Here is a 63,095-nt window from a genome sequence, read left to right on the forward strand (position 1 = left end):
TTCCTCATGAGCACAATTAAGTGTTCTGGAATCCCCATTCTTTGCAACGTTATCCAAAACTTGTTATGATCCACACAGTCGAATGCCTTTAAGTCTGGTCTTTTTATGAGAATTTGAGGTCTGCATCCCACTGCTCTCTAGCACCCTTAGGGGTTCTCTGCTGTGTTCCCTGCCAGGACAGTCATCAGTTGTTGCCAGGCACCATCTAGTTCTTCTGGTCTCAGGCTGATGTAGTCTCTGGTTTATGTGGCCCTTTCTGTCTCTTGGGCTCATAATTACCTTGTGTCTTTGGTGTTCTTCATTATTCTTTGCTCCAGGTGGGTTAAGACCAATTGATGCATCTTAGATGACTGTTTGCTAGTATTTTAGGCCCCAAACTCCTCTCGCCAAATTGGGATGTGGAACGTTTTCTTAATAGACTTTATTGCCGGGGGCCAGCCTCAGCAATGAACAGGGTTACCAGAGGAGGGGTAGAGTTCGGCGAAAAAAGAATGAGCGGTAGAGTGTCTTATATTTTCATTCTGCAGAAAAAGAAGGCTCTGCTCTTTATTTTTTACATGGTCTTTTATATCATAAGCTTACAAAAGCATAACATCGCATGATCAATAAAGGGGCAGTACAAGATATAATCATAAACATCATTTCCCAGAGACATAATTTTCCAAGTGACACATAGTACAGTTCCGCATACATACACAAGTACAATGAGTTTTTTGTTTAATTGAAGAGAATATTTTGTTGATATATTTTTACACAAAATAATAATTGACTTCATATTGCTTTACACTTATGCTTAATCTTGCAATACCTTCCACAGTTTTTATAACAATTAATCTTTTTGCAAAATCATTGTTACATAGGCTTTGTCCATCTTGTCCAGGGTGGTCAAGTTCCTGAAGCCCAGCCACTTTGGGTTACGTCATATTGTCCACGATTATGCCAAGGACAATTAGCCCAATCTCTATACCCAAAGACCAGTCAAGCGCAGCAGTGAGCGGGGTGGACGAGAAAGTTGACCTGTAATTGGCTGAGAGATTGGCTGAGAGAACTCACTGCCTTTTGTTTTTCCACTTTTATGGGGTCATGTGTGGGTGGTGGTTTAATCACAAAAGGGCCTTGGTAAATACCAGGATTCCACCATCCTGTTTTTGTTTTCCATAGTCGAGCTATTTGTTTTTCCCCTAAGACAACTTCATGTTGATCCCCAAGTAACACACGGGCTGTCCCTACCCGAGATTTCACCAGGGGATTATGAGTAGGACGCCCCCCGTCCAAAGGTCCCTAAATCTATAATGGAATTTTATGCTTATACATTCTGCTATATACAGGCTGAAAATGAAATAGAAACATAACACAGATGACAGAGATATTCCTGACTTTTCAGGAATTCTTCGATGTTTATGCTGGGGGCAGTGGGTGCAGAGGGGCCGCCCTTGCAGCCTGGCTCCCAGCACTTTATTATGCCAATTGACCTAGATGTCCCCTGAAACAATGGTCCTCAAACGTCTGCCCCTGCTACGCTGGCCTTTGAAGCTTTCAGTTTATTCAGGAAACTTCTTTGCTTTTGGTTGAGTCCAGTTGTGCTGAGCTCTCCTGTATTGTATGTTGTCTTTCCCTTCACCTAAAATAGTTCTTGTCTACTATTTAATTAGTGAATACCCCTCTCCCTCCCTCCCTCCCTCCTCAGTCTCATAACCATCAAAGAATATTTTCTTCTCTGTTTAAACTGTTTCTTGAGTTATTGTAATAGTGGTCTCACACAATATTTGTCCTTTTACAGTTGACTAATTTCACTCAGCATAATGCCTTCCAGATTCTTCCATGTTATGAAATGTCTCACGGATTCATCATTGTTCTTTACTGATGTGTAGCCACAAGGGATTTTTACAGCATTCTTTTTTTCTATATTTTACCACAAAAGGGGATCCAGAAAGAGCCACACCCCTTAATTTTCCCCTGGAACCTGCAAATACTATGAGGAATTCGTCAGGAGATGTGGCCTTTGGGGCAGAGAGAGGAAGCGTGCATGTTCAGGGCTGAGCAGAAAGGAAGCAGCTGGTGCAGTGGAGGCCCACTGGACTGTAACCTTCGGGAGAAAGTTTATGTTCGAGGCTGAAGACCTGTGGGTGGATTATTATAACCTTGCTGACAGTAATAAACTGCGGCGTCTTCAGCCTGGAAGCTGGTGATGGTGAAACTGAAGTCTGTCCCTGACCCACTGCCACTGAACCGATCAGGGACCCCAGGATCCCGGTTAGATGCCCCATAGATGAGTCGCTTAGACGCCTGTCCTGGTTTCTGCTGGTACCAGGCTAAGTAGCTGCTCACACTCTAGCTGGCCTTGCAGTTGATGGTGACCGTTTCTCCTTGAGACTTGGCTAGAGAGGCTGGACATTAGGTCAGCACAATGTCCCCAGTCACACCTGTAATCACAGTGGACAATTACTATTCAGACATATATACACACACTTTTTCATACACACATTAAAAGATACTATTCATACCACAACATTTAGTGATATTACATATCAGCACGTAATAGGTTTCATTTTGAAAATAGCAATCATTTCCCACTATGTCTTAAAACCATTTTTCAGCTCTACAAAGAAACTATTTTAGAGGGATTGAAGAACTTTTAATTTCTCAGCAGAGGCGCAGAACAACAGGGGCATGAGAACTAAAGCCTGTGGCACCATCTTGCTGCCCCTGCCTTCCTGATGCAGATAAGGTCACATTGCAAAGGCCCCATTTATAATATCTGAGCAGCCAGTCTGGGTGTGGAGGGGTCTATGCAAAGCGTTCAGTGAAATGAATGCAAATTTCATGGGCAGTGATTTGTAAAACTAACCAATAGACATTAAGAGCCAAAAATATTATCACAGGAAGTATAATTCTATGACTAGAAAAGACCCAGTAGTGACTTAGAAGCTCTAGTATCAGCTTACACAAATAAAAAATCCTGTTGCAACTCGGTGTATTCCAACTTATGGAGACCCCAAGTGGTACAGTGTAGAACTGCTCCATAGGGTTTTCTTGCCTGTGTTCTTTACAGAAGCAGACCGTGAGACTTTCCTTCTGTGGTAGCACTAGTTGTGTTCCAACTGCTAACCTTCAGGTTGGCAGCCCATCACAAACTGCTTGAAGCACCGTGGTCTAAAGAATGGTTTCTGTTCTAACACACAAACAGCTTTAAATGGGTTAAGATTCCATAAATGATGGACTAGTTTCCTCAAGTCAACAGTTTTGAGGAACAATAAAAAATGCTAGAAAGAAATGACAAGAGAAATGGAAGAATACGGAAAATTTCTGCCTCAATTTTTCATAAAAAATTATACCTAGAAAATGAGCTCTACAGATACTTTTATCCTGAAGGATACTTGAAAGACACTGGAAACACTTGAGATGGGATTCCAGGACTACGCCTGGAATGCCAGGACTATGCCAGAGGAATGGAAGACAGGTTCAGAATTTACCCTTGTGGAGAGTCTTCAGGGACCCTATTAAGTAGGGTCCAGGAGAGCTCCAATCTCAAAGTAAGTGTGAACTACAGAGAAAGTGGAATCTATCATGCCCACCATGGCTAGGAAATGATAATAAGGCTCTAGATTCATTGTGGAAGTACCCACAAAAACCCACAGGAAAAAAAAAAATACAGGATTTCATTTTGAAGTTGTGATTAAACATGAACACTTCAAGGAGTTTCATTCCAGGTATGGGTGGCCTTGGTGTGCCAGGAACTCTTCAATCTTGAAGTTGTTTTAAGGTAGTCCAGCTGGTAGGGCCAACAAATGGAAGCCCCTCTGGAAGAGGGCACGCCCATCATAAATCTTCAGGAAATCTCACAAACAATTTTTCAAGGGCCAATATCACCAAGAAGTCAGAGACTCTTGACATCCAAGGACAAAACATAACTAGTATAGCCTTGCTTGCTAAAAGCACAGAGGATTTGAAGCACTTACTGATGAAGATCAAAAACTACAGCCTTCAGAATGGATTACAACTCACATAAAGAAAACAAAAATCTTCACAACTGCACCAGTAAGGAACATTATATTAAATGGAGAAAATATTGAATTGTCAAGGACTTCATTTTAATTGAATCTGCAATCAATGCTCACGGAAGCAGCAGTCAAGAAATCAAAGAACGTATTGATTTGGACAAATTAGCTGCAAAAGACCTCTTTAAAGTGTTGAAAACCAAACATGTCACTAGGAGCTACGGCTGTTAACTAAAAGGTAGGCAGTTTGAATCTACCAGGAGCTCTGTGGAAACCCTATCGGGCAGTTCTACTCTGTTCTATGAGTCAAAATGAACTGGATGATAATTTTTTTTTTTTTTTCTTGTCACTAGGAGGACTAACGTTAACCTGACCAAGCCATGGTATTTTCAATCACCTCATATGCATGCAAAAGCTGGCCAATGAATGTAGTTGTTGTTGTTAGGTGCCGTCAAGTCTGTTCCAACTCATAGCGACCCTATGTAGCACAGAACGAAAACAGCGCCCAGTCCTGTGCCATCCGTATAATCATTGTGATGCTTGAGCCCATTGTTGAAGCCACTGTGTCAATCCATCTTGTTGAGGGCCTTCCTCTTTTCCACTGACCCTGCACTTTACCAACCATGATGTCCTTGTCCAGGGACTGATCCCTCCTGACAACATGTCCAAAGTATGTAAGGCACAGTCTCACCATCCTTTCTTCTGAGGTGCATTCTAGTTGTACTTCTCCCAAGACAGTTTTTTCGTTCTTTTTCTAGTCCCTGAACTATTCAAAATTCTTCAGCGACGCCACAAATCAAAGGCATCAATTCTTCTTTGGTCTTCCTTCTTCCTTTTTCACGTCCACCTTTCAGATGCATGTGATGCGATTGAAAATACCATGGCTTGGGTCAGGCGCACCTTTGTCTTCAAGGCCATATCTTTGTTTTCAACACTTTAAAGAGGCCCTTTGCAGCAGAGTTGCACAATGCAACGCATCTTTTGATTTCTTGACAGCTGCTTTCGTGGGTGTTATTGTGGATCCAAGTAAAATTAAATCCTTGACAACTTCAGTCTTCTCTCTGTTTATCATGGTGTGGCTTATTGGTCTAGTTGTGAGGATTTTTGTTTTCTTTATGTTGAGGTGTAATCCATACTGAAGGCTCTGGTCTTTGATCTTCATCAGTAAGTGCTTGAAGCCCTCTTCGCTTTCAGCAAGCAAGGTTGTGTCATCTGCGTAACACACTTTGTTAATGAGTGTTCCTCCAGCCCTGAGGCCATGTTTTTCTTCATATAGTCCAGCTTCTCAGATTATTGCTCAGCATACTGTTTGAATAGGTATGGTGAAAGAATACAAACCTGACGCACAACTTTCCTGACTTTAAACCACTCAGTATCCCATTGTTCTGTCCTAACAACTACCTCTTGATCTATGTACAGGTTCCTGATGACCGCAATTAAGTGTTCTGGAATTCTCAGTCTTCACAGTGTTATCTATAATTTGTCATTATCCAGACAGTCAAATGCTTTTGCACAGTCAATAAAACACAGGTAAACATCTTTCTGGTGTTCTCTCCTTTCAGCCAGGGCCCACCTGACCTCAGCACTGACATCCCTGGTTCCACATCCTCTTCTGAATCCAGCCTGAGTTTCTGGCAGTTGCCTGTTGATACACTACTGCCGCAGCTGCTTTTGAATGATCTTCAGCAACATTCTGCTTGTGTGTGATATTAACAATAATGTTTGATAATTCCCTCATTCTGTTGGATCAACTTTCTTGGGAATAGGCATAAATGTGGCTCTCTTCCAGTCAGTAGGTCAGGCAGCTGTCTTGCAAATTTCTTGGCATAGACAAGTGAGCACTTCTAGCACTTCATCCATTTGTTGAAATATCTCAATTGATATTCTGTCAACTCCTGGAGCCTTGCTTTTAGCCAATGCCTTCAGGGCAGCTTGGACTTCTTCCTTTAGCACCACTGGTTCCTGATCATACACTACCTCTTGAAATGGTTGAACACCAATGAATAAGAAAGACCAAAGAAGAATTGATGCTTTTAAATTATGGTGTTGAGTGTACCATGAACTGACAGAAGAATGAACCAACCTGTTTTTGAGCCAGAATGGTCCAGGCCAATGATTCCAGCTCTCCTGGACCCTAGCTCAATACGGTCCCTGAGGATTTTCCACAAGTGTAAATTCTGGGCCTGTCTTCCATTTTTCTGACATAGTTCTGGCATTCCAGGCACAGTCCTTGAATCCTATCTCAAGGGTTTCCAGTGACTTTAAAGTATCCTTCAGGATGGCAAGACTTCATCTCTCTTACTTTGGACATGTTATCAGGAAGGACCGGTAATTGGAGAAGGACGTCATTCTTGGTAAAGCAGAGGGTCAGCAAAAAAGAGGTAGACCCTAAATGAGGTGGATTGACACAATGGCTGCAAAAAAGGGCTTGAAGATAGTAAAGATTTTGAGAATGTCGTAGGACCAGGGAGTGTTTTGTTCTGTTGTACTTATGGTCACTATGAGTTGGAACAGATTTGATGGCACCTAACAACAACAACAGGTTATGAATACAAATGTGATGCAACAGAAGGAATAAAAAAAAAAAAAAAAGAGTTCTATTCACACTTCAGATTTGGGCATTATAGGAGTTTTTTTTTTTTTTTTATTTTTTAAAGAAATAAATGAGGAACTAGAGGAACACTTCTGATCTGAAAAACAACCAATTGAATTTCTAGAAATTAGAAATGGAATTACCAAAATTTTAAAAGTCAGTGGAAGAAAGACTTCCACTTGTAGGCTAGATGCAATAACAAGGACAAAGTTTACCCTCACACATGAAACAACCAAAAAAAGAATTAATTAATAAAACGTATATTTAACGGTTAACATCATCAGCTCCTAGGCTCTCAAAAGTCACCTCAAAAACAGAAACAAGCAAACAAACAAACAAAATGCCTGGCAATCTACTTCTGAAGAATCAGCCTTTGAAAACTGTGGTCACAGCACTACCAGGACACAGGTGGGGTCACCAGAAGTCAGAATCTCCTCAACTGCAAACAGTTTTTAATCTTGTAAAAGAAGACTGTCAGTCCTTTCTTCCAAGGCCTCATGGGTGGATTCAAAATGCTAACTTTCTCTGTAAGTGGTCCAGCATGAAACATTTGCTCCATATCTCTAGGTAAACCTTTTTTGGGGCAGAGAACACAAAGTGAAAGGTGTCCATGACTGCCATATTTAAAAAGGAAGTAAGAAGAGAGTGCCCTGTAAGATTTTCTACCCCACCATGTGCTTTAAGATGTTACTATCATACTCCCTGGGTCTTGGCAAAAATGTCTCCTTGTCAGCACCCCACCTGGGCTCAGCCCTGCTGACCTGAGCCTCATAGTGGAGCCTTTTCTAGGGGGTGGAACCTGAGCAACATCACACGAGAGAGAAGCTGCAGAATGGTGACACCACCCAGAACCTCAGGCTCCTGCTCTGCTCTGTTCCAGGGGAGAGGATATGTGCAAACCTAGAGACGGGTTTTTCTCTCCAGAGTAATTCCTCCATTCCCATCTACAATTTTAAAATGAGATATGAAATAAGTGCTACAGCAACACAGGCCCTTCCACCTATGGCAGATATAGATTCTTTTGGTTTGGTTATTTCTTCTATCCCTGATTGCCCAGCATCTCTGCATCATACCCCTGTGCCTGTCATTACAGGTTTCTGCCAGCAGATAGTGAAGACACAGGCACCAGAACCCCAGGCTGTCTCCCAGGGAGAGAGTATCCATCAGCTGAAGGACCAGTCAGAGTCTTCTCTGCAATGACCTGAGACACCACTTAACTGGGAAGACTCCTAGGGTCCTCATTTACCACACTTTCACCAACGTTGATAGTGTGTCCACCCGCTTCACTGGCAGTGGATCTGAGGCGAACTTCACTCTTGCTATCAGCACCATCGGATCAACGATAGTACAACAAACTGCTGTGTTCCAAAATCAAGATATCTTGTCAAAATAATGTTACCTCAGATATAAACCTCTTACCAGGGCAGAAGTGCGGGAAGGGTCCCACTTACTAGACACTGTCACAGAGATCGCTGTGGTTTATTTGTTTTGATCACACAAAAAAGTTGGCATGAGGTAGTCAGAAAATCGGCAACTGGGCCTTCTCTGGCTCCAAAAGAGAGTAAGCCTCCTGCCCTTCCTGCTCACGTCCTTCAAATCTGCTTTCAGTCCTCACCCTGGGCGTCACTAGGCGGCCATTTGCAGTGCCATCTGACCCTCTCTAACCTGCGTCAACCCTGACTCCCAAAAGCCTTTATTGCTGCCCCGGAACAGCACCTCCTCCCTAAGCCAAAGGCTAGAGCCACTATCCCCTGAGCATTCCTGTCTCTATTTCCCCACTCAAGTTTATGTCAGAAAAAGCATCTCAGGAATGAAAAGTACTAGACCCCTGCTTGCCTTTTGTATAAAAGCAATGCAAGTTATATCATTTCAAATACATTAAAAAAAAAAAAAATCCTAGTATAAAACTGAGGAACAGAGAATAAGGTCCTTCAATCATAAGAAAAATGGAAAAACAGAGTGTCTACTTTTTTTTTTTTTTTTTGTATAAGACAGAATTTTACCTTTTTCTTAAAAGAAGTTTTTTAGAAATCTATTTTGGCTTTCTCTGCACTCCTCATGTTCCCATTTCCCTGTTTTTTGTTGTTAGCTGCCGTTGACTTCATATTCAATTCGTAAAATTTCGTACCCACTGTAAATTCCAAGCTTCTCCTTTATAAAAATGGCCTCACCCAAACCAAGGACGCCACGGCCCCTCCCTTATTTCGTCACATTCGTCTTGCAAAACCTAAACCCTGGAAAAAACTCTACCCTCCACACACCTGCATCCATGTTTGTAATGTGGCTGGAGAAAAACCCACAATTATTCTGATTCTCTCATCGTAAATTTATACACACAACCTCAGGACAGCCCTTAATCCTGCCTCACAATCCTACTTCATTGACCTGGTTCATTCAGTCTCCACCCTTTGTCTTTTCTTTTCTCTTCAAGTTTTAACACCTACTTCTCATCCTGCCTTTCAGCAAATGACCTCATTTCCTGTGTCTTGGACGAGCTTCCACTAGCTCCTCTCATGCGTCTTCTGACCCACAGTCATCTACACCCCGTGTGCTGCCTTCCTTCCTTCCTATTACTATTGATGAGCAGACAGCTCTGCTACCTGAGGCCAGGCCCTCTGCTCCTATACACCTGTCCCTCCAAGGGCATCTTGGCATTTCTCACCTCTCTTTTCTGAGTTATCCATGTTCCCCTCATATTAGCTTCATTTCTGTCAGCATGAAACATCATTTTTAAAAACTCTGCTGATTTCATATCCCCTCCAGCTATGTCCTGTTTCACTCATTGAAAGGCTTCTATGTAGTCACCAAACTGAGGCTGTCTCTTTTCATAGTCCCCAAATTTTGCAATCTCTGCAGTGCTTTCTACCACCAAGGCCGTATTTTCCATATACTGATCCTTCTTTATTTCCAACTTTCTCATTCCAATCACCATCCTGGTTGCATATTCAATCAATTTCAGACCCCAGAACTTGGTAAAAATCTTCTATTTCTTTGTCTTTGGCCTTAGTGATTGGTGGGTAAATTTGAATACTACTTGTATTAACTGGTCTTACTTGTAGGCCTGTAGATGTTATTCTTTCACTGTCAGCCTTGGACTTCAGGATAGATTTTGAAATATTCTTCTTGATGACAAGTGCAATGCCATTCCCTTCAGGTTGTCATTCCTGGCATGGTAGGGTATATGATTTTCCGACTCAAAATGACAATACCAGTCCATTTCAGCTGACTAATGCCTAGGATATTGATGTTTATGCATTCTATTTCATTTTTGACAATTTCTCATTTTCTAAGACTCGTATTTCATACATTCCACATTTCCATCATTAATGGATGTTCAGCTGTTTCTTCTTATTTTCAGTCATGCCACATCATCACATCAATGTCCCGAAAGCTTGACTCCATGCGTGTCATTAAGGTCAAGTTTAAGGAGGCAGCTCTTCCCCAGTCGTCTTTTGAGTGCCTTCCAGCCTGAGGGGCTCATCTTCAGGCACTGTAACAGACATTGTTCTCCTGCTATTAATAAGGCTTTCCCTGGCTGATTCTTTCAGAAGCAGACCACCAGGTCCTTCTTCCTAGTTTGTCTGAGTCTGGAAGCTCAGCTGAAATGTGTCCACTGTGGTGACCCTCCTGGTATTTGTATATCAGCAGCATAGCTACCAGCATCACAGCAATACGCAAGCCCCCACAGTATGACAACCTGACAGACGTGAATTCTGTGTCTAATTTCTGGAAATTTTTTTTCAGATCTGTAGTGCCCTGCTTTTAGTTTTTGTGTCTTGCGTGTAATCTAAAGTTTATCATTTATTTCTTTAGATAAACTCACACAGCTCCCAAATCTAAAGCGTGAAGAGGATGCCTTTGTTCCCTGTTCTTTCAGTTGCGTCACCTTCAGATTCATATCCCAGTTATCTCATGTTCTTGGATGTTAAGGATCTCTGACTTCTTGGGGGTATCAGTCTTTGAAAAATTATTTGTGAGGTGTCCTGAGGATTTATGATGGGTGTGCCCTCTTCCAGAGCAGCTTCCACTTGTCGGACCTATCTATTGGGGTTTCTGAAACAAATTTCAAGGTTGGAGAGTTCCAGAATCACCTAGGCCATGCACACCTGGAGTGAAACTCCTTGGAAAGTTGACTTTCAGACACAACTTCCCAAGGAAATCTTGCTTATTTTTTCCTGTCCATTTCCACAATGACCCAAAGCCCTTTGATCATTTTCTAGGAGTTGTGGGAAGGATAGGCTCTCTTTCTTTGCTTCACACTGAGTTTGGGATTATCGTCCTCCTCCCTTGGCTCTAGCACAACATAAGGTCCCTCAGGACTCCCCACACAGGTAATTTCTGGGCCTGTCTTCCATTTCCTTGGATCTTATATAAGCTAGAATTAAATCTTTAGTGTATGTAGTGACCTTAAATTCTCTGTCAGGATACAACGTGGCTTTAGAATTCAGACATTTTCTGGCCATAAATTTTTATCAAAAAGTGATCCAAAAGTTCTCCATTGTCATCTGTTCTTTCTTTTATATATTTCTAGCATTTTGTATTATTTCACCTGGATTGTAGATCTCAGGAAACTAGCCCATCATTGAACCCATTTCATTTTCTTTTTTCTGTTATTTCAAATAGAAACTCTTCTTAGGAGAAGCTCATGTTTGTAGTTTTAGAGCTTCTCAGTTGATATTAGAGCTTCTAAGTTGACTACTTTGTCTTTTCTAGTTCTTGGATCTTGATTTACATTGCTTGGTTTCACAACCAGTTGCCCATGTACTTTGCTTCCATATTCAATGATGGCTTTGCATAGACCCTCCAGGCCAAGTCTGGCTGCTCATATTTTATAAATGGGGACTTTGCAATGTGAGCTGATCTTTATCAGGCAGGTGAAGGCAGCAAGATGGTGTTCCAGGCTCCTGTCCTCATGTTCCTTTGCTCTGGGTCTCTGGTGAGAGTTGAAAAGTGCTTCAATCCCTTTAGAGAAGTTTCTTTGTAGAGCTGAAAAATGATTTCAGGACGTAGTGGTAAATAATGGGCTAATGATGTGTCACACGTATTCCACTGAAATGCACATTTAAAAAGGTGTATTTTAATGTGCCTATGAAAAAGTGTGTGCATGTATGTATACTAATTGTCCTCTCTGATCGCAGTGTCAGTGGAGACATCATGGTAACACAGACTCCAGTCTCCTTGACTGTGTCTCCAGGAGGAAAGGTCACATTCAGTACAAGTCCAGCCAAAGTGTTAGCAGCATTTTAGCCTGGTATGGGCAGGAAGCAGCACAGGCTCCTAAGCTGCTTATCTCCTTTGCATCCCACTAGGCATCCGAGATCCCTGATGGGTGTCCTGGCAGTGGGTCTGGGGCAGACTTGACTCTTACCATCAGCAGCCTCCAGGCTGAGGATGAGGCAGGTTATTGCTGTTAGCAACATGATGGTTACAGTCTCACACTGCTTCAGCCTGGAACAGGAGCCTCCTCCCAGGGCTGGAGGTCTGTGAGTCTTCACTGCACCAGCTGCTTCCTTCCTCCACAGTTCTGAACACGCACACTTCCTCTATCTGCCCCAGAAGCCTCATTTCCCAGACATGGATTTTTCTCTCCAGAGTGCTCCTCCTATTCAGATAGGCCTACATTTTGAAATGAGATATGAAATAAATGCTACAAGCTAACCAGGCCTGTCCCCTTGTCCCAGTTACAGACCATTGGTTTGATCTTCCTTCTCTCCCCGATTACACAGCATCTCTGGATTATCCTCGTGTGTCTGACGTTTTAGGTTCCAGAGGGCAGATCCTGCTGAGTAGGTGCCAGAATCTCTGCTGCCTCCGAGGAGAGACAGTCTCCCTAGCTGCATGGCCAGTCAGGTTCTCATCTACACTGAATGGGAACACTATTTGGGTTGTCAGTGTAAACCGGAGCAGGGACCTACAGACCTCATTTACCACATGTCCTTTACACATCTTGTTGTGATGCTGGACAGATTTCTGTCGCACTTGCAGATTAATACAGACTAGGAAGAAAGGCCTGGTCATCTACTTCTGAGAAATCAGCCAGTGAAAACCCTGTGGATCACAACAATAATATTGTTCATTGAATTGTCATGAGTCATGGAGTCACAAGGTGGCAGCTAACAACATGATTTCCTTCAGTCACTAAATTAAACTTGCCCACCCAAGGGATTATTGTAAAGAGGAATTGAGAACTAATGAAAAAAGAACATGGGAAAGCGGTCACATGTTTCTAGAGTAAAAAGGTTAATGAGTTAGAGTCTCACCTTTGAAAGAATGAGTGTCACTGACGGAAATGGAGAGGAGAAAAAGGCAGTAAAATGGGAGCTTAGAGCAAGAAAACAACTTCATTGCCATTGACCAGGAAAGCTTTGTTGGAAAACAGGATCCATGGAAGGAAAAAGTAAGAGAGGAGTATTTCGTCTTGTAAGGGAAATTTTTAAGTATGAAGGACCCCAGTTTAATACTGGGTTAGGTCCACAGTTGTGAGGGGTGACTGATAAGAAAGAAAAAGTCCAGGAAATCTAAGAATTAAAATGAGAACATTTCAGAGGCAAGGAAGCACAGGGAAGAGAGAACTAACTGATCTTTCAGGGGGTAAAACACACTGGATATTTCCCCAAATCTGTCACGTGATCTATCCTTGTGAAACAAGCAAGTTCCTGTGATATGAAAACTCCTGACAAAGCCTACAAGAGATTTTTAGAGCATTCTTTTTTCTATAATTTCCCACAAAAGGGGATCCAGAAGAAGCCACATCCCTTAAGTTTCTCCTGAAACCTGCACATACTTCAAGGAATTAGTCGGGAAATGTGGTCTTTGAGGCAGAGAGAGGAGGCGTGCACTTTCAGGGCTGAGCAGAAAGGAAGCAGCTGGTGCACTGAAGACTCACTGGCTTTACCCTCGGGAGGAGGTTTTTGTTCGAGGCTGAAGCACTGTGGTAGCTTCATAAGAATAACCTGCAATACAGTAATAAACTGCGGCGTCTTCAGGCTGGAAGTTGCTGATGGTGAAAGTGAAGTCTGTCCCTGACCCACTGCCACTGAACCGGTCAGGGACCCCAGATGCCCGGCTGGATGCGCCATAGATGAGCAGCTTAGGAGCCTGTCCTGGCTTCTGCTGTAACCAGTTTAAGTAGCTGCTGCTCACACTCTGGCTGGCCTTGCAGTTGATGGTGACCGTTTCTCCTTGAGACTTAGCCACAGAGGCTGGAGACTGGGTCAGCACAGTGTCCCCACTGGCACCTGCAATCAGAGTAGAAAATTACCATGTATACATTCAGACACACACTTTTTCACGCATACAACAAAATATAGCATTTATACCACAACTTCTAGTGATATTAAATATCAACAAATAATTGGTTCCATTTTACAAATAACTGTCATTAACATTATATGTTAAAATCCTTTATCAAATGTAGAAAGATACTACTCTGGAGAGGTTGAAAGACTTTTAATTTCTCACCAGAGGCCCAGAGCAACAGGGACATGAGGACCAGAGTGTGTGGCACCATCTTGCTGCCCCTGCCTGCCTGATGCAGATCAGCTCCCATAGCAAAGGCCCTGTTTATAGTATCTGAGCAGCCAGCCTGGTGTTGGAGGGGCCTATGCAAAGCACTCAGTGAATGGAAAGCAAATTACATGGGCGATTGGTTGTGAAACTAGCCAATGTACTTCAAGAGCCAAATATATCACATAAAGTATAATTTTATGAAGAGAAAAAACAAAGCAAGATAGTGGAAGCTCTAATACCTCTCAAAAAAAGAAAAAAAAAACTTGTAGTCCAGTACATTCCAACTCATGAAAACCAGATCTGTTACACAGTAGAGCTGCCCAGAGGGTTTTCTTGTCTGCATTCTTTATAGAAGCAGACTGACAGGCTTTTCTTCCAGGGTAGCCCTGGGTGTGTTCAAACTGCCAGTCTTCAGGTTAGCAGCCCATCCAGCTGCTTGAAACACCTAAAATCTAACGAATAGCTTCAATTTTAACAAAAAACCATTTGAAATGGGTTCAGGTTCCATAAATGTTGGACTAGTTTCCTCAAATCAACGGTTTTGTGAAACAGTAAAAAATGCTAGAAAAAAATAGAAGAAAAGGAAAGAATACGGGAAATTTTTGTCTCAGTGTTTGATAAAAATTTATAGCTAGAAAATGTCTGAGCTCTGAAGATACTGTATCCTGAAGGATACCTAAAAGACACTGTAAGCACTTGAGATTGGATTCCGGGGCTATGGAAGGGCCAGGGAAATGGAAGACAGGCCCTGAATTTACTCGTATTGAAAATCCTCAGGAAGCCCATCCTGAGCTAGGGTTCCGGAGGGCTCAGATCAGAAAGGAAATATGAACCAATGAGAAAGTGGAACCTATCATGCCCACAGTGGGTAGGACCTGTTAAAAGGGCTCTAGAATCATTTGTGGAAATGGAGAGGAAAAATCAAGCAGGATTTCCTTGTAAAGTTGTGACTGAATGCCAACTTTTCAAAGAGTTTCATTCCAGGTGTGGATGGCCTCGGTGGGCCTGGAACTCTTCAGCCTTGAAGGTGAGACTTCACTTCTCTTACTTTGGATATATTATCAGGAGGGACCAGTCCTTGCAGGAGATCATGCGTCATAAGGTAGAGGGTCAGAGAAAAAGGGAAAGAACCTCAAAGAAATGGGTTGACACAGTGGCTACAACATTGGGCTCAAACATAGCAAAGGCTGTGAGGACGGCTCAGGACCAGGGGGTGTTTCGGTTTGTTGTACACAGAGGGTCACTATCAGTTGGAACCAATGTGATGATGCAGAACAACAACATGATATGAATACAAATGTGATGCAACAGAAATAACAGAGAACAAAAGGAGCTCTGTTCATACTTCACATTTGGGCATTATACGAGTTTATTCAAAGAAACAAATGACGTACTTAACATTGTATGCAAGGTACAGAAACCAAAAATGGGGACACTTCAGATCTGAAGAAGAACAAGTTGAATTTCTACAAATTAGTAACGGAGTTACCAAAATTTTAAAACTCAGCAGCAGACAGACTTCCATTTGTAGGCTAGATGGAATAACAAGGGCAAGATTTACCACCATGTAGGAAACAATCAAAAAGTAATTAACTAATTAAAAATTATATTTAACAGTTAATACACTCAGCTCCTAGTCCTAGCCTCAAAACAAATAAAATAAAATAAACAAAAACCTGGTGATCTACTTCCAAGATTAATCATTGAAAACCATACCATTTACACACATGGGGTCACCATGAGTCAGAATCAAGTGGCTTTTCATCTTACAGAAGTGCATTGCTAGGCCTTTCTTCAAGGACCCAGAGGTGGATTCGAACTGCTAACCTTTCAGTAGTAGTCTAGCACAAACATTAGCTCCACATCACTAGTTAAACCTTCATTTGGGGAAGATAATCCAAGATTATAGGTGCCCGTCACTGCCATATTCAAAGAGTGAGTCAGAAAAGAGCACCTACATGATTTTCTCCCACAACCCTGTGCTCTGAGACTTTCACCATCAAACTCCCAGGCTCTTGCCCTAAATGTCCCCTCACCACCACCCCACCCTGGGCTCAGCCCTGCTGATCTGAGCCTCATAAATGGACCCTTTTCTGGAGGGTGGAACCTGAACAACATCACAGGAGAGAGAAGCTGCATGTTGGTGACACCATCCAGAACCTCAGGCTCCTGCTCTGCTCTGTTCTAGGGGAGAGGGTATTTTTAAACACGGAAATGGAGTTTTCTATTCAGAGTAACCCTTCCATTCAGAGCTACGATTTTAAAATGAGATATGAAAAAATGCTACAAGTGACACGGGCCTGTCCGCCTATCGCAGATAGAGATTATTTTGGTTTGGTTGCTTCTTGGATCCCTGATTGCACAACATCTCTGGATCATTCCATGTTCCTGTCATTGCAGGTTCCTGCCAGCAGATGGCGATGACACAGTCTCCAGGACCCTGGCTGTCCCCCTGGGAGAGAGTCCCCAGCAGCTGAAGGGCCATAATTCACATGATTTGAACTCACTGAATTTAATTGAGAGATGTTATAGGCCTATCTTAGCAAGTGTTTTAAAAGAAAAGTATTTCCTGCTGTTGTTTGGAGGGTGTCCTCTAAGTGTCAGCTATGTCAGGATGGTTGATAGCCTTGTTCAGTCTCCTACATCCTAACTGACTGCACTGCATGCTGGACGTGCTACAGAGCCTCTACTACGCTGAGGCCCTCTCAATGCTGGCCGAGTCCATGTACCTGGTGAAGGGGCCACACCAGTATACCTGGGGGTGGAATGAAAGTCCAGAACTCAAAGAGGCCTACCAGTTGCTTCGTTCCTTTAAGAAAAAAGACACACAGTAAAGATGCTGAGGTAGAATGTATATTCCTCCTTACACCTTGTCTATGGGGTAAACAACATTTATCTTAAAGGGGGACAATATTTCACACCATTTTGTGCCAGCCGTAAAGGGTACTTCTCAGAAATAAAAGCTTAAGATCACCTTCAACTAGGGGACATCAGCCACCAGACCTCAGCCAACATGTTGCCTGGCATCCCAGGAAGAGCCTCCGGGTCGTTTTCAGACCCCCTAGCTCATCTCGACTTGATCCCTGGATTTGTGCTCTACTTAACCAGTTGCCATGTTGTCAGCTGAGACTCCTGGTGACCCCGTGTGTGTAAGAGTAGAACTGAGCTCCATAGGGTTTTCAATGGCTGACTGGTCTGAAGCAGGCCAACTTGCCTTTCTCCTGATAAGCCTCTTGGAGACTCAAACTTCCAGCCTTTTGCTCAGCAGCCAAGTGTTTGAACCACTTGCACCACCCAGGGCCTCCTGAGCTCTAGTTCAATAACCTGCTGCTGTTGAGTCAATTCCGAGTCATAGAAACCTTTTTGGACAGAGTAGAGCTGCCCCATAGGGTTTCTTTATGGAAGCAGGTGCTCTAGTTAACCCACTGCCCTTGGGTGGATTCTGACTCATAGCGGCCCTCTAGGACAGAGTTGAAGTGCTCCACAGAGTTTCCAAGGGTGTAAATCTTTAACGGAAGAGGACTGCCTCATCCTTCTCCTGCAGAGCGGATGCTGGGTTCAAACCACTGACCTTTTGGTTACCCTCCAAGCACTTTAACCACTGCAAAACCAGGACTCCTTTTTAAGAGGGCCAAACATTGGAGAGTGTAGATTCTGTACTTCTTTTGTATTTAGGAAACCCTGGTGGCATACTGGTTAAGGGTTAGCCTGCTAACCAAAAGGTTGGCGGTTTGAATCCACCAGGCGCTCCTTGGAAACCTTATGCAGTGATTCTACTCTATCCTTTGGGATCACTCTGAGTCCCTTTCCACTCCACCACAAGTTTGGTTTTTGGTTTTTGGTCCTAAGTCAAAAGGACACTAGGGGGCACTCAGGTCAAATTCGTGACAAGTTTCTCTTGTTTCAGCTTGGAGTCCAAAATGTCTGTATTTGCCTGACACATTAAAGTGTTACTGTTATAAAACCAAAAAAACCTAACTCACTGCCATTGAGTCAAATTCTTCCTGTCTCTCTGTCTCCCTTTTCCTGTCCCTGTCCCTCTGTTTGCCTGCAGATATCAATCTCAGGCAACTTTTATAAGAGTTTTTCCACTATCTTTTTTTTTTGTACAAGTTCTGAGGGTAAAAGAGCTATAAGTAATATTAATTGTACAGTTTGAATCCAGGGTACATCAGTTTTAATGAATCTTGTAACTTTAGTATCAAGCCAGAAATAAAAGATATTGCTCTTTTGCTACTCAGAAATATTATTGACAAGTAAACATTTGCTATACTTTTTTTCATATAATCAACAAGTTTTGCCCTTTTAAAAATGAAAATAAATAATAATAATAAAAAAAAAACATTATCTTCATGGTCCTTCCAAATAATGGTTACTCTATGTGTGTCACAGCAGAAGTGAGCTCCACAGGGTTCCCTTCCCTGTAATCCTTATGGAAGCTGATTTCCTGGCCTTTCTGTGGTGGCACCGATGGGGGGTTTGACTCATCAATCTTTGGTTTAGTAGGTGAGTGCAATCTGTTTGTGCCACCCAGAGACTCCTTGAATCTTTGCTTTGCCTTAAATAAATAATGCTGGTACATTCTGGGATAGACAATTAAGATTAATTCTCATAATTAGTTTCAAATTTCACCCAGGGCTGCCAAGATAATTGCCTATGAGAGAACCAAATAAGGAGGTTCCTAATTTCCAAGGAAAAGAATATGAAAGAGGCGTGAGATCTGCCCAAGTAAGTTTCTATCTAGGTCTTATAGCCTCTAAATTTTTCTTCAACTTTATGGTTTTCCCTGACTATTCTAGGGAGCTCAAATTTCTTTGATGAGGTTTCATTTTATCATATCTTGTTATTTCATTCTATCCTATTTAATTCAATTAGATTTGATTCAAATTGATTTGGTTATATTTGATTCATTACTGAACCTAACAGAACAACTTTATATATGCATGTAAAGAAAGAGAAATAAGATAGAATATTCATCAAGGTCAACAAGTGGTTACCAGGAATATCATATTCACTACCTGAGGCATAAAAATTCTTTCCTCTTTTCCCCTTGCCTTAAACTGGGCTATTGCTTGTGTATGTACGAGAGACAATTTTTTCTTTCCTATCAAGCTCTTTTGACTTGAGGCTCTTTAGGAGTTTCATTCACTGAGTCCCAGGGAAAGAGAGTTTGTAGCACTAGATTCCAACATTCTTAATCAATTAACCTGGTATCACCATATACCAGACAATATTTTTTAGCAGGAATCTGTTTTTGTTTTTTTAATTGTACTTTAGATGAAGGTTTACAGAACAAACTTCTTTTTCATCAAACATTTAGCACACACAGTGTTCTATGACATTAGTTGACCACCCCATGACATGTCAACACTTTTCCTTCTCAATCCTTTGTTCTCTATTGTTATCTTTCTTATTCTCTCCTGCCTTTCAATTCCTGTCCCAGGGCTGCTGCACTGCTTTAGCTTTGTTTTGTTCCGTGGGTCTGTTCAACCTTTGGTGGAAGGGTAAACTTCAGGAGTGAACTCATTACTGAGCTGAAAGCGTGTCGGGGGCCATACTCTCAGGGTTTCTCTAGACTCTGTCAGGCCAGCAGGTCTGGTCTTTCTTTCTGAGTTAGGATTTTTTCTACATTTATCTCCAGGTCTTTCCGGGAACCTCTATTTTAGTCTCTGTCACAGCAGTCAGTGATGGTAGCAAGACACCCTCTCGTTGTACTGGACTCAGTCTGGTGGAAGCTGTGGTAGATTTGGTCCATTAGTCCTTTGGACTAATCTTTCCTTTGTATCTTTAGTTTTCTTCATTATTCCTTACTCCCAAGGCAGTGAGACAAGTGGAGTATCCTAGATGGCAGCTCACAGGCTTTTAAGACCCCAGACACTACTCACCAACATAGAATGCAGAACATATTCTTTACAAACTATGTTATGGCAGTTGAGCTAGATATACCCCGAGATCACAGTCCTCTCAGCCCTCAGCCCAGCAATTCGGTCCCTTAGGGAGTTTGGATGCATCTATAGAGCTACCATGACCTTGTCTTGTACAAGTTGTGCTGGCTTCTGCACTATTGTGTACTGCCTTACCCTTCACTAAAGTTTCTACTTAACTACTGGATACCAGACAATCTCGAATGATCTCAGGTCCAGCTCATTATTTGTAGACACTCTGTGGATCAGCATGGTGGGTGTGGGGAATGATTCCTTTTTTAGGTTAGCTGAGCGAGAACCATGCAGGATGACCCTAGACACTCATCTGTCCATCTTCAGGGTCTCTGATGTTTTCTTACAGTGTCAGGACCATGTGCAATGTGTCCTTGACATGAATACAGCATTTTACAATCCAAAGTGACCACTACTCTAGGCAGTACCAACTTTCTGTCTGTTGGTTTTCCTCTAAACGCAGAAGACACTTGGTTAATTGCTCATAGGAGAGGCCCACCCTCCCCTTGGTCCTCTCCACACTGCTGTACCCACCAAGGGATTTGCATATTGTTCCCCAGGGAGGACCTTCCCTGGCAAAGTCTGAGATATAAGTTCAACTCTAATCTGCCTTTCCTTACCAGAACTCATGAGATCATCTTGTAAAATGAGGTTTCATGCTCAGCTCCTGGGGCTGTTAATGCTCTGGATCCTTGGTGAGGATAGAGGGGGGATGGCAAAGGAGAAGGAGATGGGGAGAGTCAGCTCTCAGGGCACCACTGCTTCCCCTGTGCATTCTGTTCTCAAGTTAGGTGAGGATGTCACACACACTGTGGGAGAAATGTGGTGTTCAGACCTGTGAAACTCAGGAGAACAAGAACAAGAGGGGCCTGCTCTCTGGTGAAGATTTTAGAAAAGAAAGGGGCTCTTTTATGCTTGGCATTCTCAGGCTATTTTTCTTTTTTTTAATTGTCTGGTTTAGGGTATGTATAATAATTTCACACACACACAAACACACTCACACAAAACAATTAATTAGCCTGAAATAAATAGCGAAAGGGAATCTTGAAAATCCTCCTTAATATTGGCATGTAACCTTTCACTTCTCTCTCATAACTTTAACTTGCAATGGGGATACTGTGGTGACTCACACTCCAGTCTCTCTGCCAGTCATGCTTAGAGAGCCAGCCACCATCTCCTACAAGTAGAGTCAGACCCTCCTACATAGTGATGGTTACACTTATCTGAACTAGGACGAGCAGAAGCCGGGCCAGCCTCCGCAGCTCCTAATCTATAGGGCATCAAGCCTGTTCTCTCGGGTCCCAGTGGGTCAGGAGCAGATTTCACTCTGAAAATCAGCAGGGTGGAGGCTGAGGATGTTCCAGTTTATTACTGACAGTGAAGTATACGACTTCCTCCCACAGTGGTCCAGCCCTGCACGCAAACCTCTCTGCTTGGGGTGGCCTAGCTGCCCAAATGTGTGGCCTGTGTGGGGAGCAGTCCCAGCAGATTCTCTGAGGCTGCTAAGAGGAAGACTTCGGAGACCTCAGGGGAATAGGTTGAAGCTGAGGACTCTAGACCATGTGTGCCTCTGCTACACCTCAGATGCTGCCTGTTCGTGGCCGGTCAGCTGCACCAGTCTTGACATGGCAGAGCCAGCAGGGAGAATGGAGGAGGTCCAAGTGCCTCTGAGCAACTAGACAAGATGTCAGGAGAGCTGACTGAGAGCTCATCCTAATCCTCCTGCCTGTGTACATTTGTCAGTTAAGTTTGTTCAGCATGACAGGCATACATTTGACAGAGACAGTAGCAACACAAGTTGAATACATGTGGAGGTTAAGTAGGCTTTTTGTATATTTCATCAGGATAATATTTGATGATATTTAGCCATTAGTTTTTTTTATTTTCCCACTTTCCCAACACCCTGCTTCTTATTTTACCACTTGCGGTTCCCCTTGAATTAAGATAGTTGAAATATCATTCTATATTAGATGTCCTCAGCGGGAGTGTGGCTGAGAAGAATTTGTGAAGATGCTGGTTTTTGAGCTTCCAGAAATCCTTTTGTAAATGTATAGGAGACACAAGATGCTAATTCCGCAACCGTTGAATTTCCCTAATTACTTTGTGTTGTGAAAAATGATTTCGAGAAATTTTATAAGTTGGGTTTTAAAAATAAAAAGCAAAGTGAAAGATGTAGCATGACATTTACTCCATAAACTACTAGAAGGATACAGAATGAAAGCAATGTTTTTTCTTTCTAAAGGTAAGAATTTTAAGACTCTGTCCATATTTATGCCTATTCCCACGAAAGGTAATCCAACTGAATGTGGAAATCATCAAACAATATTCATTCAAAAGTGGCTACAACATTATATTGGCAGGGAACTGCTAGAAATGCAAGCCAGATTCAGAGAGCAACCTGGGACAAGGGATATCATTGCTAATGTCAGACTGATTCTGGCTAAAAGCAGATAATACCAGAAAGATATTTACCTGTGTTTTATTGACTATGCAAAGGCATTCCACTGTGTGATTTGTAACATATTCTGGATAACATTGCAAAGAATGGGAATTCCAGAACACCTAAATGTGTGCTTGAGGACCTGTGCATAGGTCAACAGGCAGTCATTCAAAGAGAATAAAGAGGTGCTGCATGGTTTAAAGTCATAAAATGTGTGTGTCACAGTTGTATCCTTTCACCATACTTATTCAGTCTATATGCTGAGCATATAATTTGAGAAGATGGATTATATGAAGAAGAATGAGGAATCAGGGTTGGAGGAAGACTCTTTAGCAACCTGCATGATGCAGATGACACAAACTTGTTTGCTAAAAATGAAGAGGACTTGAAGCATTTACTGATTAAGATCAAGGACCATAGCCTTCAGTATGGATTACACCTCAACGTAAAGAAAGCAAAAATCCTCACAACTGGGCCAAGAAGTAACATCATAATAAAAGGACAAAACACTGAAATTGTCATGGATTTCATTGTCCTTGGATCCATAATCAATGACCATGGAAGCAACATTCAAGAAATCAAAGGATGCATTGCACTGGGCACATTGGCTGCAAAAGACCTGTCTAAAGTGTTAAAAAGCAAACGCTTCACTTTAAAGACTGAGATGCATGTGAACCAAGCCATGATGTTTTCAATCGCCTCCTGTACATGTGAAAGTTGGGCAATGAATAAGGAAAACCAAAAAAGAATTGATGCCTTTGAATTATTGTGTTGGTGAAGAATATTGAAGATACCATGGACTTCTAGAAGGAACAAATTTGTCTTGGAAGAAGTACAACCTGAGTGATCTTTAGGAGGGAGGGTGGCGAAACTTCAGCTCACATACCTTGAATATGTTCTCAGGAGGGATCAGTCCCTGCAGAAGGACATTATCCTTGGTAAAGTAGAGGGTCAACAAAACAGAGGAAGGTCCTCAAAGTGATGGATTGACTCAGTGGCTACAACAATGGGCTCAAGCATAACAAGAACTATGAGGATGGCCTAGGACTGGGCAGTGTTTCATTGTGTTGTTCATATGGTTGCTAAGAGTTGGAACTGACTGGATAGCACCTAACAACAACAACAAAAATGAGTAATATACTGATGAGATTTTTTTTTTCTGCAACTCCAAAAATCAGAAATGTAAAATGGTTGGTATGAATAGTAACATTCAAGGTGAAAAAACATTGATAAAAATCTGGTACTGTCAAATATTGAAATATATTCTTATCAGTCAGGGATTTTGATTGCAAAGAAGAGATACCAATCAAGTCTAAACTAAGCAGAAAATGAAATGATTACTGGGTGACATGGAGATTTGAGTGAAATTGTACAGATCATGGTGTAGAAAATGTACATGAAATGAGCTGGCAAAAGCACAGTTCATGATAAATCAGAGAAAGAGGTTGTTTGTATATGATCCCACCACCACCACAGATGGACTGGCTCCACCACCACTGGACACCAGTGATGGAACACTGGATATTGGAAGCCTCTGCAACCATTCTGTTTGCAAACATTGTTGACTCTGTGAATTGAGCATTAGTACCATTTCCTCATGAGCAGTTTCAACAAGTGCTCTTTGAGAATGTATTTCCATTCCAAACTGTAATTGACCAAAATCAAACCCATTACCATTGACTTGATTCCAATTCCTAGCAACCACATGAGTTACAGAGCAGACCCGAGCTCCATAGACTTTTCTGTGCCGTAATCTTCATGGAAGCAGACCACTAAGCCTTTCTTCTGCAGCTCCGCTGGGTGGGTCCCAACTGCCAAGTTTTTGTTTAGTAGCTGAGCACGAACTATTTGCACCACTCAGGCAACTTCAGCAATTATGGCAGGAAAACTAAAATATAACTATTGTTATCAGAGAATCCAAAAAAAAAACATTTTTACCATATTCAAATAGTACTGCTCTTTTCAAAAAGTAAGAAGCATGCAGTGTAGAAGTTTTTGAACCAGAATCCATTGATCTAAGAATTTCACCATTACACTCTGTGGTTCTTTGCATAAATGTTTGTTTGGCACACCCCAACCTGAGCTCACACCTGCTGATCTGAACCTCATAAAGAGCTATGAAGTACAGAAACTGTTGAATCAGTGTGTGGTGTCTTGGGCATGTTCTCAACAGCAACAACAAGAAAACAACACCCTTTCCCATTGAGTCGATTCCAACACAGAGTGACATATAGGACAGAGCAAAACTGCCCCATAATGATCCCAAGGTGCGGCCAGTAGATTTGGACTACTAACCTTTTCGTTAGCAACCATAGCTCTTAGCCACTGTGCAACCAGGGTTAACACAACCAAGTTGAAAAAAAAAGAAAAAACAAAGCTATGAAATAGAGTTTCTTGGGGGATGGAATCTGAGCAACATCACACAAAGAGAAGCTGCAGGATGGGCACCACCCAGATGCTAGGCTCCTGCTCTACTATGATCCAGGTGAGACAAAACCTAAACATGGAGTTTTCTCTCCAGAGTGATCCCCCTATTCAGATAGGTCTACGATTTGAAAAGAGATGTGAAATAAATGTTACAAGCCACACAGGCCTGTCCACATTACCCAGTTAGAGACCATTTTGGTTTGATTTCCCTTCTATCCCTAATGGCACAGTATCTCTGGATCATCCTTGGGTGCCTCTCATTTTAGGTCCCAGGGGGCAGATCCTGCTCACTAGGTGCCAGAACCTCTGCTGTCTCCCAGGAGAGAAAGTCGCCATTAGCTGCAGGGCCAGTCAGAGTCTCCTCTACACTGACTGGAAACACTACTCAGGCTGGCAACTGCATAAACCTGAGGAGGGACCTACAGGCCTCATTCACCTCACTTCCTCTATGCATGTTGTGATGCTGAAGAGGTTTCAGCAGCACTTTCAGAATAGTAGAGACTAGAGAGAAAGGCCTGGTAATCTAGTTCAGAAAAAGCAGCCAATGAAAACCCTTTGGATGACAACAGTCGGATCTTATTGTGCATGGGGTCATCATGAGTCAGGGGCTGACAAGATGGCATCTAACAAAAAGAAAGAACCATGATTTCCTTCAGTCACTAAATTAATCTTGGGCACCCGAGCGATTAATTGAAGGAGAAATTGAAAACTAATGAAAATAGAACATGAGAAAGGTGTCACATGTTTCTAGGGTGATAGGATTAATGAGTTACAGACTGGCCTTTGAAAGAATGAGTCCCACTGAAAGACATATAGAGAGAGGAAAAGGTCAGTAAAATAGAAGCTTAGAGCAGGAAAACACCTTCATTGACATTGTCCAGGATGGCTTGGCTGGAAAACAGGATTCATTGAAGGTAAAAGTAAGGCAGAAATACTATCTTCTGTGAGGGAGATTATAAATATGAAGGATCCAGGTTTAATATTGGGGTAGGTGGAGACTTGTGAGGGTTGATGGTATAAAAAGGAAAAAGTACCGTAAAATAATGAATTAAAATGAGAACTTTCTAGAGACAAGAAGGCACAAGGAAGAGAGAACTGATCTTTCAGGGTAGAAAACTCACTGGACCCTTTCCCGAATCAGTCAGGTGATCTATCCATGCGAAACAAGGAGGTTCCTGTGATATGAAAGGTCCTGAAAAAGCCCACGAGGGATTTTTACAGCATTCTTTTTTCTATATTTTACCACAAAAGGGGATCCAGCAGAAGCCACATCCCTTAATTTTCCCCTGGAATCTGGAAATACTGTAAGGAATTCGTCAGGAGATGTAGCCTTTGTGGCAGACAGAGGAATCGTGCACGTTCAGGGCTGATCAGAAAGGAAGCAGCTGGTGCAGTGAAGACTCACTGGCCTGCAACCCTGGGGACAAGGTTTGTGTTCGAGGCTGAAGCACTGTGGGAGGTGAATTATTATAACTCTGCTGACAATAATAAACTGCGGCGTCTTCAGGCTGGAAGTTGCTGATGGTGAAAGTGAAGTCTGTCCCTGACCCACTGCCACTGAACCGGTCAGGGACCCCAGATGCCCGGCTGGATGCGCCATAGATGAGCAGCTTAGGAGCCTGTCCTGGCTTCTGCTGGTACCAGGCTAAGTAGTTGCTCACACTCTGGCTGGCCTTGCAGTTGATGGTGACCGTTTCTCCTTGAGACTTAGCCACAGAGGCTGGAGACTGGGTCACCACAATGTCCCCACTGGCACCTGAAATCAGAGTAGACAATTACCATGTATACATTGATACACACTCTTTTTCACACATACATTAAAATATACCATTTATACCAGAACATCTAGTGATATTACATATCAGCAAATAACTGGTTCCATATTGCAAATAACTGTCATTTCCCACTATAAGTTAAAGTCATTTTTCAACTCTAGAAAGATTCTACTCTGGAGAGATTGAAACACTTTTAATTCCTCACCAGAGGCCCAGAGCAACAGGGACATGAGGATCAGAGTGTGTGGCACCATCTTGCTGCCCCTGCCTGCCTGATGCAGATCAGCTCCCATAGCAAAGGCCCTGTTTATAGTGTCTGAGCAGCCAGCCTGGTGTTGGAGGGGCCTATGCAAAGCAGTCAGTGATTTGAAAGCAAATTACATGGGCGACTGGTTGTAAAACTAGCCAATGTACTTCAAGAGTCAAATATATCACATAAAGTATAATTTTATGACTAGAAAAGACAAAGCAGGGTCATAGAAGCTCTAATATCTAAAAAAACAAAACTTGTAGTCCAGTGGATTCCAACTCATGACAACCACATGTGTTATGCAGTAGAGCTGCTCCGTAAGGTTTTCTTGCCTGTGTTCTTTATAGAAGCAGACTGACAGGCTTTTCTTCCAGAGTACCACCTGGTGTGTTCAAACTCCCAACCTTCAGGTTAGCAGCCCATCACAACTGCTTGAAGCACTCAAGATCTAATGAAGAGCTTCAATTTTAGCTTAAAAACAATTTTAAATGGGTTCAGGTTCCATAAATGTTGCACTAGTTTCCTCAAATCAACAGTTTTGTGAAACAATTAAAAATGCTGGAAAAAAAAAAACAACAAGGAAAGGGAAGAATATGGGAAATTTTTGCCTCAGTGTTTGATAAAATTTATAGCTAGAAAATGTCTGAGCTCAGATGATACTTGTGTCCTGAAGGATACCTAAAAGACATTGCAAGCACTGGAGATTGGATTCCAGGATATGGAAGGGCCAGAGAAATGGAAGACAGGCCCCGAATTACTCGTATTGAAAGTCCTCAGGGAGCCTATATCGAGCTAGGGCCCAGGACGGCTAGATCACAAAGGAGGTGTGAACCAAAGAAAAAGTGGGACCTATCATGCCCATGACATGCCCATAGTGGGTAGGGCCTGATAAGAGGGCTCTAGAATCATTTGTGGAAATGGAGAGAGAAAAAAACAAGCAGGATTTTCTTGTAAAAGTGTGATTGAATGACAACTCTTCAAAGAGTTTCTTTCTAGTTATGGATGACCTCGGTAGGCCTGGAAGTCTTCAGCCTTGAAGGTGAGACTTCATCTCTCTAACTTTGGATATATTATCAAGAGGGACTAGTTCCTGCAGGAGATCATGAGTCATAAAGCAGAGGGTCAGCAAAAAAGAGAAAGCCTCAAAGAAATGGACTGATGTGAAATAAATGCTACAGCAACAGAGACATGTCCACCTATCACAGTTAGACTATTTTGTCTTCAACTTTTCTTGTATCCCTGATTGCACAGAATCTCTGCATCCTCCCGTGTGACTGTCATTGCAGGTTCCTGCCAGCAGATGGCGATGACACAGGACTCACATGTCTCCCTGGAAGAACTTCCATCAGCTGAAGGGCCAGTCAGAGTCTTCTCTACACTGACCTGAGAGGCCACTTAACCTGGACAGGCTCCTAAGGCCCTCATTGACTTCACTTCCATCCGCGTTGATGGGGTGCCCGCCCGCTTCAGTGGTGGTGATCTGAGGCCAACTTCACTCTCACCATCCTCACCATCAGATCAAAGATAGTACAACAAACTGCTGTGTTCCAAAATCAAGATGTCTTCTCAAAATAATGTGACCCCAGATATAAACCTCTTACCAGGGCACAGGTGGGGGAAGTTCTCACTAGGAACTCTCACAGAGATTGCCGTTGTTTATTTGTTTTGATCACGCAAAAAAGTTGGCATGAAGTAGTCAGAAAATTAGCAACTGGGCCTTCTCTGGCTCCAAAAGAGAGCAGGCCTCCAGCCGTTCCTGCTCACATCCTTCAAATCTGCTCTCAGCCCTCACTCTGGGCGTCACTAGGTGGCCATTTGCAGTCCCATCTGACCGTCTCTAACCTGTGTCAACCCTGACTCCCAAATACCTTTACTGCTGCCCAGGAACAGCACCTCCTCTCTAGGCCAAAGCTAGAGCCACTATCCCCTGGGCATTCTTGTCCCTGTTTCCCCATTCAAGTTTATGTCAGAGAAAACATCTCAGGAATGAGAAAATACTAGATCCCTGCTTGCCTTTTGTATAAAAGCAATGCAAGTTATATTATTCCAAATACGTTAAAAAAAAAAAAAAAGAATTCCTAGTACAAAACTAACAGAAAATAAGGTCCTTCAATTATAAGAAAAATTAAAAAATGGAGTGTCTCCTTTTTTTTTTTTTTGTATTGTATAAGACAGAATTTTACCTTCTTCTTAAAAGAAGTTTTTAGCAAATCTCTTTTGGCTTTCTCTGTACCCCTCATATTCCCATTTCCCTGCTTCTTGTCTTTAGCTGCCACTATGTTGTTATTAAATTCATACCCACTGTAAATTCCAAGCTTCTCCTTTATAATAATACCCTCACCCAAACCAAGGATGCCATGGCCCTCCCTTATTTTATCACATTCATTTTGCAAAACCTAAACCCTGGAAAAAACTCCACCCTCTACACACCTGCATCCATGTTCACAATGTGGCTAGAGAAAAACACATTATTATTCTGATTCTCTCATCGTAAATTTATGCACACTACCTCAGGACAGCCGTTAATCCTGCCTCACAGTGGTACTTCATTTACCTGGTTGGTTCAGTCTCCAGCCTTTCTCTTTTCTTTTCTCTTCAAGTTGTAGCACCTACTTCTCATCCTACCTTTCAGCAAATGACCTCATTTCCTGTTTCTTGGAAGAGCTTCCACTAGCTCCTCTCATGCTTCTTCTGATCCACAGTCATCTACATCCCCATGTGCTGCCTGCCTGTCCGTCTGCCTCCCTCCCACCCTTCCTTCCTTCCTCCCTCCCTCCCACCCTTCCTTCCTTCCTCCCTCCCTCCCACCCTTCTTTCCTTCCTTCCTTCCTTCCTTCCTTCCTTCCTTCCTTCCTTCCTTCCTTCCTTCCTTCCTTCCTTCCTTCCTTCCTTCCTTCCTTCCTTCCTTCCTTCCTTCCTTCCTTCCTTCCTTCCTTCCTTCCTTCCTTCCTTCCTTCCTTCCTTCCTTCCTTCCTTCCTATTACTGTAGATGGGCAGACAGCCCTCCTTCCTGAGGCCAGGCACTCTGCTCCTAAACCCCTGTCCCTTCCAAGGGTATCTCTTGGCATTCCTCACCTCTCTTTTCTGAACTATACATGTTCCCCTCACTTTAGCATCATTCCTATCAGCATGAAACAGTATTTTTTCAAAAAATTTTTTGATTTCACATCTCCCTCCAGTTATGTCCTCTTTCACTCTTCTCCTTTACCTTAAAGCTCATTGAAACACTTGTATGTAGTCACCAAACCCAGACTGTCTCTTTTCATACTTCTTTGGGCTCCCTCCCCTGAAGTTGTTAACCCCACCTTCTCATAGAAACTGCTCTACTCAAAGCCACCGAAGACTTCCACACTGACCAATCCAGTGGCCACTTTTGAGTCCTCTTACCAAATACCTCAGTGACGTTTAACACATTGATGACGCCTTCCTCCTTTATACAGCCTCCTCACTGAGCTCCCAGGCATCACACTTTTTGTTTTCCGTCCACATTGCTCCTCCTCAGACTCCTTTGCTGCTTCCTCTTTGTCTCCCTTGCCTGAAAGCTCAGACCCTGGGCATCTTTTGCCCTTCATCTATGCAACACTCATTTCATTACTTATCAGATTTAATTCTTCAGTCCATATCTCTCTGCTGAACTCCAAATTCAAGTCCAATTTTCTACTTGACAGTCACATGTGGAGGTCTAGTACACAATTCAAACCTAAAATTCCTGATTTTCCAAGCCAAATCCGCTCCTCCCAAGGTCTTTCCTATCTGAATAATTGCCAACTCTGCCCTTCTACTTACTCAGAGCAAAACCTTGAAGTCACCTCGAGACTTCTCATGCTCTTTGACAAAATCTTCAGGATACTGTAACTGACAGGGTTAAACTGTTCTCCCTGCTCCCATCATACCCGGGTCTGTGAGCTCCTGATGAAGCATTCTGTATAACAGCCCAACGTCCTTCTTACTGTTCCTCTTCTCAAGGCCACTTCACCACCCACTGCCTCAAACCCTCCATTCAGACATGGACAATTAGCCACAAAGTTGTCCTTCCTGCTGCCACATTGCTCCCCAAATGCACTCTGATATATGGTGTCTAGTTCCTGAAATTGCCAGCATATTCTCAGAAATTTCATGAGCTCTGCATAACCTTACAACTGTCCCAGAATCCCCAAGTTTAGGGAGCTTGATTTGAGGTTTGGTCTCTGAACTCCTTGCTTGGCTGGCTTGCAGTAAAGTCTAGTTTATCTTTCTCAAAGGCCTGGTGTCTCTCAACTGAATTGAAGAGTCACAGGGAGCAGGACTCACCCTCATGAGATTACAATCTCGTATATTTATTTTCAAAATATGCCACTCCTCATCCCCTCCACTGCTACTACCATCACCAAACAATTGTCCTCTCTACCTAGATGATGGTAACGGCCAGCTAACTGATACTTCTCCTGCCCTTGTCCTCCAAAGAGTTCCTGATAAGCTACAAATCAAATCATGTCCTCTTTTGAGAACTATTCCAGTCATTACCACATCCTTTAAAATGAAAAGAAAATCCTTAAAGTAGTGTACAAATCCTACAAAATGTGCCCCTTCATTATTTTTTTGTCCTTATTACCCACACTACCCTTCACAATGCTGCTTCACCAACACTGGTTTCCTTGCCTCTTTCCCAACATGCTGGTTGCATTTCTACCTCAGAAGTGTGTAATTTCGTCTAACTACAACACTTTTGCCTGGAGATATTCCTATGACTCATTTTCTCACCAACATTGAGACTTTGATCAGTTCATTCCTTCTTAGTGCAGCCTTCCGTCACCATCTATTGTAGAGCAATTGCACAAACACCCCAATTCTTTATCCCTCTCTGTATCCATACTACTGGTGACATGAAATTGTAGCTGCTCCTATTAGGGGATAAATGTTATTTGCCCTCTCCTTCAATATGAATTGGCAGTGTGAATTGTGTTGATAGATAACATGCAGCAAAAGAGACACTGTGCCAATATTGAACCAAGACTTCAACCGTACTTATGTGCTTTTACTTACTCTCTTGGAATTCTGCCAATTGCTATCACAACAAACTAGTTTCAGTCTGGCAAGTGTTTAAAGAAATGTGGCCAAGTCAGCTCAATAGCCGCATCTGATGGCCAGGCAACTACAGACATGTGAAAGTTACCTGAGTCTTTCTAGATGAGCTAGCACCCAGGTGACACACCAGAGAACTGTAAATGCATCAACTTTCCAGAAAAGATGACTCAAGACTGGTCCATATCAACAGAACTCTTTATTGGTCCAACTCACCAATAAACATGAAAGCAATAAAAATGCTTATTGCTTTTAGCCACTGGGTTTTGTGGATGATTTATGTGGAGGGCAAGAGCTAACTGATACATCACCCTTATTCAAATTGCTACTCCTCTGTTGTGGATTGAATTGTGTCCCACAAAAATGTATGTCAAATTGGCTAGGCCATAATTTCCAGTTCTGTCTAGTTGACCAAGGTTTTTTGATCTGAAGGGATTCTTCTATGTGTTATCAATCCTACATCTATGATGTTAATGAGGCAGAATTAGAGGCATTTACACTACTGATTCAGGGCTCAAACTACAGGATTAGGTTTACCTTGACTTGATCTCTTTTGAAATATAAAAGAGAGACTCAAGCAGAGAGTAGAGACTTCTACCACCAAGAGTGAAGAACCAGAAGGGGAGCTCATTCTTTGGACTGGGTGACCCTGCACTTAGAAGCTCCTAGACCAGGGGAAGGTTGATGACAAAGACCTTTCTCCAGAGCCGACAGACAGAGAAAGCCTCCTACTAGAGCTGGCATTCTTAATTGGGTCTTCTCTCCTCCTAGACTGTGAGAGAATAAACTTCACTTCATTAAACCCATCCCCTGGTGATATTTCAGTTATAACAGCACAAGATAACAAAGACAACATCTTACACCAGCAAGCTCTCATTCCTTCCCCCTCTTTATTTTTCTTCATGCCAGTTACAAAATTACTTAATAAATTTATTCCTATCCATGTGTTACTTTTCCCTCTTCCCCAACTAGGATGAAAGCAATGTATCTGAGTATGACACATAGTAAGCTCTCAATTTATATACCTTGAGTGAATAAATGACATGGAAACTTTAACATTCAGTCTTTGAAAATATTTCTCATCTTTAGAGAGAAGGTGCTTTTATATACATAGGAATGTTCACAGTATACTGATCAAGTTTTTTTGAGATCACTCTGATGCCAAATTTTATCAATACCTGTATTTCAGAAGGAGATACAGAAGTAACACTAGAACACCTGGAGTTTTTGTATTATTACAGTGAGATGAGAATGTTAATTAAATGTTGTCAGAAGGATTCAGCTATAGCTGAACAAAGAACCTTGGGTGGCAGCGATGGTTCAGTGGTGGAATTCTTGACTCCATGCAGGAGACCTGGGTTTGATGCCCAGCCAATGCTCCTCAAACACAGGCCCTACTCCTCTGTCAGTGGAAGCTTGCATATTGCTATGGCATTGAACAGATTTTAGGGAAACTTCCAGACTAAGACCAACTAGGAAGAGAGGCCTGGAGATCAACATAGAAAAATTAGCCAGTGACAAGCCTATGAATCACCATGACCCGATCCCATTCTGCATGAATTCACCATTGTTGTAGGAGCCACAGCAGCTAACAACAAAAAAGGACCATGACTTCCTTCAGTCAACAAATTAGATTGGGTTGCCCAGGGGGTGAACTTAAAGTTGTCAGTTAATGAAAAAAGATGTGGGAATAATATCAGATATTTATAGAGTGGTAGAGGTTGATGAATTAGACACTAGCTTTTGAAAGAATGAATACCACTGAAAGAAATGGAGAGAAGAGGAAGGTCAATATAAAAGGAGGTAGAACAAAAAAACAACATCAGTGGCATTGACCAGGAAGGTTTGACCAAAAAGGGGACCTGTTGAAGGAAAAAGAAAGAGAGCAATACTACCTTTTTCGGGGGGAGGTTCAGAATAAAAAAATATATATATACAAAGGTTTAAAGATTTAATCTTGGGAAAGTCAAGAGTTAAGGGGTAATTACAGAGAAAGGAAAAAGCCAGGAAAAGAAGGAATTAAATTGAGAATATCCCACAGTCAAGATGGCACAGGGAAGAGACAACTCATCCCTCAGGGTGTAAAACTCACTGAGTGCTTCTCCATATGAGCCTTGTGATCTAGCCATGTGAAACATGCAGGTTTCTGTACTACGAAAATCCCTGGCATGACAAAGACTATAAGAAATATTTACAGCATATTTCTACAGTAATGTCCCAGAAAAAAGGAATTTAGAAAAGTCCGTGGCTTTTACTTTCCTCAAGAGCCCAAGAAACTAGTCAGGAGATGAGGCATGTGGGGCAGTTAGAGGAAGTGTGCATGTTCAGGACTGTGTGGGAAAGAAGCAGCAGGTGCATTGAAGAGTCACAGGCCTGCAGCCCTGGTGAGGAGGCCTGTGTTCCAGGCTGAAGCACTGTGAGAGGGTAGCCATAATGTTGCTAACAGCAATAGTCTGCCACATCCTCAGCCTGGAGGCTGCTGATGTTGAGAGTGAAGTCTGTCCCAGACCTAATGCCACTAAACCTGTCAGGTATCTCAGAAGTCCAGGTAGATGCAAAGGAGATAAGAAGCTTAGGAGATTATCCTGGTTTCTGCTTGTAAGAGGTTAAGGCATTGCTAACACTCTGGCTGGACTTGCTCTGATGGTGACCGTTTCTCCTGGAGACACAGTCAGGGAGACAGGAGGCTGGGTTATCATGATGTTTCCACTGACACCTGCAATCAGAGAGGACAATTACCATACATACATGTATACATGCACTTTTTCATAGGCACATTAAAATAAACCTTTTTAAATGTGCATTTTAGTGGAATACACTTCACACATAATTGAGTCAATTTTGGAAATAGCCGTCCTTTCCCACTACATCTTAATATCATTCTTCAACTCTACAAAGATACTTCTCTCAAGGAATTGAGGCACTTTTCATTTCTCACCAGAGACCAGAGGAACAGGGACATGAGGACAGGAGTGTGTAACAACATCTTGCTGCCTCCACCTGCCTGATAAAAATCAGCTCACATTGCAAAGCCCCCATTTACATAATCTGAGCAGCCAGACTGGGCCTGGAGGGTCTATACAAAGCCATCATTGAACGTGGAAGCGAACTACATGGGCAGAAAAAATAAGCAGGATTTCATTAGAAAGTTGCATCTGAAAGTCAATACTCAAGGGAGTTTAACTCCAAGTGTGTATGGTCTATGTATGACTGGATGTCTCCAACCTTGAAATTAGCTTAACACAGCACAACTGATAGAACCCACAAATGGAAACTGCTGTGTAAGAGGGCACGCCCATTCTCAATACACGGAACGCTTCACAAATATTTTTTTAAAGACTGATACCACCAAGAAGTCAGACTTTCTTGATATCCAAGAACATAAGATAACTAGGATATGAATATGAACGTGATGAATGTGAAATAACAGAGAACAAAAGGAGTCCTCCTTACACTTTAGATTTGGGAGTTAAGTGAGTTTTTATAAAGAAATAAATGATAACCTTTATGTTCCATGCAAGGCAAGGAACACTATAAGCAGGGGTACTAGAGATCTGAAAAAAAATTTTTCTAGAAATTAGATATAGAATACACTTCTGTGAGTTTGTCATCCTGTGGGGACTTGCGTGTTGCTTTGATGCTGAAAGCTATGCTGCCCATGTAATAATACCAGCAGGATCACCACAGTGGACAGGTTTCAGCTGAGCTTCCAGACTAAGGCAGAGTGAAAAAAGGACCTGGTGGTCTACTTCTGAAAGAATTAGCCAGTGAAATCTTATTAATAGCAACAGGACAATATCTGTTAAATAGTGCCAGGAGATGAGTCCTTTAGGTTGAAATACACTAAAAGGAGGGCTGGAGAAGAGCTACTTCCTTACAGTACAGTTGATCTTAGTGAAATACAAGGAGTCAAGTTTTCAGGACATTCATGTGCTGATGTGGCATGACTCAAAATGGGAAGAAACAGCTCAATACATCCGTTAAAATCTAAAAGTGGAATGTACAAAGTATGGGTCTAGGAAAATGAACATTGTCAAAAGTGAAAGAGAATGCATAAACATCAATGTTTTAGTCATTAGTCTACTGAAATGCACTGGCACTGGTAATTTTGAATCAGAAAATCATATCGTCTGCTATGCGGGGAACGATAACTTGAAGAGGAATGGCATTGCATTCATTGTCAAAAAAAAAAAATACAAAGTACAATGCTGTCAGTGATAGACTAGCATCCAGACATCTAAAGGAAGACCAGTTAATACGACTATTACTCAAATTTACCAACAAACTACTAAGGTCAAAGATGAAGAAATACAAGATTTTTACCAACTTCTGCAGTCTGAAATTGATCGTATATGCAATCAGAATGCACTGATAATTACTGGTGATGGGAATGGAAAAGTTAGGGAAAAAAAAAGAAGGATCAGTATTTGGAAAATATGGCCTTGGTGATAGAAATGATGCCAGAGATTGCATGATTGAATGTTGCAAGATCAAAGACTTCTTCACTGCAAATACCTTTTTCCACCAATATAAATGGTGACTATACACATGGACCCCACAAGATGGAATACACAGAAATCAAATCAAAAGCTCAATACCATAAGTCAGAACAAGGTCAGGGGCTGAGTGCAAATCAGACCATCAATTACTCCTATGCAAGTTCAAGTCGAAACTGAAGAAAATTAGAAGAAGTACTTGAGAGCCAAAGTACAACCTTGAGTATATCCCACCTGAATTTAGAGACCATCTCAGGAACAGAGTTGGCACGTTGAACCCTAATGACCAAAAACCAGCCGAGTTGTTGAATGACATCAAGGACACCATACATGAAGGAAAGAAGAGGTCACGAAGAAGACAACAGGGAAAGGAAAGACCTAAATGGATGTCAGAAGAGACTCTGAGAATTGCTCTTGAATGTCAAGTAGCTAAAGCAAAAGGAAAAAATGATGCAGAAAAAGAGCTAAACAGAGGTTTTTGAAGGGCAACTCGAGAAGACAAAGTAAAGTATTATGATGACATGTACAAAGACCTGGAGATAGAAAATCAAAAGGGAAGCACATACTCAGCATTTCTCAGGCTGAAAGAACTGAAGAAAAAATTCAAGTCTCAAGTTGCAATATTGAGGGATTGTATGAGGACAATACTAGACAACACATGAAGCATCAAAAGAAGATGGAAGGAATACACAGAGTAACTATACCAAAAAGAACAGGTCAATGTTCAAACATTTCAGGAGGTAACATATGATCAGGAACTGAAGGAAGACATTCAAGCTGCACTGAAAGCATTAGGAAAAACAAGGCTCTCGGAATTGACACCATAGGAATTGAGGTGTTTCAACAAACAGATGCAGTGCTGGAAGTTCTCAGTCATCTATGCCAAGAAACTTGGAAGACAGGTATGTGGCCAACCGGCCAGAATATTTCCATATTTATGCCTACTCCCATGAAAGGTAATCCAACCAGGTGTAGAAAATATTGAACAATATTCATTCAAAAGTGGCTACAGGACAAAAGTGACAAGGAACTGCCAGAAATGCAAGCCAGAGTCAGAAAACAATGTGAAACAAGGGATATCATTGCTAATGTCTGATGGATCTTGGCTGAAAGCAAATAAAACCAGAAAGTTGTTTACCTGTGTTTTATCGACTATGCAAAGGCATTCAACTGTGTGGTTTGTAACAAATTATGGATAACAATTGGGAAGAATGGGAATTACAGAACACCTAAATGTACTCATGAGAAGGGTGTACATAAATCGAGAGGCAGTCATTCAAACAGAATAAGGAGATAGTGCATGGTTTACAGAAAATGTGGTGGCTTAGTGGTTAAGTGCTACGGCTGAGAAGGAAAGGATTGGCAGTTCGAATCCACCAGGCGCTCCTTGGAAACTCCATGGGGCAGTTCTACTCTGCCGTACAGGGTCTCTATGAGTCAGAACTGACTGGATGGTACTGGTTTTTTTTAGCATGATTTACAGACACAAAATGCCTGTGTCATGGTTGTATCCTTTCACCATGCTTATGCAGCCTATATGCTGAGCAAATAATTTGAGAAGCTGGATTATATGAAGAAGAATGAGGAATCAGGATTGGAGGAAGACCCATTAGCAACCTGCATGATGAAGATGACACAAACTTGCTTGCTGAAAATGAAGGGGACTTGAGGCATTTACTGATGAAGATGAAGGACCACAGCCTTCAGTACGGATTACACTTCAACATAAAGAAAACAAAAACCCTCACTACTGGGCCAATAAGTAACATCATGATAAATGGAGAAAATACTGAAATTGTCATGGATTTCTTTTTCCTTGGATCCACAATCAATGCCCACAGAAACAGCATTCAAGAAATCAAAGGATGCATTGCACTGGGGAATTTGGCTGCAAAAAACCTCTTTAAAGTGTTAAAAAGCAAAGATGTCACTTTAAAGACTGAGATGCACCTGAACCAAGCCATGATGTTTTCAATCACTTCTTTTGCATGTGAAAGTTGGGCAAGGAATAAGGAAGACCAAAGAAGAATTGACGTCTTTGAATTCTTATGTTGGCGAAGACTATTGAACCTACCGTGGACATCCAGGAGAAGGAACAAATTCGCCTTGGAAGAAGTACAGCCAGAGTGATCCTTAGGAGGGAGAATGGTGAAACTTCATCTCACATACGTTGGATAAGTTATCAGGAGGGATCAGTCCCTGCAGAAGGACATTATGCTTAGTAAAGTAGAGGGTCAACGAAAAAAAGAGAAAGACCCTCAATGAGATGGATTGACTCAGTGCTTGCAATGATGGGCTGAAATTACAAAAATTGTGAGGATGGCCCGGGCCTGGGCAGTGTTTCATCATGTTATTCACAGGGTCGCTAAGGGTCAGAAGCAACTGGACAGCACCTAACAATAACAACAACAGAAATGAGCAAGATACTAATGAAATTTCTTTTTTTGCAACTCCAAAAATTAGAAATGTAAAATGGTTCGTATAAAAATTAATATTCAAGGGGGAAAAATTTTGGTGAAAATCTAACTGTCAAATATTCAAATACGTTCTTATCAGTCATGGATTTTGATTGCAAACAGGAGAAACCAACCAAGTCTAAACTAAGCAGAAAACGAAATGATTACTGGGTGACATGCAGATTTGACTGAAACTCTACAGACCGTGGTGTAGAAAATGTGCATGAAACCAGCTGGCAAAAGCACAGTCCACGATAAAAGTAGAGAAAGAGGTTGTATATGATCCCACCACCAGCACCGATGGATTGGCTCCACCACCACTGGACACCAGCGATGGAATATTGGATATTGGAAGCCTCTGCTACCATTCTGTTTGCAAACATTGTTGACTCTGTGAATTGAGCATTAGTACCATTTCCTCAGGAACAGGTTCAATAAGTGCTCTTCAAGAATACATTTCCATTTAGAAAGTGTAATCAACCAAAATCAAACGCATTACCATTGACTTGATTCCAATTCATAGCAACCACTTGTGTTACAGAGCAGCCCTGAGCTCCGTAGACTTTTCTGTGCTGTAATCTTTATGGAAGCAGACCACTAAGCCTTTCTTCTGGGGCTCCACTGGGTGGGTTCCAACTGTCAACCTTTCAGTTAGTAGCTGAGCACAAACTATTTGCACCATTCAGGGACCTACAGCATGTGTAAGAGGAAAACTAAAATATAACTATTTTCATCAGAGAACCCTCAAAAAGAGCATATGCCATATTCAAATAGTACTGCCCTATTCAAAAAGTAAGAAACATGCAGTTTACAAGTTTATTAACCACAATCCTCTGATCTAAGAAGTTCACCATTACACTCCAAGGTTCTTTGCATAAATGTCCCCTTGCCACACCCCAACCTGAGCTCATGCCTGCTGACCTGAACCTCAAAAAAAGCTATGAAGGATAGAAAATGTTGAACCAGTGTGTGCTTTCTGGTGTGTATTCTCAACAGCAATAAGAACAACAACAAAGAAACGAAACCCTTTTCCATCGAGTCAGTTCTAACTCATAGTGACATATAGGACAGAGTAGAACTGCCCCGTGGAGTTTCCAAGGTGCAGCCAGTAGATTCGAACTGCTGACCTTTTGGTTAGCAAACATAGCTCTTAGCCACTGTGCAACCAGGGCTCCTACAACCAAATAAAAAATTGAAAAAAAAAAAAATAAATAAAGCCATGAAAGAGAATTTCTTGGGGGATGGAATCTGAGCAACATCATACAAAGAGAAGCTGCAGGATGGGCACCACCCAGATGCTAGGCTCCTGCTCTACTATATTCCAGGTGAGGCAAAACCTAGACAGGGATTTTTCTCTCCAGAGTGATCCTCCTGTTCAGATAGGTCTACAATTTGAAAAAAGATATGAAATAAGTGTTACAAGCCACACAGTCCTGTGCACTTGTCTCAGTTAGAGACCATTTTGGTTTGATTTTCCTTCTATTCCTGATTGCACAGTATTTCCGTATCATCCTCGTGTGCCTGTTTTTTTAGGTTCCAGCAGGCAGATCCTGCTCACTAGGTGCCAGAACTTCCAGTGTCTCCCAGGAGAGAAAGTCTCCATTAGCGCAAGGCTAGTCAGAGTCTCCTCTACACTGACTGGAAACACTACTTAGGCTGGCATCTGCATAAACCTGAGGAGGGACCTTCAGGCCTCATTTACCTCACTTCCTCTATGCATGTTGTTGTGATGCTGAACAGGTTTCAGCAGCACTTTCAGACTAATAGAGACTAGAGAGAAAGGCCTGGTGATCTGCTTCTGAAAAATCAGCCAATGAAAACCCTTTGGATGACAATAGTCAGATTTTCTTTTTCCTTGGGCTGTCATGACTCAGGGCCTGATAAGATGGCAACTAACAACAAGAAAGAACCATGATTTCCTTCAGTCACTAAATTAATCTTGGGTGCCCAAGGGATTAATTTAAAGAGGAATTGACAACTAATGAAAATAGAACATGGGAAAGCTGTCACATGTTTCTAGGGTGATAGGGTTAATGAGTTAGACACTAGCCTTTGAAAGAATGAGTGCCACTGAAAGACATGGAGAGAGGAGAAAAGGGCGGTAAAATGGGAGCTTAGAGCAGGAAAACACCTTCATTGACATTGTCCATGATGGCTTCCCTGAAAACAGGATCCATGGAAGGAAAAAAGTAAGAGAGGAAAATTACCTTCTGTGAGGGAGATTTTAAATATGAAGGATCCAGGTAAAATATCGGGTTAGGTGCAGAGTTGTGAGAGTTGATTGCAGAAAAAGTAAAAAGTCCAGGAAAATAAGGATTAAAATGAGAACTTTCTAGAGTCAAGAAGGCACAAGGAAGACAGAACTGATCCTTCAGGGTGGAAGACTCACTGGACCCATTCCTGAATCAGTCATGTGACCTATCCATGTGAAACAAGGAGGTTTCTGTGATATGAAAACACCTGAAAAAGCCTACAAGGGATTTTTACAGCATTCTTCTTGTGTATTTTACCACAAAAGAGGATCCAGAAGAAGCCACATCCCTTAAATTTCCCCTGGAACCTACAAGTACTATAAGGAATTCGTCAGGAGATGTGGCCTTTGGGGCAGACAGAGGAAGCGTGCATGTTCAGGGCTGAGCAGAAAGGAAGCAGCTGGTGCAGTGAAGACTCACGGGCCTGCAGCCCTCAGGAGGAGGTTTGTGTTCGAGGCTGAAGCACTGTGGGAGGTTGACAATTATAACCTTGCATACAGTAATAAACTGCAGCGTCTTCAGGCTGGAAGTTGCTGATGGTGAATGTGAAGTCTGTCCCTGACCCACTGCCACTGAACCGATCAGGGACCCCAGAATTCCGGTTAGATGCGCTATAGATGAGTCGCTTAGGAGCCTGTCCTGGTTTCTGATGGTACCAGGCTAAGTAGTTGCTCACACTCTGGCTGGCCTTGCAGTTGATGGTGACCGTTTCTCCTTGAGACTTAGCTAGAAAGGCTGGAGACTGGGTCAGCACAATGTTCCATTGGCACCTGTAATCACAGTGGACAATTACTATTCAGACATATATACGCACACTTTTTCGTACACACATTAAAAGATACTATTTATACCCCAACATTTAGTGATATTACATATCAGCACGCAATTGGTTTCATTTTGCAAATAGCAATCGTTTCCCACTATGTCTTAAAACCATGTTTCAGCTCTACAGAGAAACTATTTTAGAGGGATTGAAGCACTTTTAATTTCTCACCAGAGGCCCAGGGCAACAGGGACATGAGGACTAGAGTCTGTGGCACCATCTTGCTGCCCCTGCCTGTCTGATGCAGATAAGGTCACATTGCGAAGGCCCCATTTATAATATCTGAGCAGCCAGTCTGGGTGTGGAGGGGCCTATACAAAGCATTCAGTGAAGTGAATGCAAATTTCATGGGCAGTGATTTGTAAAACCAACCAATAGACATTAAGAGCCAAAAATATTATCACAGGAAGTGTAATTCTATGACTAGAAAAGACTCAGCAGTGACTTAGAAGCTCTAATATCAACTGACACAAACAAAAAATCCCCTTGCAACTCAGTGTATTCCAACTTACGGAGACCCCATGTGGTAGAGCATAGAACTGATCCATAGGGTTTTCTTGCCTGTGTTCTTTACAGAAGCAGACCGTCAGACTTTCCTTCTATGGTAGCACTAGTTGGGTTCCAACTGCTAACCTTCAGGTTGGCAGCCCATCACAAACTGCTTGAAGCACCGTGATCTAAAGAATGGCTTCTGTTCTAACTCACAAACAGCTTTAAATGGGTTAAGATTCCATAAATGATGGACTAGTTTCCTCAAGTCAACAGTTTTGAGGAATAATAAAAATTGCTGGAAAAAAATAACAAGAGAAATGGAAGAATATGGAAAATTTCTGCCTCAATTTTTCTTAAAAAATTATACTTAAAAAATGAGCTCTGAAGATACTTTTATCCTGAAGGATGCTTAAAAGACACTGCAAACACTTGAGATAGGTTTCCAGGACTATGCCTGGAATGCCAGGACTATGCCAGAGAAATGGAAGACAGGTCCAGAATTTACCCTTGTGGAAAGTCCTCAGGGACCCTATTAAGTAGGGTCCAGGAGAGCTCGAATCTCAAAGTAAGTGTGAACGAAAGAGAAAGTAGAATCTATCATGCCCACCATGGCTAGGAACTGATAATAAGGCTTTAGATTCATTGTAGAAACAGACAGAAAAAAAAAAAATATATATATATATATGGGGTTTAATTTTGAAGTTGTGATTAAACATGAACACTTGAAGGAGTTTCATTCCAGGTATGCATGGCCTTGGTGTGCCTGGAACTCTTCAATCTTGAAGTTGTTTTAAGGTAGTCCAGCTGGTAGGGCCAACAAATGGAAGCCCCTCTGGAAGAGGGCACGCCCATCATAAATCTTCAGGAAACCTCACAAATAATTTTTCAAGGGCCAATATCACCAAAAAGTCAGAGACTTTTGACATCCAAGGACAAAACATAACTAGTATAGCCTTGCTTGCTAAAGGCACAGAGGATTTGAAGCACTTAACTGATGAAGATCAAAAACTACAGCCTTCAGAATGGATTACAACTCACACAAAGAAAACAAAAATCTTCACAACTGCACCAGTAAGGAACATTATATTAAATGGAGAAAATATTGAATTGTCAAGGATTTCATTTTAATTGAATCCGCAATCAATGCTCGTGGAAACAGCAGTCAAGAAATCAAACAACGTATTGATTTGGACAAATTAGCTGCAAAAGACCTGTTTAAAGTGTTGAAAGGCAGACATGTCACTAGGAGCTATGGCAGTTAACCAAAAGGTCGGCAGTTTGAATCTACCAGGCATTCTGTGGAAACCCTATGGGGCAGTTCTGCTCTGTTCTATAGGGTTGGTATGAGTCGAAATGAACTGGACAGCAATTTTTTTTTTTTTTTTTGTCACTAGGAGGACTAATGTCAGCCTGACCAAGCCAGGGTATTTTCAATCGCCTCATACGCATGCAAAAGCTGGCCAGTGAATGTAGTTGTTGTTGTTAGGTGCCATTAAGCTGCTTCCAACTCATAGCGACCCTATGTAGCATGGAAGGAAAACAGCGCCTGGTCCTGCTCCATCTTTATAATCATTGTTATGCTTGAGCCCATTGTTGAAGCTGCTGTGTCAATCCATCTTGTTGAGGGCCTTCCTCTTTTCCACAGACCCTGTAGTTTACCAACCATGATGTCCTTGTCCAGGGACTGATCCCTCCTGACGACATGCCCAAATTGTGTAAGACACAGTCTAACCATCCTTTCCTCTAAGGAGCATCGTAGTTGTACTTCTTCCAAGACAGGTTTGTTCATTCTTTTGGCAGTCCATGAACAATTCAATATTCTTCAGCAATGCCACAAACCAAAGGCATCAATTCCTCTTTGATCTTGTTTTTTCATGTCCACCTTTCACACGCATGTGATTCTATTGAAAATACCACGGCTTGGATCAGGCGCACCTTCGTCTTCAAGGAGACATCTTTGTTTTCAACACTTTAAAGAGGTCCTTTGCATCAGAATTGCACAATGCAATGCATCTTTTGATTTCTTGACAGCTGCTTTCATGGGTGTTGATTGTGGATCCAAGTAAAATGAAATCCTTGACAACTTCAGTCTTCTCTCTGTTTATCATGGTGTGGCTTATTGGTGTAGTTGTGAGGATTTTTGTTTTCTTCGTGCTGAGGTGTAATCCATACTGAAGGCTGTGGTCTTTGATCTTCATCAGTCAGTGCTTGCAGACCTCTTCACTTTCAGCAAGCAAGGTTGTGTCATCTGGATAACACAGGTTGTTCATGAGTCTTCCTCCAACCCTGAGGCCATGGTTTTCTTCATATGGTCCAGCTTCTCAGATTGTTTGCTCAGCATACAGATTGAATAGGTATGGTGAAAGAATACAAACCTGACGCACAACTTTCCTGACTTTAAACCCCTCAGTATCCCCTTGTTCTGTCCTAACAACTGCCTCTTGATCTATGTACAGGTTCCTGATGACCACAGTTAAGTGTTATGGAATTCTCATTTTTCCCAGTGTTATCCATAATTTGTCATTATCCAGACAGTCAAATTCTTTTGCGCAGTCAATAAAACACAGGTAAACATCTTTCTGGTATTCTCTGCTTTCAGCCAGGACCCACCTGACCTCAGCAATGACATCCCTGGTTCCACATCCTCTTCTGAATCCAGCCTGAGTTTCTGGCAGTTGCCTGTTGATATACTACTGCTATAGCTGCTTTTGAATGATCTTCAGCAACATTTTGCTTGTGTGTGATATTAATGACATTTTTTGATAATTTCCTCATTCTGTTGGATCAACTTTCTTGGGAATAGGCATAAATGTGGCTCTCTTCCAGGTGGTAGGTCAGGTAGCTGTCTTGCAAATTTCTTGGCATAGAGGAGTGAGCACTTCCAGTACTGCATCCATTTGTTGAAACATCTCAATTGATATTCTCTCATATTCCTGAAGCCTTGCTTTTCACCAATGCCTTCAGTGCAGCTTGGACTTCTTCCTTTAGCACCACTGGTTCCTGATCATATACTACCTATTGAAATGTTTGAACACCAATGAATAAGAAAGACCAAAGAAGAATTGATGCTTTTAAATTATGGTGTTGAGTATACCGTGAACAGACAGAAGAATGAACCAATCTGTTTTGGAGCCAGAATGGCCCTGGCCAATGATTCCAGGTCTCCTGGGCCCTAGCTCGATAGGGTCCCTGAGGACTTTCCTCAAGCATAAATTCTGGGCCTGTTTTCCATTTCTCTGGCATAGTCCTGGAATTCCAGGCACAGTCCTTGAATCCTATCTCAAGGGTTTCCAGTGACTTTAAATTATCCTTCAGGATGGCAATACTTCATCTCTCTTACTTTGGACATTTTATCAGGAAGGACCAATTCTTGGAGAAGGACGTCATTCTTGGTAAAGCAGAGGGTCAGCAAAAATAGGAAGATCCTAAATGAGATGGTTTGACACAATGGCTAGAAAAACGGGCTTGAAGATAGCACAGATTCTGGGAACGGCGTAGGACCAGTGAGTGTTTTGTTCTGTTGTACTTATGGCACCTAACAACAACAACAGCATATGAATACAAATGTGATGCAACAGAAGTAACAAATAAAAAAAAAAAGGAGTTCTATTCACACTTCAGATTTAGGCATTATAAGAGTTTTTTTTAAAAAAATAAATGAGGAACTACAGGAAACTAAAACAGGGACACTTCAGATCTGAAGCCAATTGAATTGCGAGAAATTAGAAATGGAAATACCAAAGTTTTAAAAGTTTAAAGTCAGTGGAAGAAAGACTTCCACTTGTAGGCTAGATGCAATAACAAGGACAAAGTTTACCCTCACACATGAAACAACCAAAAAAAGAATTAATTAATAAAACTTACATATAACGGTTAACATTCTCAGCTCCTAGCCTATCAAAAGTGATCTCAAAAACAGAAAAAAACAAGCAAACAAAATGCCTGGCAATCTACTTCTGAACTATCAGCCTTTGAAAACACTGTGGTCACACTACTACTCGGACACAGGTGGGGTCACCATAAGTCAGAATCTACTCAACTGCAAATAATTTTTAATGTTATAAAAGAAGACTGTCAGGCCCTTCTACCAAAGCCTCATGGGTGGATTCGAACTGCTAACTTTCTCTGTAAGAGTTCCAGCTTGAAGCAATTGCTCCACATCTCTAGATAAATCTTAGTTTGGGGCAGAGAATCCAAGGTAAAAGGTGTCCCTGACTGCCGTACTTAAAACGGAAGTTAAAAGAGAGCGCCCTACAAGATTTTTTACCACAACCCTGTGCTCTAAGATGTCACCATCATACTTCCTGGGTCTTGGCGTAAAGATCTCCTTGCCAGCACCCCACCTGGGCTCAGCCCTGCTGACCTGAGCCTCATAGTGGAGCCTTTTCTGGAGGGTGGAACCTGAGCAACATCACACGAGAGAAAAGCTGCAGGATGGTGACACCATCCAGACCTTCAGGCTCCTCCTCTGCTGTGTTCCGGGGAGAGGATTTGTGGAATCCTAGAGACCGAGTTTTCTCTCCAGAGTAATTCCTCCATTCCCATCTAGGATTTTAAAAAGAGATATGAAATAAGTGCTACAGCAACACAGGCCCTTCCACCTATCGCAGATATAGATTCTTTTGGTTTGGTTGTTTCTTCTATCCCTGATTGCCCAGCATCTCTGCATCATACCCCTGTGCCAGTCATTACAGGTTTCTGCCAGCAGATGGCGAAGACACAGGCACCAGAACTCCTGGTTGTCTCTCAGGGAGAGAGTCTCCATCAGCTGAAGGGCCAGAGTCTTCTCTACAATGACCTAAGACACCACTTAACTGGGAAGACTCCTCGGGTCCTCATTTACCACACTTCCACCAACGTTGATAGTGTGTCCACCCGCTTCACTGGCCGTGGATCTGAGGCCAACTTTACTCTTGCTATCAGCACCATCGGATCAAAGATAGTACAACAAACTGCTGTGTTCCAAAATCAAGATATCCTCTCATAATAATGTGACCCCAGATATAAACCTATTACCAGGGCACAGGTGGGGTGAGGGTCCCACTTACTAGACACTGTCACAGAGATTGCTGTGGCTTATTTGTTTTGATCACGCAAAAAAGTTGGCATGAAGTAGTCAGAAAATTGGCAGCTGAGCCTTCTCTGGCTCCAAAAGAGAGCAGGCCTCCTGCCCTTCCTGCTCTCTTCCTTCAAATCTGCTCTCAGCCCTCGGTGGCCATTTACACTCCCATCTGACCCTCTCTATCCTGTGTCAACTCTGACTCCCAAATGCCTTTAGTGGTGCTCCAGAACAGCACCTCCTCTCTAGGCCGAACGCTAGAGCCACTATCCCCTGAACATTCCTGTCTCTGTTTCCCCACTCAAGTTTATGTCAGAGAAAACATCTCCGGAATGAAAAATATCAGATCCCTGCTTGCCTTTTGTATAAAAGCAATGCAAGTTATATTATCCCAAATACATTAAAAAAAAAAAAAAATTCCTAGTATAAAACTGAGGAACAGAAAATAAGGTCCTTCAATCATAAGAAAAATTAAAAAATAGAGAGCCTTCTTTTATTTTGTATTTTCTAAGACAGAATTTTACCTTGTTCTTAAAAAGAAGGTTTGAACAAATCGATTTTGGCTTTCTCTGCACTCTCATATTCCCATTTCCCTACTTCTTGTGTATAGCTGCCATTGAGTTCATAGTCAATCCATAAAACCACTGTAAATTCCAATCTTCTCCTTTATAATAATGCCCTCACCCAAACGAAGAATGCCATGGCCCCTCCCTTATTCCATCACATTCATCTTGCAAAACCTAAACCCTGGAAAAAACTCCACCCTCCACACTCCTGCATCCATATTCGTAATGTAGCTGGAGAAAAACACATAATTATTCTGTGTAATCTCACCATAAATTTATGCACACTACCTCAGGACAGCCCTTAATCCTGCCTCACAATCTTACCTCATTTACCTGGTTCATTCAGTCTCTACCCTTTGTCTTTTCTTTTCTCTTCAAGTTTTAACACCTACTTCTCATCCTACCTTTGAGCAAATGACCTCATTTCCTGTTTCTCAGATGAGCTTCCACTAGCTCCTCTCATGCATCTTCTGACCCACAGGCGTCTACACCCCATGTGCTGCTTTCCTTCCTTCCTTCCTATTACTGTAGATGAGCAGACAGCCCTCCTACCTTTGGCCAGGCCCTCTGCTCCTATACCCTGTCCCTCCAAGGGCATCTTGGCATTCCTCACCTCTCTTTTCTGAGTTATCCATGTTCCCCTCACTCTAGCATCATTTCTGTCAGCATGAAACGTCATTTATAAAAACTCTGCTGATTTCACATCCCCCTCCAGTTATGTCCTGTTTCACTCATTGAAAAGCTTCTATGTAGTCACCAAACTGAGGCTGTCTCTTTTCATACTCCCCAAATTACGGAATCTCCACAATTCTTTCTACCACCAAGGCCATATTTTGCATGTGCTGATCGTTCTTTATTGCCAACTTTCTCATTCCAATCACCATCCTGATTGCATATTGAATCAATTTCAGGCCACAGAACTTGGTAAAAGTCTTCTATTTCTTCATCTTTGGCCTTAGTGGTTGGTGGGTAAATTTGAATACTACTCGTATTAACTGGTCTTACTTGTGGGCCTGTAGATGTTACTCTATCACCGTCAGCCTTGTTCTTCAAGATAGATTTTGAAATGTTCTTCTTGATGATAAGTGCAATGCCATTCCCTTCAAGTTCTCCTTCCCTGCATAGTAGGCCATATGATTTTCAGACTCAAAACGACCAATACCTGTCCATTTCAGCTGACTAATATCTAGGATATTGATCTATTTCATGTCTGACAATTTCTCATTTTCTAAGACTTTTACTTCATACATTCCACATTTCAATTATTATTGGAAGTTTTCAGCTGTTTCTTCTCATTTTGAGTCATGCCACATCACCACACCAGTGTCCCGAAAGCTTGATTCCATGCATGTGATTAAGGTCAACTCTCAGGAGGCAGCTGTTCCCCAGTCATCTTTTGAGTGCCTTCCAGCCTGAGGGGCTCATCTTCTGGCACTGTAACAGACATTGTTCTGCTGCTATTAATAAGGCTTTCTCTGGCTGATTCTTTCAGAAGCAGACCACCAGGTCCTTCTTCCTAGTTTGTCTTAGTCTGGAAGCTCAGCTGAAATCTGTCCACTGTGGTGACCCTCCTGGTATTTGTATATCAGCAGCATAGCTACCAGCATCACAGCAATACGCAAGCCCCCACAGTATGACAAACTGACAGACGTGAATTCTGTATCTAATTTCTGGAAACTGTTTTTTCAGAAATGAAGTACCCTGCTTTTAGTTTTTGTGCCTTGCATGCAATATAAAGTTTATCATTTATTTGTCTAAACATAGCTCCCAAATCTAAAGAGTGAAGAGAATGCCTTTGTTCCCTGTTATTTCCGTTGCATCACCTTCATATTCATATCCCAGTTATCTCATGTTCTTGGGTGTTAAGGATCTCTGACTTCTTGGTGGTTATCAGCCTTTGAAAAATTATTTGTGAGGTGTCCTGAGGATTTATGATGGGTGTGCCCTCTTCCAGAGCAGCTTCCACTTTTTGGACCGATCTACTGGGCTTTCTTAAACTAATTTCCAGGTTGGACAGTTCCAGAATCACCTAGGGCATACACACCTGGAGTGCAATTCCTTGGAAGGTTGACTTTCAAACACAACTTCCCAAGGAAATCTTGCTTATTTTTTACTGTCCATTTCCACAATGGCCTTAGAGCCCTTCGATCATTTCCTAGGAGCTGTGGGAAGGAAAGGTTCACTTTCTTTGCTTCACACTGGCTTTGGGATTACAGCCCTTCCCCTTGGCACTAGTGCAACATAGTGTCCCTCAGGACTCCCCAGATGGGTAATTTCTGGGCCTTTCTTCCATTTCCCTGGATCTTACATACCCTAAAATTAAATCTTTAGTGTATACAGTGACCTTAAACTGTCCTTCAGGATAAAAAGTGGCTATAGAGCTCAGACATTTTCTGGCCATAAATTTTTATCAAAAAGTGAGCCAAAAGTTCTCCATTGTCATCTATTCTTTCTTCTATATATTTCTAGCATTTTGTATTATTTCACCACGATTGTAGATCTCAGGAAACCAGCCCATCATTTATGGACCTTAAACCCATTTCAATTTTTTTTTTTTTTTGCTTTTTTTAAATAGAAACTCTTCTTAAGAGAAGCTAATGCTTGTAGTTTTAGAGCTTCTTAGTTGATATTAGAGTTTCTAAGTTGACTACTTTGTCTTTTCTAGTCATTGGCTCTTGATTTACATTGGTTAGTTTCACAACCCACTGTCCATGTACTTTGCTTCCATGTTGAATGATGGCTTTGCTTTGTCTGGCTGCTCATATTTTATAAATAGGGGCTTTGCAATGTGAACTGATCTTTATCAGGCACGTGAAGGCAGCAAGATGGTGTCACAGGCTCCTTTCCTCACTTTCCTCTTGCTCTGGGTACCTGGTGAGAAATTAAAAGTTCTTCAATCCCTTTAGAGAAGTTTCTTTGTAGAGCTGAAAAATGATTTTAGAACGTCGTCGAAAATAATGGGGTAATTATGTACGACTTGTATTCCACTGAAATATACCTTTAAAATGGTGTGTTTTCATGTGCGTAGGAAAAAGTGTGTGTATGTATGCATGTATAGTAATTGTCCTCTGTGATCACAGGTGTCAGTGGGGACATCATGGTAACACAGTCTCCTGTCTCCTTGACTGTGCCTCTGGGAGGAAAGGTCACCATCAGTACAAGTCCAGTCAGACTGTGAGCAGCATTTTAGCCTGGTACCGGCAGGATGCAGCACAGGCTACTAAGCTGCTTATCTCCTTTGCATCCCAGTAGGCATCTGAGATCCCTGACGGGCATCCTGGCAGTGGGTCTGGGGCAGACTTCACTCTCACCATCAGCAGCCTCCAGGCTGAGGATGAGGTGGATTATTGCTGTTAGCATCATTATGGCTGCCCTCTCACAGTGCTTCAGCCTGGAACACTAGCCTCCTCCCAGGGCTGGAGACCTGTGAGTCTTCACTGCACCAGCTGCTTCCTTCCTCCACAGTCCTGAACACGCACACTTCCTCTATCTGCCCCAGAAGTCTCATCTCCTAGACATGGAGTTTTCTCTCCAGAGTGATCCTCCTATTCAGATAGGCCTAATTTTGAAATGAGATATGAAATAAACGGTACAAGCCAACCAGGCCTGTCCACTTGTCCCAGTTAGAGACCATTGGTTTGATCTTCCTTCTCTCCCTGATTACACAGCGTCTCTGGATTATCCTCGTGTGTCTGATATTTTAGGTTCCAGAGGGCAGATCCTGCTGAGTAGGTGCCAGAATCTCTGCTGCCTCCGAGGAGAGACAGTCTCCCTAGCTGCAGGGTCAGTCAGGGTCTCATCTACATTGACTGGAAACACTACTCGGGTTGTCAGCATAAACCGGAGCAGGGACCGACGGGCCTTGTTTACTACACTTCCTCCACACATGCTGTTGGGATGCTGAACAGGTTTCTGTAGCACTTGCAGGTAAAGGCAGACTAGAAATCAGCCAGTGAAAACCCTGTGGATCACAGCAATAATATTGTTCATTGAATTGTCTTGAGTCATGGAGTCACAAGGTGGCAACTAACAACAGGAAAGAACCATGATTTCCTTCAGTCACTAAATTAAACTTGCCCACCCAAGGGATTAATGTAAAGAGGAATTGACAACTAATGAAAAAAGAACATGGGAAAGCTGTCACATGTTTCCAGAGTAATAGGGTTAATGAGCTAGAGTCTGGCCTTTGAACGAATGAGTGTCACTGAAGGAAATGGAGAGAGGAGAAAAAGGCAGTAAAATGGAAGCTTAGACCAAGAAAACACCTTCATTGCCATTGACCAGGAAAGCTTTGTGGGAAAACAGGATCCATGGAAGGAAAAAATAAAAGAGCCTTATTTCGTCCTCTGAGGGAGATTTTAAGTATGAAGGGCCCAAGTTTAATACTCGGTTAGGTCCAGAGTTGTGAGTGGTGATTGCATAGAAAGTAATAAGTCCAGGAAATCTAAGAATTAAAAAGAGAACATTTCAGAGGCAAGGAAGCACAGGGAAGAGAGAACTAACTGATCCATCAGGAGGAAAAACTCACCAGACGCTTCCCCAAATCAGCCATGTGATCTATCCTTGTGAAACAAGCAGGTTCTTGTGATATGAAAACTCCTGACAAAACTTACAAGAGATTTTTAGAGTTTTCTTTTTTTCTACAATTTACTACAAAAGGGGGTCCAGAAGAAGCCACATCCCTTAATTTTCCCTTGGAACCTACAAACACTCCAAGGAATTCCTCAGCAAATGTGTTCCTTGGGGTAGACAGAGGAAGAGTACATGTTCAGGGCTGAGCAGAAAGGAAGCAGCTGGTTCAGTGAAGAGTCACTAGGCTGTAGCCCTCAGGAGGAGGTTTTTGTTCGAGGCTGAAGCACTGTGGGTGTAGCACTATAATACAGCTGACAATAATAAACTGCGGCGTCTTCAGCCTGGAAGTTGCTGATGGTGAAAGTGAAGTCTGTCCCTGACCCACTGCCACTGAACCGGTCAGGGACCCCAGATGCCCGACTTGATGCCTTGTAGATGAGCAGCTTAGGAGCCTGTCCTGGCTTCTGCTGGTACCAGGCTAAGTAGCTGCTCACACTCTGGCTGGCCTTGCAGTTGATGGTGACCGTTTCTCCTTGAGACTTAGCCAGAGAGGCTGGAGACTGGGTCACCACAATGTCCCCACTGGCACCTGCAATCAGAGTAGACAATTACCATGTATACATTTATACACACACTTTTTCACACATATATTAAAATATACCATTTATACCAGAACATCTAGTGATATTAAATATCAACAAATACTTGGTTCCATTTTACAAATAACTGTCATTTTCCACTACATGTTAAAATCATTTTTCAACTCTAGAAAGATGCTACTCTGGAGAGATTGAAACAGTTTTTATTTCTCACCAGAGGCCCAGAGCAAGAGGGACATGAGGACCAGAGTGTGTGGCACCATCTTGCTGCCCCTGCCTGCCTGATGCAGATCAGCTCCAATAGCAAAGGCCCTGTTTATAGTATCTGAGCAGCCAGCCTGGTGTTGGAGGGGCCTATGCAAAGCAGTCAGTGAATGGAAAGCAAATTACATGGGTGATAGGTTGTGAAACTAGCCAAAGTACTTCAAGAGCCAAATATAGCACATAACGTATAATTTTATGAGTAGAAAAGACAAAGCAGGATAGTAGACGCTCTAATACCTCTCAAAACAAAACAAAAACTTGCAGTCCAGCGGATTCCAGCTCACAACAACCACAGGTGTTACACAGTAGAGCTGCTCCATAGGGTCTTCTTGCCTGTATTCTTTATCGAAACAGACTGACAGACTTTTCTTCCACGGTACCACTGGGTGTGTTCATACTGGCAACATGTAGGTTAGCAGCCCATCACAACTGCTTGAAAAACCTATAATCTAATGAATAATAATAATAAAAAAAATAGCTTCAATTTTAACTTAAAAACAATTTTAAATGGATTCAGGTTCCCTAAATGTTGGACTAGGTTCCTCAAATCAACAGTTCAGTGAAACAATAAAAAATGCTAGGAAAAAAAAAAAAACAAGGAAAGGGAAGAATATGGGAAATTTTTGCCTCAATGTTTCATAAAAATTTATAGCTAGAAAATGTCTGAGCTCTGAAGATACTCATACCCTGGAGGATACCTAAAAGATACCGCAAGCACTTGAGATTGGATTCCAGGGCTATGGAAGGGCCATAGAAATGGAAGACAGGCCCAGAATTTACTCGCATTGAAAGTCCTCAGCGAGCCTCTATTGAGCTAGAGTCCAGGAGGGTTCAGATCACAAAGGAAGTGTGAACCAAAGAGAAAGTGGAACCTACCATGCCCACAGTGGGTAGGACCTGATAAGAGGGCTCTAGAATCATTTGTGGAAACGGAGAGGAAAAAACAAGCAGGATTTCCTTGTAAAGTTATGATTGAATGGCAACTCTTCAAAGAGTTCATTCCAGGTGTGGATGGCCTCGGTGGGCCTGGAACTCTTCAGCCTTGAAGGTGAGACTTCATCTCTCTTACTTTGGCTATGTTATCAGGAGGGACCAGTCCCTGCAGGAGATCATGTGTCATAAGGTAGAGGGTCAGCAAAAAAGAGAAAAAGCCTCATAGAAATGGGTTGACACAGTGGCTGCAACATTGGGCTGAAACATAGCAAAGGCTGTGAGGACGGCTCAGGACCAGGGGGTGTTTCGGTTTGTTGTACACAGAGGGTCACTATCAGTCGGACCCAATGTGATGATGCAGAACAACAACATGATATGAATATGAATGTGATGCAACAGAAATAACAGCGAACAAAAGGAGCTCTGTTCATATTTCACATTTGGGCATTATACGAGTTTATTCAAAGAAACAAATGACAAACTTAACACTGTATGCAAGGTACAGAAAACAAAAATAGGGGCACTTCACTAATGAAGAAGAACAAATTGAATTTCTACAAATTAGAAATAGAGTTACCAAAATTTTAAAGCTCACTGGAAGACAGACTTCCACTTGTAGGCTAGATGGAATAACAAGGACAAGATTCACCGTCATGCATGAAAAAATCAGAAAATAATTAAGGAATGAAAAATTATATGTAAGACTTAATGCACTCAGCTCCTAGTCCAAAAACAGTAGCCTCAAAACCAAGTAAAACAAAATAAACAAAAAACATGGCGATCTACTTCTGAGAATGAATCATTAAAAATAATACCATTGACACACATGGGGTCACCATGAGTCAGAATCAAGTCAACAGCAAATGGCTTTTCAATTTACAGAAGGGCATCACTAGGTCTTTCTCCCAAGGCCTCACAGGTGGATTCGAACTGCTACCTTTCAGTAGTAGTCTGGCACAAACATTAGCTCACATCACTAGTTACATCTTCATTTGGGGAAGATAATCGAAGAACATAGGTGCCCATCACTGCCATATTCAAAGAGTAAGTCAGAAAAGAGGTCCTACCAGATTTTTTCCCCACAACCCTGTGCTCTGAGACTTTCACCATCAAACTCCCAGGCTCTTGCCGTAAATGTCCCCTCACCACCACCCCACCCTGGGCTCAACTCTGCTGACCTGAGCCTCAGAAATGGAGCCTTTTCCGGAGAAAGGAACGTGAACAACATCACAGGAGAGAGAAGCTGCAGGATGGTGACACCACCCAGACCCTCATGCTCCTGTTTTGCTCTGTTCCAGGGGAGAGGATATTTGTAAACCCAGAGATGGAGTTTTCTCTTCAGAGTAATCCTTCCATTCAGAGCCACAATTTTAAAATGAGATATGAAAAAAATGCTACCAGCAACACAGGCCTGTTCACCTTTCGCACATAGAGATTAGTTTGTTTTGGTTGTTTCTTGTATTCCTGATCGCTCAGCATCTCTGGATCATCCCATGTGCCTGTCATTGCAGGTTCCTGCCAGCAGATGGCAATGACACAGTCTCCAGAACCCCTGGCTGTCTCCCTGGGAGAGGTTCTCCAGCAGCTGAAGAGCCATAATTCAAACGATTTGAACTCATTGAAATTTATAGATAGATGTTATAGGCCATAACATGGTCTATCTTAGCAAGTGTTTTAAAAGAAAAGTGTCTCCTGTTGTTGTTTGGAGACTGTTTTTGAAGTGTCCATTATGTCAGGCTGGTTGATAGCCTTGTTCAGTCTCCTACATCCTAACTGGCCATACTGCGTGCTGGACCTGATACAGAGCCTCTACTAATCTGAGGCCCTCTCAACGCTGGCCGACTCCATGTACCTGGTGTGTGGGCCACACCAGTATGCCTGCGGGTGGAAAGGTCCAGAACTCAAAGAGGCCTACCAGGTGCTTCTTTCCTTTAAGAAAAAAGGCACACGGTAAAGATGCTGAGGTAGAATGTATATTCCCTCTTACACCTTGTCTGTGGGGCAGACAACGGTTATCTTTTAGTGGGGACAATATTTCAAGCCATTTTGTGTCAGCTATAGAGGACAGCTCTCAGAAATAAAAGCTTAAGATCACCTTCAACTAGGGGACATCAGCTACCAGACCTCAGCTGAAATGTTCCCTGGCAACCCAGGAAGAGCCTCCGGGTCGTTTTCAGACCTCGTAGCTCATCTTGACGTGATCCCTGGACACTAGTTACCGTGTTGTCGGCTGAGACTCATGGTGACCCCATGTTTGTAAGAGTAGAACTGTGCTACATAGTAGTGAACTCACTACTGAGCTGAAAGCATGTCGGGGGCCATACTCTCAGGGTTTCTCTAGTCTCTGTCAGGGCAGCAAGTCTGGTCTTTCTTTTTGAGTTTGAATTTTTTTCTACATTTTTCTCCAGCTCCTTCTGGATACCTGTATTGTGGTCTCTGTCACAGCAGTTAGTGGTGGTAGCAGGACACTGTCTCGTTGTACTGGACTCAGTCTGGTGGAAGCCATGGTAGATTTGGTTCATTAGTCCTTTGGGCTAATCTTTCCCTTGTGTCTTTAGTTTTCTTCATTATTCCTTACTCCCGAAAGGGTGAGATAAGTGGAGTATCCTAGATGGCAGCTCAAAGTCTTTTAAGACCCCAGACACTACTCACCAAAGTAGAATGTAGGAAATATTCTTTACAAACTATTTTATGGTAATTGAGCTAGATATTTCCCCGAGATCACAGTCCACTCAGCCCTCTGCCCAGCAATTCGGTCCCTCAGGGTGTTCGGATGCGCCTATTGAGCTACCGTGACCTTGTCTTGTACAAGTTGTTCTGGGCTCCCCACTATTGTGTACTGCCTTACCCTTCACCAAAGTTTCCACTTATCTATTGGATACCAGACAATCTTGAATGATCTCAAGTCCAACTCAGTATTTGCAGACACTCTGTGGATCAGCATGGTGGGTGTGGGGAATGATTCCTTTTTTCGATTAGCTGAGAGAGAACCATGCAGGATGGCCCTAGACACTCATCTGTCCATCTTCAGGGTCTCTGATGTTTTCTTACAGTGTCAGGGCCATGTGCCTGTGTCCTTGACATGAATACAGCCTTTTACAATCCAAAGTGACCACTACTGCAGGCAGTACCAACTTTCTCTCTGTTGGTTTTCCTCCAAACATAGAAGACACTTTGTTATTTGCTCACAGGAGAGGTCCACCCCCCCACCCCTTGGTTCTCTTCACACTGCTGCACCCACCAAGGGATTTGCTTATTGTTCCCCAGGGACGATTTTCCCTGGTAAAGTTCGAGATAAAAGGTCAGCTCTAATCTGCCTTTCCTTACCAGGACTCATCAGTTCAAATCCTAAAATGAGGTTTCCTGCTCAGCTCCTGGGGCTGTTAATGCTCTGGATCCCTGGTGAGGACAGAGGGGGCGATGGGAAAGGAGAAGGAGGTAGGGAGGGTCAGCTCTCAGGGCACCACTGCTTCCCCTGTGCATTCTGTTCTAAAGTTAGATGAGTATGTTGCACACACTATGGGAGAAATGTGGTGTTCAGACCTGTGAAACTCAGGAGAACAAGAACAAGAGGGGCCTGCTCTCTGGTGAGGATTTTCACAAAGACATAGGTTCTTTCATGCCTGCATTCTCTGGATTTTTTTTTTTCTCTATTTTGGGATATGAATAAAAATTTCATACACACACACACACACAAAATTAGTCTGAAATGAATAACAGAAGAGAATATTGAAAATGATTCTTAATATTGGTATATAACCTTGTCCTTCTTTCTCCTTATTTTAGCATCCAGCGGGTTAATTGTGATGACTCAGACTCCACTCACTCTTCCAGTCATTTTTGGAGAGCTGGGCAAGTTGAGCCAAGCCTCCTACATAGTAATGGATATACCTGTTTCCACTTGTACCAGCAGAATTCAGGCCAGCCTCCAGGGCTCCTGATGTCTATGGTTTCTAACTGGTTCTCTGGGGTCCCAGACTGGTTCAGAGGCACTGGGCTAGGAAGAGAATTCCCTCTTAAAATCAGCAGGGTAGTTTACTGCCAGCAAAGTACACAAATCCCTGCCACAGTGGTACAGCCCTGCACACAAACCTCCTGCTTGGTGTGGCCCAGCTGCCCAAAGTTGTGGCTTGTGTGGGGGGCAGGCCCAGCTGATTCTCTGAGGCTGCTAAGAGGAAGATGTTGGAGACCTCAGTAGAATGGGTTGCATCTGAGGACTCTGGACCATGAGTGCCTCTGCTAAACCTCAGAACAGTGCCGGTGTGTGGCCAGTCAGCTGCACCGGTCTTGACATGGCAGAGACAGCAGGGAAGATGGAGGAGGTCCAAGTGCCTCTGAGCAACTAGACTTGATGCTGGGAGAGCTGACTGAGAGCTGATCCTAATCCTCCTCCCTGTGTACATTTGTCAGTTAAACTTAGAATGACAGGCAAAGAATTGACAGATTGTGGCAAGACATGTTGAATACATGTGGAGCTTTACCAGGCTTTTTGTATATTTCATCAAGATAGTATTTGGTGAGATTTTTTTTTTAATTAACTTTTATTGAGCTTCAAGTGAATGTTTACAAATCAAGTCAGTCTGTCACATATAAGTTTATATACATCTTACTCCGTGCTCCCACTTGCTCTCCCCCTAATGAGTTAGCCCTTCCAGTCTCTCCTTTCGTGACAATTTTGCCAGCTTCCAACTCTCTCTATCCTCCCATCCCCCCTCCAGACAGGAGATGCCAACACAGTCTCAAGTGTCCACCTGATATAATTAGCTCACTCTTCATCAGCAACTCTCTCCTACCCACTGTCCAGTCCTTTTCATGTCTGATGAGTTGTCTTCGGGGATGGTTCCTGTCCTGTGCCAACAGAAGGTTTGGGGACCATGACTGCCAGGATTCCTCGAGTCTCAGTCAGACCATCAAGTACGGTCCTTTTATGAGAATTTGGGGTCTGCATCCCACTGATCTCCTGCTCCCTCAGGGGTCCTCTGCTGTGCTCCCTGTCAGGGCAGTCATCGGCTGTGGCCGGACACCAACTAGTTCTTCTGGTCTCAGGATGATGTAGGTCTCTGGTTCATGTGGCCCTTTCTGTCTCTAGGGCTCTTAGTTGTCGTGTGACCTTGGTGTTCTTCATTCTCCTTTGATCCAGGTGGGTTGAGACTAATTGATGCATCTTAGATGCCCGCTTGTTAGTATTTAAGACCCCAGCCACCACATTTCAAAGTGGGATACAGAATGTTTTCATAATAGAATTATTTTGCCAATTGACTTAGAAGTCCCCTTAAATCATGGTTCCCAAACCCCCGCCCTTGCTCCACTGACCTTTGAAGCATTCATTTTATCCCGGAAAATTCTTTGCTTTTGGTCCAGTCCAATTGAGCTGACCTTCCATGTATTGAGTGTTGTCCTTCCCTTCACCTAAAGCAGTTCTTATCTACTAATTAATCAGTAAAAAACCCTCTCACTCCCTCCCTCCCTCCCCCCGTCGTAACCACAAAAGTATGTGTTCTTCTCAGTTTATACTATTTCTCAAGATCTTATAATAGTGGTCTTATACAATATTTGTCCTTTTGCCTCTGACTCAGTTCGCTCAGCATAATGCCTTCCAGGTTCCTCCATGTTATGAAATGTTTCACAGATTCGTCACTGTTCTTTATCAATGCGTAGTATTCCATTGTGTGAATATACCACAATTTATTTACCCATTCATCCGTTGATGGACACCTTGGTTGCTTCCAGCTTTTGCTATTGTAAACAGAGCTGCAATAAACATGGGTGTGCATACATCTGTTTGTGTGAAGGCTCTTGTTTCTCTAGGGTATATTTCGAGGAGTGGGATTTCTGGGTTGTATGGTAGTTCTAACTGTTTAAGAAAACACCAGATAGATTTCCAAAGTGGTTGTACCATTTTACATTCCCACCAGCAGTGTATGAGAGTTCCAATCTCTCCGCAGCCTCTCCAACATTTATGATTTTGTGTTTTTTGGATTCATGCCAGCCTTGTTGGTGTGAGATGGAATCTCATCGTAGTTTGAATTTGCATGTCTCTAATGGCTAATGATCGAGAGCATTTTCTCATGTATCTGTTGGCTGCCTGAATATCTTCTTTAGTGAAGTGTGTGTTCATATCCTTTGCCCACTTCTTGATTGGGTTGTTTGTCTTTTTGTGGTTGAGCTTTGACAGAATCATATAGATTTTAGAGATCAGGCGCTGGTCGGAGATGTCATAGCTGAAAATTCTTTCCCAATCTGTAGGTGGTCTTTTTACTCTTTTGGTGAAGTCTTTAGATGGGCATAGGCGTTTGATTTTTAGGAGCTCCCAGTTATCAGGTTTCTCTTCGTCATTTTTGGTAATGTTTTGTATTCTGTTTATGCCTTGTATTAGGGCTCCTAAGGTTGTTCCTATTTTGTCTTCCATGATCTTTATCGTTTTAGTCTTTATGTTTAGGTCTTTGATCCACTTGGAGTTAGTTTTTGTGCTTGGTGTGAGGTATGGGTCCTGTTTCATTTTTAGGCAAATGGATATCCAGTTATGCCAGCACCATTTGTTAAAAAGACTCTCTTTTCCCCAATTAATTGACACTGGGCCTTTGTCAAATATCAGCTGCTCGTATGTAGATGGATTTATATCTGGGTTCTCAATTCTGTTCCATTGGTCTATGTGCCTGTTGTTGTACCAATACCAGGCTGTTTTGACTACTGTGGCTGTATAATAGGTTCTAAAATCAGGTAGAGTGAGGCCTCCCACTTTCTTCTTCTTTTTCAGTAATGCTTTGCTTATCTGAGGCTTCCTTCCCTTCCATATGAAGTTGGTGATTTGTTTCTCTATCACATTAAAAAAGGACATTGGAATTAGGATCGGAAGTGCATTGTATGTATAGATGGCTTTTGGTAGAATAGACATTTTTACTATGTTAAGTCTTCCTATCCATGAGCAAGGTATGTTTTCCCACTTAAGTATGTCCTTTTGAATTTCTTGTAGTAGAGCTTTGTAGTTTTCTTTGTATAGGTCTTTTACATCTTTGGTAAGATTTATTCCTAAGTATTTTATCTTCTTGGGGACTACTGTGAATGGTATTGATTTGGTTATTTCCTCTTCGGTGTTCTTTTTGTTGATGTAGAGGAATCCAAGTGATTTTTCTATGTTTATCTTATAACCTGAGACTCTTCCAAACTCTTCTATTAGTTTCAATAGTTTTCTGGAGGATTTCTTAGGGTTTTCTGTGTATAAGATCATGTCATCTGCAAATAGAGATAATTTTACTTCCTCCTTGCCAATCTGGATGCCCTTTATTTCTTTGTCTAGCTGAATTGCCCTGGCTAGGACTTCTAGCACGATGTTGAATAAGAGCGGTGATAAAGGGCATCCTTGTCTGGTTCCCATTCTCAAGGGAAATGCTTTCAGGTTCTCTCCATTTAGAGTGATGTTGGCTGTCGGCTTTGCATAGATGCCCTTTATTATGTTGAGGAATTTTCCTTCAATTCCTATTTTGGTGAGAGTTTTTATCATAAATGGGTGTTGGACTTTGTCAAATGCCTTTTCTGCATCAATTGATAAGATCATGTGGTTTTTGTCTTTTATTTTATTTATGTGGTGGATTACTATTAATGGTTTTTCTGATACTAAACCAGCCTTGCATACCTGGTATAAATCCCACTTGGTCGTGGTGAATTATTTTTTTGATATGTTGTTGAATTCTATTGGCTAGAATTTTGTTGAGGATTTTTGCATCAATGTTCATGAGGGATATAGGTCTGTAATTTTCTTTTTTTGTAACGTCTTTACCTGCTTTTGGTATCAGGGAGATGGTGGCTTCATAGAATGAGTTGGGTAGTATTCTGTCATTTTCTATGCTTTGAAATACCTTTAGTAGTAGTGGTGTTAACTCTTCTCTGAAAATTTGGTAGAACTCTGCAGTGAAGCCGTCCGGGCCAGGGCTTTTTTTGTTGGGAGTTTTTTGATTACCGTTTCAATCTCTTTTTTTTGTTATGGGTCTATTTAGTTGTTCTACTTCTGAATGTGTTAGTTTAGGTAGGTAGTGTTTTTCCAGGAATTCATCCATTTCTTCTAGGTTTGCAAATTTGTTAGAGTACAATTTTTCTTAATAATCTGATATGATTCTTTTAATTTCAGTTGTGTCTGTTGTGATGTGGCCCTTCTCGTTTCTTATTCGGGTTATTTATTTCCTTTCCTGTATTTCTTTAGTCAGTCTAGCCAATGGTTTATCAATTTTGTTAATTTTTTCAGAGAACCAGCTTTTGGCTTTGTTAATTCTTTCAATTGTTTTTCTGTTCTCTAATTCATTTAGTTCAGCTCTAATTTTTATTATTTGTTTTCTTCTGGTGCCTGATGGATTCTTTTGTTGCTCACTTTCTATTTGTTCAGGTTGTCGGGACTGTTCTCTGATTTTGGCTCTTTCTTCTTTTTGTATGTGTGCATTTATCGATATAAATTGGCCGCTGAGCACCGCTTTTGCTGTGTCCCAGAGGTTTTGATAGGAAGTATTTTCATTCTCATTGCACTCTATGAATTTCCTTATTCCCTCCTTGATGTCTTCTATAACCCAGTCTTTTTTCAGGAGGGTATTGTTCAGTTTCCAAGT

The 63,095-nt window shown here is 42.2% G+C and overlaps 1 long non-coding RNA gene and 2 gene segments (V, D, J or C); all 3 read right to left on the reverse strand.

The window, feature by feature from the left end:
* Positions 1–32,169: 32,169 nt before the first annotated feature.
* Positions 32,170–41,563, reverse strand: LOC135227796 (uncharacterized). The gene is made up of 2 exons (XR_010317974.1): positions 41,149–41,563; positions 32,170–34,705 (listed from the first exon to the last, which is right to left on the reverse strand). It is a non-coding gene; the product is annotated as an uncharacterized LOC135227796 (long non-coding RNA).
* A 63-nt stretch (positions 41,564–41,626) lies between these two features.
* On the reverse strand, positions 41,627–47,437 carry LOC135227688 (immunoglobulin kappa variable 3-11-like). The segment is given in 2 exon segments: positions 41,627–41,963; positions 47,352–47,437. Coding segments are annotated over 2 exon segments (423 nt in total).
* A 5,522-nt stretch (positions 47,438–52,959) lies between these two features.
* On the reverse strand, positions 52,960–54,354 carry LOC104847243 (Ig kappa chain V region 3381-like). The segment is given in 2 exon segments: positions 52,960–53,294; positions 54,255–54,354. Coding segments are annotated over 2 exon segments (435 nt in total).
* Between the last annotated feature and the right edge of the window lie 8,741 nt (positions 54,355–63,095).

The sequence above is a fragment of the Loxodonta africana genome, chromosome 15, assembly GCF_030014295.1.
Source record: "Loxodonta africana isolate mLoxAfr1 chromosome 15, mLoxAfr1.hap2, whole genome shotgun sequence".
NCBI lineage: Eukaryota > Metazoa > Chordata > Mammalia > Proboscidea > Elephantidae > Loxodonta > Loxodonta africana.